This window comes from Homarus americanus, unplaced genomic scaffold (genome assembly GCF_018991925.1).
Source record: "Homarus americanus isolate GMGI-L3 unplaced genomic scaffold, GMGI_Hamer_2.0 scaffold22250, whole genome shotgun sequence".
NCBI lineage: Eukaryota > Metazoa > Arthropoda > Malacostraca > Decapoda > Nephropidae > Homarus > Homarus americanus.
In genome coordinates, this window is record NW_024741189.1 from 3,925,837 (window position 1) to 3,986,905 (window position 61,069).

General features: G+C 43.3%; 2 protein-coding genes across 2 annotated transcripts; one reads left to right on the forward strand and one right to left on the reverse strand.

The window, feature by feature from the left end:
• Nucleotides 1-14,798: 14,798 nt before the first annotated feature.
• On the forward strand, nucleotides 14,799-37,648 carry LOC121875668 (mucin-17-like). The gene is made up of 19 exons (XM_042380290.1): nucleotides 14,799-14,839; nucleotides 15,417-15,531; nucleotides 19,830-20,028; nucleotides 20,891-21,250; nucleotides 21,401-21,540; nucleotides 21,870-22,018; nucleotides 23,427-23,746; nucleotides 24,048-24,187; nucleotides 24,517-24,694; nucleotides 32,356-32,640; nucleotides 32,805-32,948; nucleotides 33,202-33,381; nucleotides 33,702-33,917; nucleotides 34,003-34,247; nucleotides 34,476-34,989; nucleotides 35,447-35,783; nucleotides 35,966-36,162; nucleotides 36,380-36,850; nucleotides 37,308-37,648. The coding sequence occupies exons 1-19, from the start codon at nucleotides 14,799-14,801 to the stop codon at nucleotides 37,646-37,648; spliced, it is 4,572 nt and encodes a 1,523-aa protein (XP_042236224.1).
• A 1,957-nt stretch (nucleotides 37,649-39,605) lies between these two features.
• Nucleotides 39,606-41,692, reverse strand: LOC121875669. The gene is made up of 4 exons (XM_042380291.1): nucleotides 41,582-41,692; nucleotides 40,665-41,212; nucleotides 39,869-40,554; nucleotides 39,606-39,700 (listed from the first exon to the last, which is right to left on the reverse strand). Exons 1-4 carry the CDS (start codon nucleotides 41,690-41,692, stop codon nucleotides 39,606-39,608), a joined length of 1,440 nt encoding a protein of 479 aa, XP_042236225.1.
• Nucleotides 41,693-61,069: the final 19,377 nt, after the last annotated feature.

Here is a 61,069-nt window from a genome sequence, read left to right on the forward strand (position 1 = left end):
GGATTTTCTTGCTATTTTGATTTCATAGTCTCTCTTTGCTTTCCTTTCATTTTTCTTAACATTCCTAGATAGTTCATTATACCTGTTTCTGAGCTGCTCCTCCCCTCCCTTTAATTTCTTATATATTCCTTTCTTTATTCCTATGTCATGTTTAAGTTTTCTGGTCATCCACCTTGGCTCATTCTTATTTGACCTAATTTTTCTGTATGGTATATTTTGTTCTTGTGCTTTATGTAGTATACTAGTGAATATATTATAATCATGATCAATTGTTGTGTCATCTATGACCTCACCCCTTCCTACTGGGAACTGATGTGACTGTTCCCAGGTGACCTCACCTAGGTACCTTCTTAACCCCTGATAATCCGCCAACCGAAAGTTTGGGACTCTGACCATATTGTCTTTGCTTTTCGTTTCCCAATTTAGGGTGAACCTGATTTCTCTGTGATCACTGTTACCTAGTTCTTCCCCTACTGTGATATCTCTGATAATATTTTCTTTATTTGTTAATACTAGGTCTAATATATTGTCACCTCTAGTAGGTTCTGTAATTAGTTGTTTCAAAAAATTGTCCTGTACTGCGTCTAGGAAGTCTTCAGATTCATAGTCACCTATAATGTTGTCCCAGTCAATATTTCTGAAGTTGAAATCCCCCATAATGCATAGGTTGTTATACTTTGCTGCTCTACTCATTTCCTGCCATATGGGCTGAGCTGCTTCTTTGCCAAGACTTGGGGGCCTGTAAATCACTCCCATAATTAGTTTTTCTCTTCCTTCCGTGATTTCTACCCACACAGACTCGGTTCCTATTTCACCCTTTATTGAATTATTAATACAACATTTTAATGTATCCTTGAAGAAGAGTGCGAGCCCTCCCCCCTTCCTACCTTCCCTGTCCTTGTGAAAAAGTTTGTACCCTTCTATGTGGTACTCTGATAAAAAAAATTTGCTTGCCAGTTTCATCCACGTTTCGGTGATTGCTATGACATCTACATTCTCGGTACATAGAACCGCTCTCAGCAAGTCTATTTTATTTCTAACGCTCCTACTGTTTGTATAGTATACATTTAAACCTACCCTTCCCTGGTCCTGTTTTACCCCTTGCCCTGAGCAACTAATTTTACTTCCCAGGACCTGCTTGTTTTTTTGACTCCCACTTTCCCCGACCCCTCTCTACTGGCGAAACCCCCCCTTCGGAGTGACAATTTCACGCACCAGGGATGCAGACAACGTCTTTACCCCCTCACGAGTCAAGTGTACTCCGTCGCGACAGTACAGGTAGTCGTTGCCACAGAATCGTTGCCAGTTATCAATGAATGCCCAACCATTGTTTGCACAATGTTTTTCCAGTCGGCAATTTATAGCAATTGCCCTGGACAGCCATTCATGACCAACCCCTCTTCTAGGCAAGACACCACATACTATAGGGATCCCTCCCCTATCTCTAATCTTCCCCAGCGCCTCCCTATATCTCTTGAAAAGTTCCTCACTCCTAACCTTACCTATGTCGTTTCCTCCCACACTAAGACACTACTGGATTGGTACCCTCCCCTGACAAAACCCTGTCTAACCTCTCGGCTACATGCCCTATCCCAGCCCCAGGAAAACACACCCTAGTCCTACGTTTCCTATCTCTCGCACAAAAAGCCCTATCTACAAACCTCACCTGGCTGTCCCCAACTACCACGACCTTACCTGTGGGCAGGGTTTGTACAACTACCCTTTCTTCTCCTTGATCCATACCGTCCTGCCTCTTCTCTTCCTCGCCAGCTTCCTGCAGCACCTGGTAAGGGTTGCTACACTCCACACCCTGGTCAGCTTTCCTGAGCCTGACCCTAGTTCCCTTGGAGACAACCACTCTCCACGCCTGCTCCTCCTTCGCAGGTGTCCTGCTAGGCAGGACACCTACCTCAAAGAGTTCTGTCCTGAGGGCTCCATTTTCCCCCTTTAGAGTGTCAACCTTACGCCTCAACTGCCCCAGCTGCCTTAACAGAGTGGCAAGGAGGTCGTCTTTCCCCACACTCCCCTCCTCTTCCCCCACGACACAACGATCCAAGGCGGCCATTTTCCTTGGTCTCTAACGGGAGCACTTTCTGGCACGACCTCTCCAAGCTGGGTCAGTAGGTAGGGGTGAGGTCATAGATGACACAACAATTGATCATGACGATAATATATTCTCTAGTATACTACATAAAGCACAAGAACAAAATATACCATACAGAAAAATTAGGTCAAATAAGAATGAGCCAAGGTGGATGACCAGAAAACTTATACATGACTTCGGAATAAAGAAAGGAATTTATAAGAAATTAAAGGGAGGGGAGGAGCAGCTCAGAAATAGGTATTATGAACTGTCTAAGAATGTTAAGAAAAATGTTTGGAAAGCAAAGAGAGACTATGAAATCAAAATAGCAAGAGAATCCAAGTCGAATCCCAAGGGATTTTCCAGGTATATAGAACAAAGGTCAAGGACAAATTTAGGTCTTTATAGTCAGGGAGGGGAGAAGTGATAAATGGCAGTGTAGAAATAAGCAAAGCATTGAACAGCTACTTCTTATCAAATTTCAGAGAAGAAATTCGCGGGTAAATTCCAGAGGTGGAACTGTTATTTAGGGGAAAGGAAGAAGAGAAATTAAAGAATATCACTATCAGAAAAGAGGATGTTCTTAAGAGGTTAAATAAACTAAAGAACACAAAATTCCCAGGGCCGGATGAAATTTTCCCTCGAATCTTGATAGAGTGTAGGGAACAGATTAGCAAACCCCTCGTAAATTTATTTACAAAATTATTAGACACCGGAGTTGTGCCAGACTTGTGGAAACAGGCAAATGTAGTACCATATTCAAAAAGGGAGACAGAGCATCAGCGTCAAATTACCGGCCGATCAGTTTGACGCCAGTAGTGGGGAAATTTCTTGAATCAATTATACCAGATAGCATCCGATCGCATCTAGAGAAAAACAAATTAATCTACGACTCTGAACATGGGTTTACAAAGGGAAAATCTTGTCTGACAAATCTGCTGACTTTTTTAGGAAAGTCTTCGATGTAGTAGATTATGACGAAAATTACGATGTTATTTATTTAGATTTTAGCAAAGCATTTGACAGAGTACTGCATCAGAGGCTTCTGAGAAAAATTAAGGCTCATGGTATCGAGGGGAAAGTTTTAAATTGGATAAAATCATGGCTCACCGATAGAACGCAAAGGGTCAGCGTAGATGGTGTTAAATCTGAGTGGGGCCGTGTAACCAGTGGGGTTCCCCAGGGGTCAGTACTAGGCCCACTCTTGTTCATAATCTACATAAACGATCTAGATACTGGGATCAGCAGTAACATAAGCAAGTTTACGGATGACACCAAAATAGGGCTGCAGATTAATTCAGAGCAGGATGCAAATGCATTACAGCAGGATCTAAATAAACTGCAGGAGTGGTCTGAAAAATGGCAAATGAAATTCAACACCAGCAAGTGAAGCGTACTTAATATTGGAAGAACAAATACTTATAATGTATACAGCCTTTACAACATCAACCTAGAGAAGTCGACTTGTGAAAGAGACCTATGGGTACTTGTAAGCCCGGACCTACGGCCTAGAAAACAGTGCGTTAATGTTCGAAATAAGGCAAACAGAGTGTTGGGTTTTATATCTAGAAGTGTAAGTAATAAGAGTGGAGAGATCTTATTGCAACTATATCTTGCGCTAGAATGGATATCAATTCACTAGAGTCGGTGCAGCGAAGAATGACGAAAATGATTCCGTGACTTAGAAACCTTCCATATCAGGATAGGTTAAAGAAACTTAACTTGCATTCCCTAGAAAGGAGAAGAATGCGGGGAGATATGACAGAAGTATTTAAGTTGGTGAAAGGAATTCAATAAAGGGGATATAAATAAAGTTCTTATAATATCCGAGCCGGATAGGACTCGGAGCAACGGATTTAATTTGGATAAGTTTAGGTTTAGGAGGGAGATAGGAAGGAACTGGTTCACAAATAGGGTGGTGGACGATTGGAACAAGCTTAGCAACTTTGTAGTAAGTGCTGGAACGCTGGAAAGTTTCAAAAGGAGGCTAGATAGATTCATGGATGATAGAGAGTAGTAGTAACTCTCGACAGGAGCTGCCATGCACAGGTCAACCGGCCTATTGCAGACGCCTTATTTTCTTATGTTCTTATGAAACAGTCGAGAACTGTTTCAAGAAAACCATCTAATTCTGAGTTACCCTTAAGGTCGATCCAATGTATTTGGCTAAAGTTAAAGTCGCCTACTATACAGATGTTGCTATGCCTGTAAGCCCTGCGTATTTCATCACAAATAAGTCGCTCGTTAACTCTATCAGGATTAGGAGGACAATTCTTTGAAACAACTAATTACAGAGCCTACTAGAGGTGACAATATATTAGACCTAGTATTAACAAATAAAGAAAATATTATCAGTGATATCACTCTAGGGGAAGAACTAGGTGACAGTGATCACAGAGAAATCAGGTTCACCCTAAATTGGGAAACGAAAAACAATGGCAATATGGTCAGAGTCCCAGATTTTCGATGAACTGGAATCCATCGATGACTGGCTCCTTGGCCAAAGGCAATCCAAATGTTATCAAGACCAAGCTCCTGTAGTGATGGCAGTACAGATACTGCTATGACGACCACGTCAGTGTCATTGGCTTTGATGATGAGGGACTTGCTACCTTCCATTGCTGTGTCCCTAGCATGCACAAATATTCGTGTGTCTGCTTCCTCATGACAGCATGGATCCACAGCTTCTCGGGACTTTTCTGTGTTGCTAGTGGCATCTTCTCCCTTTGTCACACCCACCGTGCTTGTCGTCTGTGCCTCACACATTTTATCCGCGAGAAAATGGAATAGTTTTGTCTTGTTTTTGTCATCTCGCAGAAAGCTTCTCCAGTTTTTGGGAGTCTTACTGGTTCCTGTAACTCTGTCCCTGATCCCCTGTCCTCGTTTCGACTTGGCTTCAGACTTCAGACTTGACTTTTTGTACACATCAAACACTACATCCACCCTATTGTGTTTGGCACCATAGAATTCCACTTTGGGCAGGATGTCTTCTCTTGCATAGGCATCAAAAGCCTTTGAGGTGCGTGGAGGTAGGGCATTGATCAGTGCTGAGCCATCTATGATGATAGCATCTCTCTGTAGCATTCACTTGTGCTTGAAGTATTTCAGCCAGCAGTGACTTCTGACATGTATGAAGTTTGCCATTGTCACTGCATTGCTTTGTTCAGGGCTTGATCAATAGCAATGGCAGAGAACTCTCTTCCTGACTTGTGGACAACAAAGTTCCCCTTGTAGAACTCCCTCGCTACCTCTGGATGTTGTTGCTCAAGGCACATCATGTCTCGAAGGTGAATTGGAAGCCATCGGGCATAATTAATATTGTTGTTCGCAAAGAAGTAGGGGATCAGCTCTGAGAGTGCTTCAAGGTAGAGTTTGAAATTGCCTTCCCTGAATGAGCGGATCAACATGAAGATGGTGAGCTCCATGTCCAGCACAAGGTTCCAGAATTGGAACTGTGAACTCTTAAGCCTCCGTTGTTTACACCAGTCTTCAAAGCTCAAAGTTGACCTTTCAGACTCATCAGAGCAATAGTCCTGGTATGCCTCCTTCATCAGTTTGTACAAGCTGCATGCTGTGACTTGATGTGCTAGTCTTGTCTTAGTTACACTTGATACCGACAGAAGAGACTGCTGTACCAGATGAAGCCACTCCTGCTTCAACAAGGGAATCGGTCCAACCACTGTCTTTTAGTCGCGTTCCTTGTGATCTCAGTGCAGCCATCTCTATGTGAAGTCCTCCGAATATAATAACATACCTGTCTTCTCCATACTCAGGCCAATGCCATTGGATTTGTTTTGCCAGGGCATACAGTGGCTGGTCAGCAGCTATGACTGGGATCTGACCTGGGTTCAGGAAAGTCACTGTATCACGAACCTTTTCCATGACATGCTTGATGGTTGCCACAGAGTGTGCCGGATCTCGAAGCAGGGGAAGCAGAGACGTAATGTTCACTTCAAATGGCTGTTTCCTCTTCTGTGCTGCATGATGAGCTGCCCACGCGATGCAGACTTCATCAACCACTTCCTCTGTGAGCAAGACTTCTTCCAGCCAAGCATACTCTTCCTGTAGGTGTGACTGGATTGACTCAGGTGCTGGCAATGACTAAAGTGCTACCAAGGGAGGTTTGGGATTCTTCATAATATAAGCCGGTCGGACATTGGTGAATGCCTTTGGAAGCTCAGAAACTTCCTTGACCATCGTATCTGCATTCCGTCTTAGTGACTCACGCTCCTCACCAGCCTGCTCATGGCTTGGATGTTGGAAGATAGACACACTGGTCCCATGGAAGGACGTTTTGGCCGTAGTCGCAGTGGGGTTGTGGTCAATGTTGTCCATTGCTGAAGTCCCTGAACAACTGCTTCCTCAAGATTGGTGGACACACCACTCCATCTTCCACGTACTGGCACACAACTGCTTCTCCTAGCTCGGCTGATAATTGAAGAGCTCTGTCATATGAAATGCTGACCCCATTTTCATGCAGCATGTCGATGAGCTGCCTCTTTCTTGTCTTAGCAAACACAGACATGCCGACGTAGATAGCAAAAAGGTGTCTCATGGTCCGTGGAGTGTCTGTGGATTTGTGTTCCTACCTTGTAGTTGGCAAAGCAGTTGTACTGTAAGAGCTGTGACATAGCAAGGTCAGACTTCGATGCGCCATACTGGAGTTGGGATTTGATATCTGCACCATGTTCGATCATGCATACAAATTGAAGCAGTGATGATGGAACAGCCTGTTCAATGCATCCTTCATGAAATGTACTGCTGAGGTGTGACTTGTGCTGAAGCATGTCCCGTCGTATCATCCCAGCAGCCTTGGCCAGATAGATTGAGTCACCGTATTTGCTTGCTTGGGCCTGGATTGAGCCAACATCCTTCTCAAAGGCCAGTAGGATATCTCTTCCATGGTGATGAGCTTGCTGCTGGGGGATGTGAAAAAGCAGCTGGTCCTTCAGTCGAGTAGCATGAACATCGGGCGATCCAACACCCAGCTGCTCAAGTCTCAGTCTGCAGAGTGTGACCAGGTCAGCAAGTCTGAAAATGGGTGGTTCAGTACCTTCACTAGAAGCTTTCATCTGAGTGATGTAAGTGACCAATTCAGAGAAAGCAGTTGGGTATGCGTCCTTGCCCGGATGAAGCTCTTGTGCTTCGTCTTGTTCATGAGCATTTCGGTGTGTTTTTTCTCGGTTGTACAGGTCTGCCAGGCAGCGAGGGTGATACCTCAGTTCTTGTGCCACAACATCTCCTGCACTTAGTTTGGCAAGGAGTATTCCATCGCTAAGTGTCTTCGCACTATCATTCAATCTTTTATTAAGTTTCATTGTCACTGCATGTCTTATGTCATCTCCCGAAGCTTCTTCCTCACATAGAAAGCATTCTGTTGCTTTGGGGTCTCTGACCATTCGTGGTATCTTGCTAGTGCTGTTCTCCTCTGTAGCAACTGCAGAGGTTCGCCTTTTGAGAGCTCTATTTAACTTTGTGTTGTTGAACAGAAGTCTGCAACTCTCATGATACTGTGCCTTGTTTCTCCTCAAGGTCTCCTCTATCCCATCATCGTCAACAAGTCTTGCAGGGTCAAGCTTGATTGGCAGTGCATTGATTGAATGAAATAGAGGAATATTCCTTGCTAAGCTCTTGTAACCGTCATCTCTTTTTTTGGCAGGATTTGCATGTGGAGACTTAAGATCTTCCTTCTTATCCTGTTGACAAAGACAACACTTTGCCCAGTCAGTCAGGAATGATTTGTTAGTAAATTTTGTGTCCATAACTATTTTTGATCTGCAGGGCCGAGGGTTTATCCTTTTACCACCCTGATGAGCACTTTCTTGTATGGGATACAACTAGGTTCATGCCTTTTGCCCTACACCTAGTCCGATCGTTCATCCAGTGTCATTAGTCCTGTGCCATCTGTACACCATCCAGATAACTAAAACCCCGTTATCCTTGGCTCAGCTCTCCCGTGCTGGCACATCCTGTCAATTCAGGTGCGGCTTCTTAACTAATTTGGGGTTGGTTAAGCAGCATTTGGGACACTAAGCTGTTGCAGTATGACATGCTTTTTCTTAGCTGACACTGAACGCCATGCTGGGTTGCACAGCAGTGATGTCACCAGTGTGCCCTGGTAGTGCCCGACAATCACTCCTTCACATGCAGAGACCCTCTGCATGCTACCCTCACCTAGTTGGAAAAAAACATAAAACCAGTACATAAAACCAGTCATAAACAAGACAAATATATATCTGAGATTATCAGAAATAGAAAAAAATCATCTGAGCATGCTTGAAAACATACATATCGACACTAAGATCATTTAGATTGACCAACTACACCAATTTCTATTCAAAATTCATCTTTCAAAGGTCAATTTGGCTGCCATCTTGAAAAATGGTCGCCATCTTGGATTTCAAAATGGCCAATCAGGCAGATTTGACAAGTAGCCCCTAGGGCAGGCGTGTCAAACATGCGGCCTGACACACTCTTGGGTGTGGCCCACGGCCCATTTGCTGCTCCAGCCTTACCTTGAGGAGCTAAAACTAAATAGTGAGTGTATCCCTCAGCTGAATAAAATAGTCTGCTGTTTCCTAGAACAAAATATTCAATCAACATCACCAATGAAAGAACAATAAGACTAGAGATGGTTTTAACGGTTAATTGTGGTTGTAAGCGTGCCACTTTACGAGTTAAGCATTTGCAAACATAAGTCTCTCAAGAAATACAGTTGCAGAAAGAATTGGTGAATTATCAGAGAATATTAACAGTCAACTCAAAGACAAAGTTAAGTCCTTTACTGTATTATCAGTTGCAATTGATGAAAGTACCGATGTAATTGATGTAGCACAACTTGCAGTTTTTATACGTGGTGTGGATGAAAATGTGCAGGTAACAGAAGAATTTGTGAAACTGGTACCAATGAAAGGAACAACAACAGGTGATGACATCTTTGTGGGTTTGGTAGGGGCACTGGATAAATTAGGCTTTGACTGGGCACAAACTGTGGGTAGAAAAGCTGGCGTGGCAACAAAATTAAAGGAAAAAGTAATAGCTGTGAACCCAAACCATCAAATTTATAATGTGCATTGTATTATACATAAAGAAGTGTTGTGTAGTAAAACATTAAATATGGATAATGTTATACGCGCGCGAGGTCTGAACCACAGACAGTTCAACTGCTTATTGGAGGAAAATGAGAACACACACGGACTGCCATATCACACTGATGTTCGCTGGTTAAGTCAGGGAGTCGTACTGAAGCGATTTTATGAATTGCGCAGTGAAATACAGATGTTTATGGAACAGAAAGGAAGGGATTTGCATGAACTGAAAGATAATGAATGGGTTCACGATCTAACTTTCATGGTGGATATTACAGAACACTTAAATTACTTAAATACAAAGATGCAAGGACGTAATAAATTGGTGACAGAGTTTTATGACTGCATTTGTGCCTTTGAGATGAAACTTCAGCTTTTTGAACGGCAACTATCAGAGAATAATATTTCTCACTTTCCGACCTTGAAGTCCCTGCAAGACACACCTGAGTTTCATGCTGATATCAACACAAAAAAGTACTGCATCAAAATTTCCAAATTAATGAATGAGTTCCAAGAAAGATTTGTTGACTTTAAAAAACTTGAGAAGGATTTTTTTAATTTTTTGGGATCCATTCTCTGCTGGTGTTAATAAGGTACTAGAACATTTTCAGTTAAAATTAATTGAGCTCCAGTGTGAATCTGTGTTGAGGAACAAGTTTTCGAGTGTTGATGTTGGCACATTTTATCAATATTTTGGACCAAATTATCCCAGGATTAAATGTTTTGCCTCAAAGATTATGTCAATGTTCGGAAGTACATATGTCTGTGAACAACCCTCTTCTGTGATGAACTTGAACAAGTCTCGGCTTCGGTCTCAACTTACTGATGCGCTCCTTAATTCAATAATAAAGGTTGCTACAGCTCAGTCGTTAGTGCCAAACTTCGATGCACTGGTCCATACCAAGAGGTGCCAATTATCAGGAAGCAGCAGTAGCAAACAATAAGATTGATTCAAGGTAAGTAAACGCGTGATTTGTTTGTTTTTAAGGGTTTCGCACGAGCGCAGACTAAATCCACCTTCCTTATTTTGTCGTACTACTCACCTAAGAGGTTATTGCGAAGTGCTCATAATTATGTTACTTGGCCCGCATACTGTGTACCCATAATAAATCTGGCCCGCCTTGGCAAATGAGTTTGACACCCCTGCCCTCGGGTATGATCATGCCAAATTTCATGCCTGTATCACTATTTGCACGATTTTTCCATTATCCGCTCTACTATAAGTGACCCGTATCTATATATAACACTAAATGACCTGTATATATATATATATATATATATATATATATATATATATATATATACAAAGGTGACCTGGTCACACACATAAGGTCTCGGGTTCGAGTCCTGGCTATTGAGGTCGTCGATTATATGTTCAAGTCCGCGTGTTATATGGACTAAAATGAAGTGAGCTGTATCTATATGTGTAACACTAAGTGAGCTGTATCTATGTATAACTTTAAGTGAGCGTTATCTATATGATAACACTAAGTGAGGTGTATGTATATGCAACACTAAAGGAGTTGTATCTATATATAACACTAAGTGAGGTGTATCTATATGTAAGACTAAGTGATCAGTATCTACTGTATATATAACACTAAGTGATATGTATCCATATATAACACTAAGAGAGCTGTATCTATATGATAACACTAAGCGAGCTGTATCTATATGATAACACTAAGAGAGCTGTATCTATATGATAACACTAAGCGAGCTGTATCTATATATAACACTCATTGACCTGTATCCATAAGTAACAACACTGTCTATCACTAACAACTATAAACATCTGTCACTGTTACGAACCACGCCATCAATTGTCATGATCTACCTACCCAGCACTACGAACCACGCCATCTATTGTCCTGATCTACCTACCCAGCACCACAAGCAACGCCATCTAGGGACGATACCCGATTATGACTACTCTTAGTTACCACTCAGGGGTTTCCCTTCTCCATATCCTGGTTGTTGCGTCACCTCCTCAAAGTCTTCTTCATCAGCTCCAGTTCGATGAGAGTTCAGTTCACTCTGGGAAGTGACCACAGGATCACCTATCATGGAAACCTACGGCACAGTGACTACCTGCCGTCTTCTACAATACTCAGCCTTACTCGTCCGCCATCTCAGCTCCGCACTTAAGTATTTGTTATCCTATATTGCCTCCCCACGTCCACTTGCTTCAAAATTGTTGTATGTTGTATAAATATGTATATACTGTTAATGTTTAGGTTAAGTATGGTTAAGGATAAATTATAGAAAGCCGAATATTTTGTTAAGGAATTTATTATATTTTATTATACACAACAAAAACTCGCATCCTTTGTCTACCCTTTTATAGTCCGATTGTGTTTTTTTTTTGTTGCCTGTTGGGATCTGGGTAGACTTTTAACTATATTCTAAATCCCAAACTCGTAACAGTCACCTTCCCCTAAATGTGGAGTAATGTTGTTAAGCCACATTTGTGGCAAATACCAAGCCACCGTTGACCAGCAAGACGACTTATTTCCATTATTATAAAATAAATTAAACTAATCTCAAGCTTCTGTTATGAGAGTAATACAGCAAAACAATACAAGATTCGTGTTAAAATAAAAAGATCGATGATATATTTCGGACAAATATACGTTTAATGATATACAGGGTGTCCATAAATGATTACCCCACCCCCCTCCAAAAAAAAAAAACAGTATGCTCTCGTGCTTTATTCAGGGTAATTATTTATGGACAACCTGTATATCTTTAATTAATGGACCGACGGTCTGCCTCAGCGTCGCGTCTCCCGGAATTTGATGATTTTCATTCATTTAAAGCTGAGCTGCCACAGGCCCGAGATGTTCTCAGTTCCAATCATCCTGAGGACTTGAGGCTGAGGGTCTTAGTGTCACTTTTTCAGTTAATCGTTTTATAATTAAGGAGATTTTTATCCCATTTCGCGAATCTCAGACGCTGTAACATGATGTGGCTGGGAGGGGGAATGGGAGGGAGTAGGGATTTGGAGGGTGGTGAATTGGGGGCAAGGGAAAGGTGGTAGAGTGGTACTGCTCTTGCCTCGCTAGCGAGATGTCCCTGGCCGGTGGAAGTTGTTTGGACATACTTCTTAGCCCCCATTAGTCCCTGTTCACCTAGCAGTAAAGTAGGTACCTGTTGTAAATCGAAAGTTGCGAATTCGTATTCAGGGAGTTGTTGGAGCTCCCAATAACTTGATGACGTAAAAACCATTGACTCTTCAGGCTTCTACACCCTTATCTCATGAGACATAAAGGCAAGCATGAACTTTGCATGCTTCACCTTACACAAGGATGTAGGAGGGTACCCAATAAAAAAAAATAAAATAAAACAATTATTTAGTGCGAACACATTTAGGAAAATTTTGGCACTGCTTCTGAGCTACGAGATCCTGAATACGTGCCGCGTGCCAGAGAGATCACAGCGCAAGTCCCCTTCAACGTTCAGCTTGTTTCTGTATTTGGTCTTGACAGCAAACCAGTGCACAAAATGCAGCCTCACAAAGATACGTAGATCCAAACATCGTCGGAATCCGAACAGCTTGACGTACAGTTCCCGAAATTATTACTACCTTAATTCAGTCACTTTTAGTGAGATTTTGCATTTTGATTGACGTAGTTACCATTTACGACTTTTTTAAGTACCCGTGGGAGGGGGCAGGGAAAAAACACTTTTATTTGAGCTGCAGGCTGCACTTTTCAGGCATCGTTTGTATGGCTGTAACAAACACCTGTGCAAAATTTCATGCCATTTCATGCATACTTACCCTGCCGCATCGCGAACGACTTTTTGTCAACTTTTAGTGTATACCAAAAATTAGGTGTCATTTAATGTTTTCCAGGATAATGATAAATTTTACATGGGTGACATCGATTTAATTCACATGTTATTTTACAGGTACACCGTATAGAAAATCATTACAAGTTCATATTGAAATTCTTTTTTGTGCGGAACCTTGGCATCATTTTCCTAGACAATAATCTTTGCCTAATATATCCATCTCTCGATTCGTATCCCGTCACTTCAGTGCAAGCTTCAGTCATCACTTTTATGCCTCTCTCGACCGCCTGAGTGCTGTTTGGCCACTTGGGCACCACTAATGGTGTCTCAAGAATGTCATTAACCTGTAGATTTGACAGAGAAGCAATGTAAGGAGGCTCCGTCTTGAGTTCATTCCTCCAGTTAATCATGGAATGATAGGTTTTTGCTTGCCACTTTAGTTTCGGAGTCACCACCTTTCTCATGTTGACTACAGGAGGCATATCCTCATTCCCATCTCCATCTTTACCCTCCTCATCAGTATAGTTTAACAAATTCTCGTCAACAGCAGCATCAGAATCTTCCTCCTCCTCTTCAGATCTGCCAGTGCATTCTTCCTTTTGCTGATTCTCCTCTCTAATTTTTCTTATCATTGAGACAGCTTTTTCTCTAACAGTCATGTCCTCATCTGCACACATACCAAGAAGAAGTTCATCTGTGTGGGCGAAGTATGCATTTCTCTGGACAGCCTTCTTCACTATCGTCTCCTCCTCACTATTCAGGTGTTTCATATATAGCAGGGACTGGAATACGTTCCTTGAGCCGTGTGTTACGTAAGGGTGTATCTTGATGTAAAACCACATTGGAGCACTGAACTTTATTATTGTAATGACAATTCTTTTCAACTCATGGCTGGGTCTTGATGTTGCTACATACAGCCTGAGGATTCTACTCCATAAGGTGTTCCACCTTGACACACAGGGAGGACCTGGCTCAATAGCAGCCAAGTCATCTTCAACAACACCTGTGATAACTCCTTTACAAATCCTATACAGGTATTTCTGATCCCAGGACAGATCTTTCTCCACTTCATCATTAAACACAGGGAAATCAGGGAAACTGACTGGCTGGAAGGCGACAACTGGAAGCTCAGACAAAGACTCCTTGATCTGCTTTCCAATGGGACCACGCCAATGCTCAGGACCACTTGGTTTACCATCATAGTGATAAAAAACTGCGCGGAAAGGCAGCTCATTTCCGTGAAGCTGACATATGAAATAATGGAGCGGGTGACCAAGTAACATTTCAAGATGATGAATGACTCCATTTTCTGATCCTACATTTACATTGGTTCCATCACAACCAACACACACAATGGGCTGCTGGGTTAGATTTTTCTCCACCAGAAACTCGTGAATAGTTTTGGCAATCTGCTTTCCGTGTCCAGTCTTGGGAGTCACATGTGTGAGATATTCATTGCCAGGCTCAACCATGATGACAAATGATCTTTCACCATCATCCTCGAACTCCATTTCTCGGTCTTCTCATTCTTTATCATCACACGAGTGGCGGTCTTCTTACCATCAAAATAGAGTGACGTCAAATTATCTAAACTAGCCATCTCAATTTCTTGCCTCTTAAATCGGTATTTTTGTCTCGCATCAGATTTAGGGCATCTGGTCACAATCTTCACCGTATAATGCTGTTTAACTGGAGGAGTCAGGTGAAGAGAGTAGAAAAAAAGCGGTATTTTTGGTGAAAATATAAAATTTTGGATATGATTATAGTTCATTCAGATGATACACACCACAATTTGTCTTTTATTTTTAATGGATATTAAAAACACAGTCAATATGGGGTGTGAGGGATATGGTCATCTCCGAAGAAGGCAAAGGTGAACAGTTGCGCCACAAAAAGTTTTAGTGCAACTTGTGCCGCAACTTTTTTGGTTGAGCTTGCAGTTGCGCAGCACCTTTTTCCAGAGAGTTGCGGAACTGGTTGCCGCGCAACTTTTACAAGCATCTTCAAGCGCAAGCGCAACGCGCAAACATTTTCGGCAATAGTTAAAAATTGGAATACAACTGCATAAAAAACGGGCATCCCTAGAGCCGCTCATTACGAAAATTTATGTTTCTGACGGAATGATTCAACATACACAAATACAGGTCGGGCAGCATATTTTTTAACTGTAAACCAGATGAGATCCTCGCCGCCACCCCCCCCCCGACCAATCCCTCCATCGCTCCCTCACTCCCCTTCCCATGCTGTAGTTGCCAGATTTCATCTTTCACATAAACTCTAGAACTAGAGTTAATGTGAAAGATGAAATCTGGCAACTACACGAGGGAAGAGGAGGGAGGAATGATTCATATCAGAACCAGTCAGGCAGTCAGTAGCATTGCAGTTAAGGCGTCAGTTTCTTGTTGTTTTGTTTCTTGTTATTACTAGTATTATGGACGTTTTGTGACGAGCTGGAAGGAGAAGGTGTCTGTGGCTGGCAGCAGTGATCGTGCCACTGCCGACCAGGACATGGACACGGAAGTTGAAGTGACTGAGACTGTTGACAGCCAGTCCTCTGAGACTAAGGCCAGTGGCAGTGAGGCATTTTTTTGTAATTTTGTAATAAAATATTGATAATATTAACTTTTTGTATCAATTATATTTTGTTTTACTAGTAAATAGGCAATTTTTTATTATTTTAGTATTTGTTTATTTTATTTTTTTAAAGTTGCGCATTGCGGTTGCGCTTGTGGCGCAACTATTTTAGTAGAGTTACGGTGCCCTTCTTTGGAAGGTCATAAAAAGAGAGAAAAATTTCGGAGAATTCTTTAAAAAGTCCCGCCAAAAAATCCTTAAAAGTAACACAATCAACTGGGGATATGTGACATCGACGCCTGTGTGGATGATTTCATTCCCCAACTTACTCCAGATCAAGAGGTGATGCATCGCCTGGGTAAACAGATTAACCAGAAACATGCTCATCAACACACACACACACACACTTAGTCTCAGCCTGAGGAGAAATCGGAATTACAGATTTTATGTACGACCAACTTTCTACAAGACACTCCCTCACTTAACAGCCAACTCACCCTGATGAAACAAAAGGAAATTAAATGAAATGGTGTACCTGGTTCCTCGTACCGGTAATAACGAGCGTAAGAATGGCTTATAAGCCAAACCATTGCTTGCTGGTCATGAGAAAAATGACGGAGTAGCGATAGCGGTTAAAAGAAACTTAAAATTTAAACTAATTGATGACTTCCAGGATGAATTTCTAGCAATAAAAATAAATACAACTCAAGGAGACGTAATTATTGCTACTACTTATCTCCCACCGAGACGACCCTACTTACCTATAGAAGACCTATTAAAATTGGCTAACAATAGTCATCCGATGTACATCTTAGGAGACTTTAACGCCAGACATAGGATTTTTGACAATACAAATAATAACGTCGTGGGAAACGCCCTTAATCAATTAATAAATTTAGGGAAAATCAATCATCTGGGACCTAACTTTCCAACCTGGAGAAATCACAATACACAATCGACACCAGACAAAATTTTTACCAACAACAAAGCCTTTTTCAATTACCATATAATACAGGGACCTCTTACAGGCAGTGACCATCTGCCAATTATACTAACACTGTCAACAAGCCCCATACAGATACCAATAAAAAAGAGACTGAAAATGAGTAAAACAGACTGGGACAGCTTCAAAGACGACTTAAGTAATCACCACTCGATTAACCTACAAGGGAAAACAACAGAAGATATAGACTCAGAAATGGACAGACTGCATTCAGCAATAAAAACATCTATAACCAAACACACTCCTACTTCACACTTTAGAACATTACCCAACAACAGACTACCAGAAGAAGTTAAATTAATCCAGACCTATTACAATGAAATAAACAGGTATATGGAAAGACACGGCAGTAACAGATGGCTATATACGACACAGATAGCACTACAGATAAAATTAAGAGACGCATGTAAGGAAGCAAACAATAAAAAATGGAATGATATTATAATGGCGGCTGACATGACTAAAGACACAAAAACATTTTGGACTTCCATAAACAAGATGATGGGGCACAACAAGCAAAAAACACCATACATTAAAGACCAAAATGGAACAAAATTGTACGAGGAAAATGAACAAGAGTCAGCATTCAAAAGGGAATGGGTAAAAGTTTTTAAAATATCAGATGAGGAAAATGAAGATTTTGATAGTGAACACGAAGAAAGGATAGAAGAAGAAATGGGAAGACAAATACATAGAATCACCCCAAGGCAATATATAGACTATAACTTATTACCTAATAATCAAATAATAACCATGGGAGAAATGATGCACTGTCTGAGGAAATTTAAGGAAAGCCCTGGGCTCACAGGTATTACGAAATATGATCATGAATCTACCTGAAAACATTTTAAATACACTATTAAACATTTATAACGCATGCTTAATAACTGGTTACTTTCCAGACAAACTAAAATATGCTAAAATGATATTTATTCCTAAAGAGGGTAAGGACAATAAGGAAATATTAAACTACAGGCCAATATCTTTATTAGAAATTACCGGGAAACTATTGGAAAAAATATTAAATTCAAGACTTATAGCCTTTTTAACACAACATGGGAAAACTAACAACAGACAACATGGATTTATGCCCAATAGAAATACCCTAACTGCAATAGCTATAATAACGGAAATAATTGCAATAGAAAAAAGCAAGAGTAACCAGATCAATATAATTTTAAGGGATGTTTCTAAGGCTTTTGATAAAGTTTGGCATTTAGGCTTAAAATATAAAATATTAAAACTGGGACTTAACGAATACTTGCTAAGAATATTGTGTAACTATTTAGATGATAGGAGAGCACAAATTCAAATTGGAAACTTTATGGGAACTATGTTTAATCTTGAGAGTGGAGTACCTCAAGGAGGATGCCTTTCTCCAACACTATATACAATTTATACTTCAGACACACCTCAACCTACCCCCTTTAGCGAATATGTAATGTTTGCTGATGATATTATCAAATAGTATCATACCCAGGAAAATCAACTCAATTTATGGCACTCTACACGGTAAGAGCGATAAAAAACATAAATGATTTTGAGAAAAATGGAAAATCAGGACAAATAAGAACAAATTCAAGATAATACCAAGAGCCAAGATCAAAACAAGTCCAGTAATAGTCGACCAGGAACTATACCCATACGACACTGAAGGTAGGATGCTTGGACTAAAACTAACAAAAAGAGGATATATAACATACTTAAAAGATAAAGAACGACAGGCAAGAATAAGATTATCAAAAATAAAACGCTTTAAGAACCTTAGCATCAATAACAAAAGAAAGACTTATATTGCCCTTGTCAAATCAATTATGGACTACCCACCCATCCCATTGAACACCCTTGGTAAAACGAGCATTAAAAGGTTACAAACAGAATAAAATATAGCCCGCAGATTTATATATAACATAAAATATACAAACCACATCAATAATGAACAGCTACACAAGAGAGCAAACCTCTTAGCAATCAATGTAGATATACACAACAAAGCTGTAAATATTTGGAAAAAAGTGACTGAACTTAACACAGAAACATATCAAAACTGGATAAATAATATAGACAACGAAGAATTCCAAGAACACAGTTGGTTTAAATCAGCCAGGAAGAAAGTAATTGAACCATCTCCTGCCCCAATATACATATAAAACATTAATAGAGAGAATAAAAGATGAGAGTGACCTACCAGCTCCACAAGAACCTGGCAGGCCTCTCCATACAGTGTACCTTTAGACTAACATAACTAATATTTAACATTTAACATTTAACATTTAACATTGAACTAACATCTTAGTAAGAGAAAAAAAAAAAAAAAAAAATGTGACTACCCTCCCAGCTACACAAGGACTGGGCGGGCTCACTAACTCAAAAAAAAAAAAAAAAAATATATATATATATATATATATATATATATATATATATATATATATATATATATATATATATATATATATATATATATATATATATATATATATATATATATATATATATTAATAATACTAATAATAATAATGTGATTACCCTCCCAGCTATATCAGCCAGGAAGAAGTAATTGAACCACCTCCTGCCTCAATATACACATTTCTACATAAAACATTACTAGAGGAATAAAGATGAGAGTGACCAACCAGCTCCACTAAGAACCTGGCAGGCCTCTCCATACAGTGTACCTTTAGACTAACACAACTAACACTTAACTAACACCTCAGAAAAAAAAATGTGACTACCCTCCCAGTTACACAAGGACCTGGGCGGGCTCACTAACTCCAACAATAACATAAATAATAATAATAAGCAGCATTATATAAATAAACCAATATTAATACAAAGGTCTGACGACCCAAGGGAGCAGAACAAAGACAAAACACCAATAAGAAAGATGAAGCGATCTGGTTGAGCCCAGATTCTTTCTACTCCTACTGTATTTCAGTTTCACCACTTTTTCTTCAATTCCTAATAATCTTCTTTCACCTCTTAACTAATGACTTCGTATCGTATCGTATACATACAGATGATGACTCAGTTTGAGGACAACGGCAGAAATACGAAAGATCATTGTTCTACCAACTGTATATACAATAGCTTGGTAATATAGGCACTCACATGCCAGGTGTTGTAGTGTTGAGGACTAGGAGCCTGGTGTTGAGGACTCACAGCCAGGTGTTAAGGACTCAGAGCCAGGAGTTGAGGACTCAAAGTCAAGTGTAGACTCAGAGCGAGGTGTTGAGAACTCAGCAAGGGGTTGAGAACTCACAGCCAGGTGTTGAGGACTCACAGCCAGGTGTTGAGGAGTCAACCAGGTGTTGAGGACTCACAGACGAGTGTTGAAGACTCGCAGCCAGGTGTTGTAGTGCTGAGGACTCAGACAGCTGTTGAGGACCCACAGCCAGGTGTTGAAGACTCGCAGCCAGGTGTTGTAGTGCTGAGGACTCAGACAGCTGTTGAGGACCCACAGCCAGGTGTTGAGAACTCACAGCCAGGTGTTGGGGACTAACAGCCAGGTGTTGTAGTGTTGAGGACTCACACGCCAGGAGTTATAATGTTGAAAACACACATGCTAGGTGTTGAAGTGTTGAGGAATCACAGCCAGGTGTTGAGGACTCACAGCCAAGTGTTGCAGTGTTGATGACTCACAGCCAGGTGTTGAGAACTCACAGCCAGGTGTTGGGGACTAACAGCCAGGTGTTGTAGTGTTGAGGACTCACACGCCAGGAGTTATAGTGTTGAAAACACACATGCTAGGTGTTGAAGTGTTGAGGAATCACAGCCAGGTGTTGAGGACTCACAGCCAAGTGTTGCAGTGTTGATGACTCACAGCCAGGTGTTGAGGACACACAGCCAGGTGTTGTAGGGTTGACGACTCACAGCCAAGTGTTGAGGACTCACAGGCAGGTGTTGAGTATTCACAGGCAGGTGTTGAGTACTCACAGATAGGTGTTGAGGACTCACAGCCAGGTGTTGTAGTGTTGAGGACTCACAGCCAGGTGTTGTAGTGTTGAGGACTCACAGCCAGGTGTTGTAGTGTTGACTCACAGCCAGGTGTTGTAGTGTTGAGGACTCACAGCCAGGTGTTGTAGTGATTAGGACTCACAGCCAGGTGTTGTAGTGTTGAGGACTCACAGCCAGGTGTTGTAGTGTTGAGGACTCACAGCCAGGTGTTGTAGTGTTGAGGACTCACAGCCAGGTGTTGTAGTGTTCAGGACTCACAGCCAGGTGTTGTAGTGTTGAGGACTCACAGCCAGGTGTTGTAGTGTTGAGGACTCACAGCCAGGTGTTGAGGACTCACAGCCAGGTCTTGAGAACTCACAGCAAAGTGTTGTTGTGTTGAGGATTCACAGACAGGTGTTGAGGACTCGCATGCCAGGTGTTGTACTATTGAGGAAACACAGCCAGGTGTTGAGAACTGGTATGCCAGGTGTCATAGTGTTGAGGACTCACAGCCAGATGTTGGGGACTCACAGCCAGGTGTTGAAGACTCGCAGCCAGGTGTTGAGGACTCACAACCAGGTGTTCCAGACTCACAGTCAGGTGTTGAGAATTCACATGCCAGGTGTTATAGTGCTGAAGACTCACAACCAGGTGTTGAGGACTCACAACCAGGTGTTAAGGACTCACATGCCAGCTGTTATAGCGTTGAAGACTCACATCCAGGTGTTCAGAACTCACACCCAGGTGTTGACGACTTACAGCCAGGTGTTATAGGTTTGAAGACTCACAGCCAGGTGTTGAAGACTCACAGCCAGGTGTTGAGGACTCACATCCAAGTGTTGTAGTGTTGTGGACTCAAAGCCAGGTGTTGTCGTGTTGAGGATTTACAGGCCAGGTGTTAGAGTGTTGAAAACTCACACCTAGGTGTTGCAGACTCACAGCCAAGTGTTGAGGACTCACAGCCAAGTGTTGAGGACTCACAGCCAGGTGTTGAGGACTCACATGCTTGGTGTTCGTGTGTTGAAGACTCACATGCCAGGTGTTATAGTGTTGAAGACTCACACGTGCAGTAGGTGTTGAAGACTCACATCCAGGTGTTGAGGACTCACACCCAGCTGTTGACGACTTACAGCCAGGTGTTATAGGTTTGAAGATTCAGAGCCAGGTGTTGAGGACTCACAACCAGGTGTTAAGGACTAACTTGCCAGGTGTTATACCAGTGAAGACTCCCATCCAGGTGTTGAGGACTCACAACCAGGTGTTGACGACTTACAGCCAGGTGTTATAGGTTTGAAGACTCACAGCCAGGTGTTGAGGACTCACAGCCAACTGTTGTGGACCCCATGCAAGGAATTGAGGACTCACAGTGAGGTATTGAGGGCTCACATTCCAGGGGTTGAGGACTCAGAGCCGGGTGTTGAGGACTCAAAGCCAGGTGTTAAGGGCTCACATGCCAGGTGATGAGGACTCACAGCCAGGTGATGAGGACTCGCAGTCAAGTGTTGAGGACTTACAACCAGGTATTGAGGGCTCAAATGCCAGGTGTTGTAGTGTTGAGGACTCACAGTCAGGTATTGAGGGCTGAAATGCCAGGTGTTGTAGTATTGAGGTCTCTCAGCCAGGTGTTGAGGACCCACAGCCAGGTGTTGAGGACTCACAAAAAAGTGTTGTAGTGTTGAGTACTCACACCCAGGTGTTGAGGACTCACAGCCAAGTGTTGTAGTGTTGAGGACTCACAGACAGGTGTTGAGGACTAACATCCACGTGTTGAGAACTCACAGCCAAGTGCTGTAATGTTAACGATTTACAAACAGGTATTGAGGAATCACAGCCAGGTGTTGAGAACTGACAAGCCAGCTGGTATAGTATTGAGGACTCACAGCCAGGTGTTGGGGACTCAGAGCCAGGTGTTGAGGACTCACATGCCAGGTGTTATAGTATTGAGGACTCATAGCCAGGTGTTATAGTGTTGAAGACTCACAGCCAGGTGTTATATTGTTGAGCACTCACAGCCAGGTGTTCGGGACTCACAGCCAGGTGTTGAGGACTCATAGCCAGGTGTTGAGCACTCACAGCCAGGTGTTGTGGACTCACAGCCAAGTGTTGAGGACTCACATGCCAGGTGATATAGTATTGAGGACTCACAGACAGGTGTTATATTGTTGAGGACTCACAGCCAGGTGTTATATTGTTGAAGACTCACTGCCAGGTGTTCGGGACTCACAGCCAGGTGTTGAGGACTCATAGCCAGGTGTTGAGCACTCACAGCCAGGTGTTGTGGACTCACAGCCAGGTGTTGAGGACTCACATGCCAGGTGATATAGTATTGAGGACTCACAGCCAGGTGTTATAGTGTTGAGGACTCACAGCCAGGTGTTATATTGTTGAAGACTCACACCCAGGTGTTGAGGACTAACATGCCAGGTGGTATGGCGTTGAAGACTCACAGCCAGATGTTGAGGACTAACAGTCAAGTGTTGCAGTGTTAGGGAATCACATGCCATGTGTTAGAGTGTTGAAAACTCACACCCTTGTGTTGAGATTCACAGCAATTATTGAGGATTCTTATGCCAGGTGTAATAGTGTTGAAGACCCACACCAAGGTGTTGAGGACTGACACCCATGTCTTGAGGACTCACAGCCAAGTGTTGTAGTGTTGAGGACTCACAGCCAGGTGTTGTAGTGTTGAGGACTCACAGCCAGGTGTTGTAGTGTTGAGGACTCACAGCCAGGTGTTGTAGTGTTGAGGACTCACAGCCAGGTGTTGTAGTGTTGAGGACTCACAGCCAGGTGTTGTAGTGTTGAGGACTCACAGCCAGGTGTTGTAGTGTTGAGGACTCACAGCCAGGTGTTGAGGACTCACAGCCAGGTCTTGAGAACTCACAGCAAAGTGTTGTTGTGTTGAGGATTCACAGACAGGTGTTGAGGATTCGCATGCCATGTGTTGTAGTATTGAGGAAACACAGCCAGGTGTTGAGAACTGGTATGCCAGGTGTCATAGTGTTGAGGACTCACAGCCAGATGTTGGGGATTCACAGCCACGTGTTGAAGACTCGCAGCCAGGTGTTGAGGACTCACAACCAGGTGTTCCAGACTCACAGTCAGGTGTTGAGAATTCACATGCCAGGTGTTATAGTGCTGAAGACTCACAACCAGGTGTTGAGGACTCACAACCAGGTGTTAAGGACTCACATGCCAGCTGTTATAGCGTTGAAGACTCACATCCAGGTGTTCAGAACTCACACCCAGGTGTTGACGACTTACAGCCAGGTATTATAGGTTTGAAGACTCACAGCCAGGTGTTGAAGACTCACAGCCAGGTGTTGAGGACTCACATCCAAGTGTTGTAGTGTTGTGGACTCAAAGCCAGGTGTTCAGAACTCACACCCAGGTGTTGACGACTTACAGCCAGGTGTTATAGGTTTGAAGACTCACAGCCAGGTGTTGAAGACTCACAACCAGGTGTTGAGGACTCACATCCAAGTGTTGTAGTGTTGTGGACTCAAAGCCAGGTGTTGTCGTGTTGAGGATTTACAGGCCAGGTGTTAGAGTGTTGAAGACTCACACCTAGGTGTTGCAGACTCACAGCCAAGTGTTGAGGACTCACAGCCAAGTGTTGAGGACTCACAGCCAGGTGTTGAGGACTCACATGCTTGGTGTTCGTGTGTTGAAGACTCACATGCCAGGTGTTATAGTGTTGAAGACTCACACGTGCAGTAGGTGTTGAAGACTCACATCCAGGTGTTGAGGACTCACACCCAGCTGTTGACGACTTACAGCCAGGTGTTATAAGTTTGAAGACTCAGAGCCAGGTGTTGAGGACTCACAACCAGGTGTTAAGGACTCACTTGCCAGGTGTTATACCAGTGAAGACTCCCATCCAGGTGTTGAGGACTCACAACCAGGTGTTGACGACTTACAGCCAGGTGTTATAGGTTTGAAGACTCACAGCCAGGTGTTGAGGACTCACAGCCAACGGTTGTGGACCCCATGCAAGGAATTGAGGACTCACAGTGAGGTATTGAGGGCTCACATTCCAGGGGTTGAGGACTCAGAGCCGGGTGTTGAGGACTCAAAGCCAGGTGTTAAGGGCTCACATGCCAGGCGATGAGGACTCACAGCCAGGTGATGAGGACTCGCAGTCAAGTGTTGAGGACTTACAACCAGGTATTGAGGGCTCAAATGCCAGGTGTTGTAGTGTTGAGGACTCACAGTCAGGTATTGAGGGCTGAAATGCCAGGTGTTGTAGTATTGAGGTCTCTCAGCCAGGTGTTGAGGACCCACAGCCAGGTGTTGAGGACTCACAGTAAAGTGTTGTAGTGTTGAGTACTCACAGCCAGGTGTTGAGGACTCACAGCCAAGTGTTGTAGTGTTGAGGACTCACAGACAGGTGTTGAGGACTCACATCCAGGTGTTGAGGACTCACATCCAGGTGTTGAGGACTCACTGCCAAGTGCTGTAATGTTGACGTACAAACATGTATTGAGGAATCACAGCCAGGTGTTGAGAACTGACAGGCCAGCTGGTATAGTATTGAGGACTCACAGCCAGGTGTTGGGGACTCAGAGCCAGGTGTTGAGGACTCACATGCCAGGTGTTATAGTATTGAGGACTCATAGCCAGGTGTTATAGTGTTGAAGACTCACAGCCAGGTGTTATATTGTTGAGCACTCACAGCCAGGTGTTCGGGACTCACAGCCAGGTGTTGAGGACTCACAGCCAGGTGTTGTGGACTCACAGCCAGGTGTTGAGGACTCACAGCCAGGTGTTGTGGACTCACAGGCAGGTGTTGTGGACTCACAGCCAGGTGTTGAGGATTCACATGCCAGGTGATATAGTATTGAGGACTCACAGACAGGTGTTATATTGTTGAGCACTCACAGCCAGGTGTTATATTGTTGAGCACTCACAGCCAGGTGTTGAGGACTCATAGCCAGGTGTTGGGCACTCACAGCCAGGTGTTGTGGACTCTCAGCCAGGTGTTGTGGACTCACAGCCAGGTGTTGAAGACTCACAGCCAGGTGTTGTGGACTCACAGCCAGGTGTTGTGGACTCACAGCCAGGTGTTGAGGATTCACATGCCAGGTGATATAGTATTGAGGACTCACAGACAGGTGTTATATTGTTGAGCACTCACAGCCAGGTGTTGAGGACTCATAACCACGTGTTGAGCACTCACAGCCAGGTGTTGAGGACTCACAGCCAGGTGTTGAGGACTCACAGCCAGGTGTTGTGGACTCACAGCCAGGTGTTGAGGATTCACATGCCAGGTGATATAGTATTGAGGACTCACAGACAGGTGTTATATTGTTGAGGACTCACAGCCAGGTGTTATATTGTTGAAGACTCACTGCCAGGTGTTCGGGACTCACAGCCAGGTGTTGAGGACTCATAGCCAGGTGTTGAGCACTCACAGCCAGGTGTTGTGGACGTCACAGCCAGGTGTTGAGATTCACATGCCAGGTGATATAGTATTGAGGACTCACAGACAGGTGTTATATTGTTGAGGACTCACAGCCAGGTGTTATATTGTTGAAGACTCACTGCCAGGTGTTCGGGACTCACAGCCAGGTGTTGAGGACTTATAGCCAGGTGTTGAGGACTCACAGCCAGGTGTTGTGGACTCACAGCCTGGTGTTGAGGACTCACATGCCAGGTGATATAGTATTGAGGACTCACAGACAGGTGTTATAGTGTTGAGGACTCACAGCCAGGTGTTATATTGTTGAAGACTCACACCCAGGTGTTGAGGACTAACATGTCAGGTGTTATGGCGTTGAAGACTCACAGCCAGATGTTGAGGACTTACAGTCAAGTGTTGCAGTGTTAAGGAATCACATGCCATGTGTTAGAGTGTTGAAAACTCACACCCTGGTGTTGAGATTCACAGCCAATTATTGAGGATTCTTATGCCAGGTGTAATAGTGTTGAAGACCCACACCAAGGTGTTGAGGACTGACACCCATGTCTTGAGGACTCACAGCCAAGTGTTGTAGTGTTGAGGACTCATAGCCAATGAAATATTATCAATCATATGAGTAACCTCACGTAGGGCAGCCAAACTATCTTATATTGTAAACAGGAGGAAGGAAACTCGAGTGATAATTAATCAAAGATAACTTTCAATATCATAAATTGAAAGATTGAGGAAAGATAAAATTAAACCTGAAAGTGTTAATAAAAGTTCGTATGAGCAACTTGAGAAGAAACGAATTGAATACTGAAAATGAAATGTAAAATAACATGTCGAAGTCGCCACGATAAGCTGGGTGGGAACAACGCAAGGATTGATTTTGCCGCTTACAGCGGCTACTTTATTGTGCACCCCACACTCATCCTGTGAGCGGTAGCGCAAAAGGATTACAGAGTAGGGTTTACAAAGGGTCATAATAATTAACCCCCGTTGTCAGGATATTATGGCACTGAATGTTACACAGTATTTCATTTACATTATTTGTTTAGTTCTATACATAGAGGGTAACTTATTCACAAATGCGTGAGTACAGGCGTGTGAGGCAGTATGTCTGGCCTCACACTTTGTTATTCACATTTACGTGAGAGGTATTCAAGCACATTGCGTATTTGGTTCTGTACATGAGAATTGATATAGTTACTAAGTGCAAAAAAGTGGATACAATCTTAATATGTCGGCTATCTTGCCATTAGAGATGAAGTGTTGTGCCATTTCACACACAGTGTGCTTGGACCTGTCCCTAAAAGGTTCTATATTCACACAGTCGAGGACGTAGTGTTCAAGTGTGTGGCCATATGTCTGGCCACATACTTTACATTTAGTTTTGTTTACATCTGCTTGAGGAACATACTGCCAAAGGTACTTATATCCTAACCTTAATCTAGCGGTTACAACATCTTGTAATCTAGTGATCTTGTTACTTGCTCCATATATCAAGTGAAACATGTATATTATACATGTATATTATACATGTATATTATACATGTTTCACTTGATACATCTCATCATGATAAACTATGGATCGACTAGTGCCTGTTTGCACTTGTCTACTTGCGTCAAACTCATCAATAAGTTCTTTCCTAATTACAGTTTTAAGGGTTCTTTTGACAGACCCAAATTGTATTCAACGGTGTCTTTGTTAGACGCGAGTTTGGCGAGGGCATCAACTCTGTCATGTTTTATGAGGTCTATGTGAGAGGGGATCCACAACAGTTTGACCTTGACACCCCGGTCAACAAGGCGCGCATATTTGTGTCTGGCTTCAGAGACAAGAGCGTGACAACCTGAGTTGAGGGTGCCAAGGGCAAGTAGTGAGGATAGAGAGTCAGTGATGATGAGACTGTCAGTAACAGTGGTTTCAATGAATTTAATAGCTGTGAGTATGGCAACTAATTCAGTTTGTAGAGTGGATGCCCAGTTGGGAGGAGGAGGAGGAGGAAGAGAAGGAAGAGGAGGAAGAAGAGGAGGGAGAGGAGTAAGAGGAGGCCCTGAAGTAACCTAACCAGGAACAATGTATGTAAGGAACACTTATGATGTACTCACTATGTACTACAGTGATGATATGCCTCTCATGTACTCTTTACTGTAGGTTCACCATAATATTAAAACTATCGACACACAGAGAACTAAGTATCTGGTTGGAGAATATCAATAGATGGTCTTTGTTAAAATGTAATCAGGAGTCGTAACCCAAGTTGCCTCAGGTGTATTGTGTTGTCTGATTAATAAACCTAACCATAGAGAGACACACAGGTACAGTCACTCACAATAGTCCTGTGGTATCTCATCCTGAACCACGAACCCCGAGATTCAGACTCATAAATCCGAATCATTTATGGACAGAATAATGCATCAGTGCCTACTGCTTTGGGTTCACGAGTCTGAACCTTGAGGTTCGTGATTCAGGAGGAGAGGCGACAGGACTTCTGTGGGCGACTGTACTCCCAAAGTCTCGTTCTATCTCAAAGTGGTTGTTTATGTCTCTCTACACGTCTTTCTCCAACGTGAATAAGAAACTCAACCACTAAGAGCTTTATTTCCCAAAGGTAATCATGGCCCTGGTCAAGACATGAGTGAGGTGTGCAGGGGGAGAGGAGAGTGTGTGTTATATTCTCCGGCTTACTGTTTTATGACTGTCACAGGACATTGTCCCCGGCTGTCAGGATCTCTGGAAATCCTTAAAATAAGGAGACATTCTGGGAACTTCAACAAAGTATTGGTGAAATAAATAAAGCATCGGAGGAGAAGAAATACAATATTTTTGTTATTATATCTTTCTTTCATCTTTACTTCTCTCTCATTGTTTATAGAGCTGATCTAGGGACTTTGAAACATCAAAGAAAATTTGAAATAATATAGAGTTCGGTGCAGGAGCCGTATAGAAACCTTAGGACAAGGCTAAAACAACAGACAACAACACACACCTGCTCACAACTTCACCTTATACGCACAAGTTACGAAAGTGAATCTTCAATGACCTCAGTGACTCAATGTTTCATAACAGCTTAGTGAATATAGTGAGTCGCCGTAACTACTGAAATTTGATAGTCATAAGAAAGGCTCTGCGTCCCATGTTGATAAGAAAATGATGAAAATCGGGACTATTTAAGGTATCTAGTAACAGATAAATAGGTTAAAGTTTTATGTATCTCAGTGGCATGAGCTCCATATCATTCAGTTATAGTTTCAAACATTGAACTACTCTCTTGGTGCAGATCTACAACTTCGGAATTTATGAAAACCCAAGAACATTAATAAAAAGTAATTATCAAGATAATTAAGTGCGATTCTTGTACCAAAATTTGGAATAAGATTTTTTTAATGCAAGGAAGGGAAAATATCAGATAAAAACGTTTGTTACATTTTTCCCTGGAGCCAGTTCATGTCACCAACCACAGAGAGACGGATACAACAACATACCAAATGATACAATGAAGGAAGAAGCAGACGAACTATTGAAAGTTATCAAACAACCATTTACAACGTACATTACATATATTGTTATATTTTTGTGGAAAAATATAGAAAACCACATAAACTAGTTTTAATAGACAAATATGATTATAATTAAGGTTAAATGTAGTTAAATAATTGTATCTAATAATAAAGCTGAGAGTTGGCGACGGTCTAACACTTTAAACGTGTTCGGGTTCCTTACCAATCCTCCCAAATTTTACATCTCTCCAAGGCCTCAGATTTCAATTTAATTCAACCATCCTTATCACCCTTTCCCTGGACCTCCTGCCCTCAATTTTACCCCCTAATCTTCCTGCCAGGTATCGCAGTTTCCTTTTTTCTATAAATTTTCAGTATTTATCTTGTTGGTTTGTTAGAATTAAAGTTACGATTAAACATGTTGAACAAAAGAAGAAAACTTGAGGAATACAAATTGAAATACTAATCAAGGTCACAAGTTCCTTAACTATTGGTATTACCTGGTGTTTTGGCCTTCAGTAAAACCCTCAGACCCTTATCCTTCACAACACAAGTGTCCCCGGTTTTAGTACTTCGAATGGTGTCTAGGCTTCCATTCTTTGGTTATTGAAGTTTAAGAGTAACTCGACCTTATAAGGCGATGTAGCCGAAGTTGTTTCCGATTGGTCCCGGCTCATGTAGGTGTCTCAGACAGTGAGAAGACTAACGAGATGATAAAGGATGACGTGTTCCCTCCAGTCCCTCTCTCTCCTGACCATCTCTTTATACCTCACGGGACTAGTACTGCCGCCTGCACTGCCTAGCGAAGCTGTTTGGATACCAGTAATGCCTCAGTATGCTTTAAGGAGATCACTATAGTGGTGCTTTCCTGGACATATTCTGAATACCTCACAGATTGGAGACGACCCTGGCCAGACACCTGATTGGCCACTTTGTGCTGACTCTTGACCAAATGATGACCCGGGAGCCCCATCCACTCTGGGACAATTGCCTGGTCCCTCTTGTTAGATCCTTACACGACGAATTTGTCAGACTTGAGGACAGAGGGCAACATCTCTCACGTACTGGAGGGCGAGATGGTTATTGGTGCCTCTCCCCTGCGGCTGCTTTTGTCTACTGTACATGTAGGCTGGTGTGTGTGTGTGTGTCTAGGTCCCTAGTAAACATTTGTGTGTCACCCTCCCGTATTAACCAATATATAAAGATACAAGACTATTCATAAACATTAGTCGGCCTAAAATACCTTCATAATTAATTTTTAAACGTAGGAGCACGTGAGCAGTGTATTGTGACCAGCCTCTATAGTGTGGTAAGTCAACATCTTTTATTAATATTATTATTATTATTACTCTTCATAAATTTCGATTCACCCAGACAATAACCTTTTACATAACCGTACCATTTGGCAGAGGTTTGTCTTATATGATCTTTCCTCCTTGGTCGCTTTGATTCCTTCTGTTTTACCTGGTCGTGTAGTGCAATAATGAGTTCCTTCAGTGACAAAGAGCACTATTCACTCCTGTGTAGATGACTCAATCCTCCGGAGATCCTTCCCTTTGACTGTCTCCGTCTCACCTTAGGAGATTTCGAATGCCAGACCTCGCAGGTATACAGTAGTTGAGTAGATTGCCTCCAGCTTGGCTCCCTTCAGTACTAAAAAAAAACAATATTTGGCAACAACTGTGATATTTCAAAATTCATCAAAACTTTTGACAACGTCATCATTCCATCATCACACAACATAAGATTTTAAGCCTCACCTTTACTGTAGGTCTTGTCATGAAAAATTTAGTCAGTAAAATAGCAAAACCTTACTTAACCAGTTCAACTTTATAGGTGTAACTCTTGTTCTCTCCCAGCCATGTTACTGCTCTTGTATGATGTTGGGAGACTTCTTATGTGATAAAAAATCATGAAGTTATTGCTATTTTAGGCCAATATTATTTGTACATTATTGTTACTTTTCACTATTATCATTATTATTTGTGTTGCGATTACTGTTATTCTCTTATATTTTGCTATTACTAATGTTACGAGTTGGGGATTTAGAATATAGTTAAAAGTCTATCCAGATCCCAACAGGCAACAAAAAAAAAAAAAAGACAATCGGACTATAAAAGGGTAGACAAAGGATGCGAGTTTTTGTTCTGTATAATAAAGTACCATAAATTCCTTAACAAAATATTCAGCTTTCTATAATTTACCCTTAACCATACTTAACCTAAACAGTAACAGTATATACATATTCATACAACATACAATAATTTGAAGCAAGTGGACGTGGGGGAGGCAATATAAGATTATAAATACTTAAGTGCGGAGCTGAGATGGCTGACGAGTAAGGCTGAGTATTGTAGAAGACGGTAGGTAGTCACTTGCCGTAGGTTTCCAGGATAGGTGATCCTGTGGTCACTTCCCAGAGTGAACTGAACTCTCCTCGAACTGGAGCTGACAAAGAAGACTTGTAGGAGGTGACGCAACAACCAGGATATGGAGAAGGGGAACCCCGGAGTGGTAACCAAGAGTAGTCATACTCGGGTTTCGTCCCTAGATGGCGTTGCTCGTGGTGCTGGGTAGGTAGATCAGGACAATAGATGGCGTGGTTCGTAGTGCTGGGTAGGTAGATCATGAGAATTGGTGGCGTGGTTCGTAACACTAATGATGATTTATATGTTATTACCATTAATATTATAAATGTTATCACTTCACGAGTTGTCCGGTGAATTTACTGTAATATTGTAGAGTCACAGATCCTGCCGTTTCTTCGCTGCTACAAAAAGGTAAAACTGTCTATAATGGAGGAAGTGATGCTGTAGAGACTTAAATAATCTCGGTTACCCGGATAAGCGAGTCTCATGAGTTCAATGAAGTCAGGTAAAGCTAACCTCATTAAACATTTTACTTCAACGTCCCCTCCACAGCCATACATGTACGGTATAAGCAAGACTCACATGCCTAATAACCCAGCTAGATACTCCAGCCTCCAGTGTTACTCCAGCCTCTTGCGATACTCCAGCCTCAGGTGATATCCCAGCCTCAGGTGATATTCCAGCCTCAAGTGATACTCCAGCCTCCAGTATTATTCCAGCCTTCAGTGATACTCCAGCGTCCAGTGATACTAAAGCGTCCAGTGATACTAAAGCCTCCAGTGATACTCCAGCGTCCAGTGGTATCCCAGCGTTCAGTGACGCTCCAGCATCCAGTGATACCCCAGCCTCCAGTGATACTCCAGCGTCCAGTAATACTCCAGCGTCCAGTAATAATACCAGCATCCAGTGATTCTCCAGCATCCAGTGACACTCCAGCCTTCAACGATATTCCTGCCTCTAGTGATACTCCAGACTCCAGTGATATTCCAGCCTCAAGTGATATTCCAGCCTAAAGAGATACTCCAGCTTCCAGTGATACTCCACCTTCCAGTGATACTAGCAGCCTCGACTGAAACTCCAGCCTCCAGTGATGCTCCAGCCTCCAATGATACTCCAGCCTCCAGTGATACTTCAGACTCAAATGATACTACAGCGTCCAGTGACATTCCGGCCTCTAGTGATACTCCAGCCTCCAGTGATACTGCAGCCTCCAGTGATACTCCAGCCTGCAGAGATACTCCAGAAACCAGTGATACTCCAGCCTTCAGTGATATTACAGCCTCCAGTGTCACTGCAGGTGACATTCCAGCCTCCAGTGATACTCCAGCCTGAAGAGATACTCCAGCCTCCAGTGTTACTCTTGCCTCCAGTGATACTCCTGCCTCCAGTGATACTCCTGCCTCCAGTGATACTCCAGCGTCCAGTGATACTCTAGGTGATACAACCAGCCTCCAGAAATACTCCAGCCTCTAGGGATACCCCAGCCTCCCGAGATACTCCAGCCTCCAGAGATACTCCAGCCTCTAGTGATACTCCAGCCTGTAGAGATACTCCAGCCTCCAGTGTTACTCTTGCCTCCAGTGGTACTCCTGCCTCCAGTGATACTCCAGCATCCAGTGATACTCCAGGTGATACAACCAGCCTCTACAAATACTCCAGCCTCTAGTGATAATCCAGCCTCCAGAGATACTCCAGCCTAAAAGTGATACTCCATCCTCCAGTGATACTCCAGCCTCCAGTGATACTCCAGCCTCCAGTGATACTGCAGCCTTTATTGATACTCCAGCCTAAAGAGATACTCCAGAAACAAGTGATACTCCAGCCTCCAGTGATATTCCAGCGTCCAGTAATTCTCCAGCATCCAGTGATACTCTAGCCTCCAATCATACTCCAGCCTGCAGTGTTAATCGAGTCTCCAGTGATACTCCAGCCTGCAGAGATACTCCAGCCTCCAGTGATACTCCAGCGTCCAGTAATTCTCCAGCGTCCAGTGATACTCCAGCCTCTAGTCATACTCCAGCCTCCAACGATACTCCAGTCTCCAGTGTAAATCGAGCCTCTAGTGATACTCCAGCCTGCAGAGATACTCCAGCCTCTAGTGTTAATCCTGCCTCCAGTGATACTCCTGCCTCCAGTGATACTCCAGCGTCCAGTGATATTCCAGGTGATACAACCAGCCTCCAGCAATACTCCAGCCTCTAGTGATACTCCAGCCTCTAGAAATACTCTAGCCTCCAGTGATACTCCAGCTTCCAGTGATGCTCCATCGTCATGTGATACTCCAGCCTCAAGTGATACTCCAGCGTCCAGTGATACTCCAGATGGCAGTGATACTTCAGACTCAAATGATACTACACTACAGCCTCCAGTGATATTCCGGCCTCGAGTGATACTCCAGTCTCCAGTGATACTGCAGCCTTTATTGATACTCCAGCCTAAAGAGATACTCCAGAAACAAGTGATACTCCAGCCTCCAGTGATATTCCAGCGTCCAGTAATTCTCCAGCATCCAGTGATACTCTAGCCTCCAGTCATACTCCAGCCTGCAGTGTTAATCGAGTCTCCAGTGATACTCCAGCCTGCAGAGATACTCCAGCCTCCAGTGATACTCCAGCGTCCAGTAATTCTCCAGCGTCCAGTGATACTCCAGCCTCTAGTCATACTCTAGCCTCCAACGATACTCCAGTCTCCAGTGTAAATCGAGCCTCTAGTGATACTCCAGCCTGCAGAGATACTCCAGCCTCTAGTGTTAATCCTGCCTCCAGTGATACTCCTGCCTCCAGTGATACTCCAGCGTCCAGTGATATTCCAGGTGATACAACCAGCCTCCAGCAATACTCCAGCCTCTAGTGATACTCCAGCCTCTAGAAATACTCTAGCCTCCAGTGATACTCCAGCTTCCAGTGATGCTCCATCGTCATGTGATACTCCAGCCTCAAGTGATACTCCAGCGTCCAGTGATACTCCAGATGGCAGTGATACTTCAGACTCAAATGATACTACACTACAGCCTCCAGTGATATTCCGGCCTCGAGTGATACTCCAGTCTCCAGTGATACTACAGCCTTCAGTGATACTGCAGCCTACAGAGACTCCAGAAACCAGTGATACTCCAGCCTCCAGTGATATTACAGCCTCCAGCGTCACTGCAGGTGATACTCCAGCCTCCAGTGTTACTCCTGTCTCCAGTGATACTCCTGCCTCCAGTGATATTCCAGCATCCAGTGATACTCCAGGTGATACAACCAACCTCCAGCAATACTCCAACCTCTAGTGGTACTCCATCCTCCAGTGATACTCCAGCCTCCAGTGATACTCCAGCGTTCAGTGATACTACAGCCTTCAATGATAATTAATCCTCCAGTGATACTCCAGCCTCCAGTGATACTCCAACCTTCAGTGTTATTCCAGCGTACAGTGATATTCAAGCTTCAAGTGATACTCCAGCATCCATTGATACTCCACCGCCCAGTGATACAACCACCATCCAGTGATACTCCTGCTTCCAGTGATACTCCAGCCTCCAGTGATACTCCAGCCTCCAGTGATACTCCAGCCTCTAATGATACTCCAGCATATAATAATACTCTAGCCTCCAGTAATGATCAGGCCTCCAGTGATAGTCCAGCCTCCAGTGATACTCCAGCGTCAAGTGATACTACAGCCTTCAATGATAATTAATTAATCCTCCAGTGATACCTCAGCCTCCAGTAATACTCCATCCTACAGTCATATCTCCAGTCTCCAGTGATACTCCAGCCTTCAGTAGTACTACACCGTTCAGTGACACTCCAGCCTCCAGTGATACTCCAGCCTCCGGTGATGCTCCAGCTTCCGGTGAAACTCCAGCCTACAGTGATATTCCAGCAACCAGCGATACTCCAGCCTCCAGTGATAATACAGCCTCGAGTGATACTGCAGGTGATTCTCCAGTCTCCAGTGATACTGCAGCCTCCGGTGTTACTCCAGCGTCCAGTGATACTCCATCGTCCAGAGATACACCAGCTACCAGTGATATTACCAGCGTCCGGTGAAACTCCTGCCTCCAGTGATACTCCAGCCTCCAATGATACTCCAGCGTCCAGAGATACTCCGGCGTCCAGTGATACTACCAACATCCAGTGATCCCCCAGCCTCCACTGATACTCCAGCCTCCAGTGATACTCCAGCCTCCAGTGATACTCCAGCCTCCAGTGATACTCCAGCCTCCAGTGATACTCCAGCGTCCAGTAATATCCCAGCCTCCAGTGAAACTCCCGCCTCCAGTAATACTCCAGCGTCCAGTGATACTCCAGTCTCCAACGATACTCCAGCTTCCAGTACTTGTTCATCCTCCAGTGATACTCCAGCGTCCAGTGATATTCCAGCGACCAGTAAAACTCCAGCGTCTAGTGATAATCTAGCCTCCAGTGATACTCCAGCCTCCAACGATACTCCAGCCTCCAGTAATAATCCTTCCTCCACTGATAGACCAGCCTCCAGTGATATTCCAGACTCCAGTGATACTCCAGCCTCTAGTCATACTCCAGCCTCCAACGATACTCCAGTCTCCAGTGTAAATCGAGCCTCTAGTGATACTCCAGCCTGCAGAGATACTCCAGCCTCTAGTGTTAATCCTGCCTCCAGTGATACTCCTGCCTCCAGTGATACTCCAGCGTCCAGTGATATTCCAGGTGATACAACCAGCCTCCAGCAATACTCCAGCCTCTAGTGATACTCCAGCCTCTAGAAATACTCTAGCCTCCAGTGATACTCCAGCTTCCAGTGATGCTCCATCGTCATGTGATACTCCAGCCTCAAGTGATACTCCAGCGTCCAGTGATACTCCAGATGGCAGTGATACTTCAGACTCAAATGATACTACACTACAGCCTCCAGTGATATTCCGGCCTCGAGTGATACTCCAGTCTCCAGTGATACTACAGCCTTCAGTGATACTGCAGCCTACAGAGACTCCAGAAACCAGTGATACTCCAGCCTCCAGTGATATTACAGCCTCCAGCGTCACTGCAGGTGATACTCCAGCCTCCAGTGTTACTCCTGTCTCCAGTGATACTCCTGCCTCCAGTGATATTCCAGCATCCAGTGATACTCCAGGTGATACAACCAACCTCCAGCAATACTCCAACCTCTAGTGGTACTCCATCCTCCAGTGATACTCCAGCCTCCAGTGATACTCCAGCGTTCAGTGATACTACAGCCTTCAATGATAATTAATCCTCCAGTGATACTCCAGCCTCCAGTGATACTCCAACCTTCAGTGTTATTCCAGCGTACAGTGATATTCAAGCTTCAAGTGATACTCCAGCATCCATTGATACTCCACCGCCCAGTGATACAACCACCATCCAGTGATACTCCTGCTTCCAGTGATACTCCAGCCTCCAGTGATACTCCAGCCTCCAGTGATACTCCAGCCTCTAATGATACTCCAGCATATAATAATACTCTAGCCTCCAGTAATGATCAGGCCTCCAGTGATAGTCCAGCCTCCAGTGATACTCCAGCGTCAAGTGATACTACAGCCTTCAATGATAATTAATTAATCCTCCAGTGATACCTCAGCCTCCAGTAATACTCCATCCTACAGTCATATCTCCAGTCTCCAGTGATACTCCAGCCTTCAGTAGTACTACACCGTTCAGTGACACTCCAGCCTCCAGTGATACTCCAGCCTCCGGTGATGCTCCAGCTTCCGGTGAAACTCCAGCCTACAGTGATATTCCAGCAACCAGCGATACTCCAGCCTCCAGTGATAATACAGCCTCGAGTGATACTGCAGGTGATTCTCCAGTCTCCAGTGATACTGCAGCCTCCGGTGTTACTCCAGCGTCCAGTGATACTCCATCGTCCAGAGATACACCAGCTACCAGTGATATTACCAGCGTCCGGTGAAACTCCTGCCTCCAGTGATACTCCAGCCTCCAATGATACTCCAGCGTCCAGAGATACTCCGGCGTCCAGTGATACTACCAACATCCAGTGATCCCCCAGCCTCCACTGATACTCCAGCCTCCAGTGATACTCCAGCCTCCAGTGATACTCCAGCCTCCAGTGATACTCCAGCCTCCAGTGATACTCCAGCGTCCAGTAATATCCCAGCCTCCAGTGAAACTCCCGCCTCCAGTAATACTCCAGCGTCCAGTGATACTCCAGTCTCCAACGATACTCCAGCTTCCAGTACTTGTTCATCCTCCAGTGATACTCCAGCGTCCAGTGATATTCCAGCGACCAGTAAAACTCCAGCGTCTAGTGATAATCTAGCCTCCAGTGATACTCCAGCCTCCAACGATACTCCAGCCTCCAGTAATAATCCTTCCTCCACTGATAGACCAGCCTCCAGTGATATTCCAGACTCCAGTGATACTCCGGCCTCCAGTAATATTCCTGCCTCCAGTGATTCTCCAGCGGCCAGGGATACCGTAACTAATGTTGACCATAACTGATTTTGACGGTAACTGATGTTGACCGTAACTGATGTTGATCATAACTGATTTTGACTGTAAGTGATGTTGACCGTAACTAATGTTGATCGTAATTGATGTTGACCGTAACTGATGTTCACTCTGACTGATGTTGACCGTTACTGATGTTGACCGTGACTGATGTTGACCGTAACTGATGTTGACCGTAACTGATGTTGACCGGAATGAAAGATTTAATCATGATGTTGGTTCAACAACTAATCCTTCATACAGCCTAAGCGAGAAGATACACCAAAATTAACTTGGCTCTATGTGTTAACTAAGTCTCACGGGCGTCTGGAGGGAGGAGACGTAGTTCCTCGTCCTTAAATTTACCCTTAATATCGATATGTTTGAGGCAGTCACAAGTTTACTGATGACTGAGGCTTTGATTACAATACTGTACTTACTTGCTGCTGACTACTGTAAACTGCTGATGCTCACTGTCAGCTCAAGTTAAGTTAGGTTAGGTCAGGTCAGGTTAGCTTAGGTTAGGTTAATTCTTACTGTGTAGCACAGGGGTCACCAAACTACGGCCCGCGGGCCGGATCCCAAGTCCTTCCCCGGCTCGTGGTAGCTCCGCCTACGCTCTGACGTTACCAGAGCTTTCGTTCTGGCTTGCAAGTATCGAACAGGATGATTATGCTGCCCGCGCTCGTCATTCTTTCAGTTATCCGGCCCACTGTGAAAAATGTTTGGTGACCCCTGGACTGTAGCACATGGTGACTAGAACCTGGTTGTGACACTCTTTGAAGTTCACTTTCCCTACAACACAAATTATAAAGGAGTCTTGTTGCAACATCATCTGCTTCAAACACACGTCTGCTAACAACTCACATCTGCTTCACACACGAGTCTGTTAACACTACACATCTGCTTCACACACATATACACACGTCTGTAAACACCACACATCTGCTTCACACACACATCTGTAAACACCACTCATCTGCTTCACACACACATCTGTAAACACCACACATATGCTTCACACACATACACACACGTCTGTACACACTATACATACGCACACGTTTGTTAACACCTCACATCTGCTTCACACACACCCAGTAAAAAGTATGTATTATTATAAGAGAAATATTAAACATATGTAAGATTTGTTTACATTTTATCTAGCACATTTTATTGTCAACTTGGCCAAATAAAATCATTGCACAGCCTATTGTTATTATTCACCTTATATAATTATACAGTACTGCATAACCTTGACGGTCACTGTATGCCTTCCCTGACACGGGTACCAACCTCAACCAAACCTACTGTAACTTAATCTAACTTATCCTACTATACCATACCATAAATACCCTACGAAACTTAAACTACCCCACTCCAAGCCAATCAAAACCAACTTAACCTAACCCTGACCGTCACAGTTTGTCCTCCCAGACACGGGTAGCCAGCTCCCAAAATCGCCAGGGTGATATCTCGGTCTGGGAGGATTTTGGGTTCTCGCCTGGACCACCTGGGGGTCAGTGGTCAACAGTAATACCTAGGAGGACAACCTTGGGACCCGTGTAATATGTGTGCAAGTTTCATTTCTTTAACTGCTTCCGTTTTGGAGCTATACTGTAGCTGGGACAGACACACAATTTAGAGATAGACACTTCAATTTATATACTTATATACTTACTAGCCGAATTACCCGCGCCTTGCGCGGAACATTTTCTGTCGACCATACATGGGGATCCTTCATTTAGGGGACCACATGGGCCATGGATCATGTGTTTCATGACCAGATCATGGAGTTCTTTATCTTGCTCTTTTTTAGGGATTTCTGCAGAAATTGTCAAATCATATTCTTCGGCTTTGATTTTGTGCTCTGGAGCTATCCAGAAAAGAAAGTGTGCATGGGGTAAACCTCTCTTCTGGTACTCAATGGTGTACAGCCATGCTTGCAAAGTACCAAATATTCCCTTCTTCGCATGTTCCATAAACTTTTTCACTTTTAATCTGAAGACTCTCGCAACAATATCTGGTCGATCATGACTCTCTTGTCCGGGAGCCAAATTGTCAACAATTTCGGGCCAACGTGGATTACATGGCATAGTGATAAAGTAATCTGCTGTTCCGTAGTGTCTCACAAAGGCCATCGCATCTGACCTTTTTTCATGAAGGTATCGAGGACCACCAGTATAGGTCGCTGGAAGCACAATGCGACGACCAACTTGATTTGGATCTCCATCAGCAGCAAGCAGACTATCACGTAAATCTGAGTAATTTTCAGCACGGAGACTTTGCTGTTCTCTTCTCAAAAACTTTAATCTTTCCGTTTCTATTTTGTAGTATGCATCCACCAGGAATTGCTGGAAGAGTCGCCTTCCATAATATGGAAAGAGTAAAACTGCAACTGTGTGACTTTCCGACCATTTCTCCTTTGCAAATATATGTGGTAGCCGTCTGTTCCATATGGAAAAAACAATGGATACATCAAAGGATCATAGGATCGATGTAGCTCTGAAATTCTCCTCAATCCACCTTGTTTCCACTGAAGAACAATATCTCTATTTTCTGTAGGCTCATTTGACATTAAAATTGCAACTTCAGCCCCTGGTGGTGCATTAAAACGCCGAGCATGTTCTCCCTGGGCACGCTTATTTTCCCAAATTACAATTTTCTTGTCATTTATGTTTCCTTGCCGTACTTGCTCTAGCGCAGTCTTTAGCTCCCTCACATAATGATTATTTTCATTTAACCAGGCTGTAATTCTCTCCAATATATCAGCATTCAAGTTTTGATGCTCTCCTCTTGCTCTCAGTTGATCTTCCAAAGTGTCCAAAAAGTAAACTTGAATGTATCTTGCTCTTCTATCTTCAGGAGGCATCAGTGACCTTGGATTCTTACAGATGGATTCCAACCTTGGACAGATGCATCTTTGTGACCAAAGCTGGTCATGGCAAACAGAGTTGTACTCCCTGAGTCTTGACAAAAAGTGTTTGCTGAATTGACTTTCCCCAGTGAACAGTTCTTCAAATAACTGAGGCAGAGGTGGAAATTGATCCAGTGTAACCTTTCCATTTCCACAGCACATTCCAAGTGATTCTCCAGTAATTTCTTAGCGCCACACTGACAAAGTTTGGTCATTTCTCCAATTGCAGCCTTGTTACATGGGTCTTTTTTGTCATGCAGAAGGTTTAGCATTTTGAATCTCACGTTGTCTTAAATTTTGTTACCTGTTTCTATCAGCAATCAAACGCTGTTGTCTCTCTTCTTCAGACTCATTTCTCCTTGCAACCATATGGCGAAATGTATCAGCAATCAAACGCTGTTGTCTCTCTTCTTCAGACTCATTTCATTACAACTATATAGCGAAATCTATCTTGCTCCTGTCTTTCTTGATGCTCACCCAAGGTTTCATTTTGCCGAGACTCTGTTTGCCTCTGTTTTTGCCTAGAAAGTCGTTCTTCCCTTGCATCACAGCTTTCAGATTGACGACGAAGCCCCATCCTTTGTGCATGTGGAGTATTTGCATAACTGGACTTTCTTTTCCGTGGCATAATAAAAAAATAAATAAATGAAAATGTTAAAAAAGTAGAGGCATTAACTAATAATTTTTCTTGCCATAATTCTAGTGATGTTTTGTCATAGATAAAATGTCTAAATTTGCCAAATTCTTCTATAAAAGACAGGTAATTTTTGTTGTTGTTTTACGTTTAATTAATAGAAAAAGCCCGTGATAATAGAGGTTCCAATACTCAAGTTATGGGCTTCCAAAATTTTCAATATAGGGGGGTTTAGCCCCCATTAGGGTGTCTTAATATTATTAAAATTTGCTGATATTTTGTGAATAGGTATCATTTCTGGTCATTTACCTATGGTTTAAATTTCATTTAAATCGAAAGGAAAAAAATTTCAGTGGGGGGTTTGTGCCCCCCGGGGACCCCTTTTGATCAAAATGAAATATACTTATCCAAGTACCCTGGGTATTGTAGTTTCAGAATATATATGGTGATAAGGGTGTATCTCGAAAACCCTAGGAGGAGTTCGTGAACAAACAGACAGAGGCAACAACTTTATATATATATAGATTTTAGAAATAAAGAAAGTTTAGAAGAAAGTTTAAGAGCCATCGTCTCTGGTTTGATCTTAAAACTATACACTCAAAAGAGTCATTCATAGAACAGTAATTGAGGTACTGGCCGGAATATAACCTTAGGTCTCCATGACGGATTTGACAGGGGCACTTGACCCATGTACTGAACTCAAAATATTTATTTCTAATGTAGATTTTTATACCGATGCAAGAAATGTTTTTCTTTTAATTGCAAAATCATAATAGCCCTTTAAACTTTCAACGCTCTAAATTGAAATGTTACAATGTGAAGTAAAATACTGAAAAGAACACCAAACAAACCTTTGAAAACCTTACCTAACCTATAAAAGGTTAAAATTGCTTTCGAGTTCATTGATCCCCTTCCTCACCTGAACCCCAAATGACACCAAAACATACTTAACACCGAAACACGAATAAGGTAAAGTAAGTGTTTTATAGTTTTAGGATTTTTATAGGTTGGGTAAGATTTCCCAAGGCTTGCTTGGTGTTCTTCATTGCGTGATCATATTGATCTGCAACAAAAATGATTAGGTTATTGAATATTTTATGTACAATTATTTTCTTTAGTAATTTCCAATGATGCTCTGGGTCCAGTTGTGTAAGTGAGCGACAGAGATATGGCCGTCGGGGTAGTTGGCCTTAAGCCTCGTACACACCAAGATACATTGTCTAGAAACAGTCACGGAACAATGCTTCTGGATTGTTGCGAGACAATCCAGAAACAGTAGCGAGACAGTCCACAAAAGCTTGGAAGACACGGCAACATTGTTTCTGGACTGTCTACCGACTGCTGCGAAACAGTCCAGAAACAGTGGTACCGCTCTTGCCTTCGCAAGCGAGATGTCACCGGTTCGATTCCCGGGCCGGTGGAAGTTGTTTGGACATACTTCCTAGCCCCCATTAGTCCCTGTTCACCTAGCAGTAAAGTAGGTACCTGGTTTAAATCGAAAGTTGCGAATTCGTATTCAGGGACAAGTTGTTGGAGCTTCCAATAACTTGATGACATTAACCATTGACTCTTCAGGCTTCTACGCCCTTAACTCATGAGACGTAAAGGCAAGCATGAACTTAGCATGCTTCCCTGTTGGGCACTGTAAACGCTTCTGTGCTTCACCTTACACAAGGATGTAGGGGAGTGCCCAATAAATAATAAAAAAAAAAAGTCCAGAAACAATCGGCAAACTTTGTTGCTGGACTGTCTCACGATTGTTTCACAACAGACGCGAGACAGTCCAGAAACATTGTTGTAAGTCCAGACCAAGCTAGAGCGACGAATTGGCGGGAAGAGCATTCGACGTCATTATGTTGGTGGCTGCAGAAGTGGCCGCTGCAGCGAGTGCCTGTGTTGTTATTTCCTAAGAAGAAAGAAGGTGGAGAGCAAGGTAAAGACCTAGAAGATGGTGGATGAAGGAACAACACATGGAGAAAAACTAATGACAGACCTGAATCAAGAAAATGCAGCTGGATTTAGAAACTTTTTAAAAACAACAGCTTCAGATTTTGAAATATTACTGAAAATGGTTGGTCCTAAAATCACAAAGCAAAATACAAACTATCGAGCCTCAATCCCTACCAAAATACGTCTGGCAGTAACATTAAAGTATCTTGCTAGTGGGGACTCATTTACAAGCCTGATGTATACCTTCAGTGTCAAAACAGTCAATATCTGCAATCGTTCCGGAAAGTGTGTGACGCTCTCATTGATGCCTGGGGGAATTTGTATTATCTTTTATCGGGTCTTAGGCTATATGCTTACCTGATTTACATTATCACCAGTGCATCGGCCGCCTCTTGGCTCGTTTCCTCCAATTAGGAAGAACAGCGGTTCATACCCGAACCACAAACACTTCTTAGAGAACACCCACTTCTTAGAGAACAACCACTTCTTTTAGAATCACTCGAATTTTTATGTTCTTTCCTAAATTTTTTACATTAGCGTCTTTCTTTTTACCTCGGTCTTTATAGTCTGGGCGTGTGACATCCCACAAAGAAGGAATAGCATGTAGCATCTCAATTATACAAAGTGTTGTTTCAGTTGTCCATATGATGCTGCAAATAAAAGATATCAACTAAATGTAGTATTGTTAAGAAAGCAAACAATAATGAATGTAGTTCTTAAGTGTCAGCAAACCCACCTCACATATCACAAGCTGAACGTCAACTGATCATCCGTGTTGCCAAATGCGTCCAGACTGAGCAACTTTGTATCTTATTTTCCATACGAGATGGGAAACAAGAAACATATGAAGTCGTGTTTCTGGACTGTTGCGAGAAAGTCGCGCAACAAATTTGTATTTTTCTGAGACAGTCGCGCAACATTCCCGACACGATGTTTTGCAACAATGTGTCTCAGTGTGTACTAGGCTACAGTCTTGAAACGCCACGAAGCTGATGACCCCAGCCAGCACGACCCTCGACCCGTTCTGCAACTTGACCAGGCCGCCCGAGTCCCACTGTAGGAGTGAAAGAGAAGGTGCTGACTTATTGTGTACTGTATACATCTGGCAGTTAGATATACAAGTGAGAAGAATGGTGGTACACCACATAACCACTCCCACTCCCTCACCCTACCACACAACCCCTCCCTCCACCTACCACACAGCCCTCCCCCTACCACACAATCCCTCCCTCCCCCTACCACACAACCCACCACCCTACCACACAACCCTCCTCCTACCACACAACCCTCCCCTACCACCCAACCCTCCCTACCACCCAACCCTTCCCCTACCACACAACCCTCCTCCACCTACCACACAACCCCTCTTCCACCTACCACACCTCCTCCTACCACCAACCCTCCTCCCACACAACCCTCTTCCACTTACCACACAACCCTTCCCTCTACCACACAACCCTCCCTCCCCTACCACACAACCCCTCTCTTCCACCTACCACACAACCCTCCTCTACTACCCAACCCCTCCCTGTACCACCCAACCCTCCCCTACCACACACCCCTCCCTCCCCTACCACACACACCTCCTCTTCCACCTACCACATAACCCTCCCCTACCACCCAACCTTCCCTTGCCACACAACCCTCCCTCCTCCTACCACACAACCCTCCCCTACCACTCAAACCTCCCCATACCACACAACCCATCCTCCCCCTACACAAAACCCTCCCTCCCGTACCACACAACCCCTCTCTTCCACCTACCACACAACTCACCTACCACACCTATCTCCCCCACCACACAACCCTCCCTCCCGCTACCACACAACCCCTCTCTTCCACCTATCACACAACCCTCCACCTACCACACAACCCTCCCTCCACCTACCACACAACCCTCCCTCCACCTACCACGCAACCCTCCACCTACCGCACAACCCTCCTCCCATACCACACAACCCTCCCTCCCTCTACCACACAATCCCTCTCTTCCACCTACCACACAACCCTCCCCACCACCCAACCCTCCCCCTACCACACGACCCTCCCTCCACCTACCACACAACCCCTCTTTCTACCACACAAACCCTCCCTCCACCACCCACACAACCCCTCCTTCTACCACACAACCCCTCCCTCCACCTACCACATAACCACTCCCTCTACCACACAACCATTCCCTCCAACTGCCACACAACCCCTCCCTGCACTTACCACACAACCTCATACAGAATTTTTTTTAATTTATCAAATACTAGTCCTGCTCACACACAATTACACAAAATCTCTTATTTATACTACTTGAGGGTAACATGCCCCAAAAATATTTCACTATGCCCAGCGCAATGCACCACTGTATATTGCACCATGCAATAACACCCCCTCCCTAAAATAAAACCTGCTGGGTTTAACATTGGCAACACGCAGTTATCACATCTGCGTAATATGTCCTACACAGAGTGTCAGCAATAATGTTATCCTTACCCTTCACATGTCTAATTTGAATATTATACAGCTGAAGTGCCAAACACTAGTGAGTTAAACTTTGGTTTTTGTTCTTCATGCTGTTTGCTGTTCCCAAGGTATACATCAAATTTATCTAATGCCACTAACAATGCAGTTGCTTCTTTCTCAATGGTAGAGTAATTTCTTTGATGAACCTTAAGTTTAGTAGACATGTAAGATACCAGGTGCAAAACATCATTATTACCCTTGTCAGGACTGTAATGAGCAGGATGGTTGTCCGTCGCTCGTTTGCTTGTTCGCGTCCCCCACTAGGAGGGGTAGATGGAGGTGGGAACGTCACTGCTGCCTCGTCTCGCACCAGACACTACCCAGCCAGCACCACAGCTGCACTTCCCCGCTGTTCGTTCAAATTCTGATTGTGCTCTCATCTGAGGTCTTGGACTCGTGGGCTGATTCCCCAGACCTTCACTATACAGCTGTCAATCTCTGGACACCTACCCCGGATACTACCGCGGCTGCCACGTCATTGCCACTTCGTCCACGGCCTATTTACTGTTCTTGCCCTGGCGTCTCTCCTGTGTGACAAGACCATCGCCCACCAACGCCGGCGCCAAGTGAAGAAGCTGCCCTGGACCTCCCCTCCCCCCCTTCAGAGCTGAGAGCCGATCACCGTTTTACCAGAACCTTCCACCTGGGCCGTCGCCAAAGGAAATATTCTGTTCATTGTTTAATTCTCGTAATTGTTTGACTCCCTTTAATTATTTGACTTCCTTAATTGTTTGGCTTCATTAATTGTTTGACTCCCTTTAACTGTTTGACCCCTTTAATTGTTTGACTCCATTAATTGTAGACTCACGTAATTGTTTGACTCCTTTAATTGTTTGATTCTCTTAATTGTTTGACTCCTTTAAGTGTTTGACTCCCGTAATTGTTATTTGATATTTGTGTGAGTGGTGTCAGTTTTGTGTTATTTTCATAGTAAAGAGATGTCAATCTCTAACGGTTGTTTGTTATCCCTCGGAAAACCATGGTTCTTTCCTTTTATAAGATCCTGATTAGGCTGGCAAAGGATTTCTATCCCTAAGTCCCAGGCCTTTCCAACCCTCTAGCAATAAAACTGCCACATCTACTACGTTAATCACATCTACTTGTACAACAAATGGCTTGTCAAAGTTTGGTCTCCTTAATACTGGTTTACTGTACACATCAAAATTGCCTTAATTTTCTCAAATGCTTCTGGATAAATTTCCGTCCACACAAAATCCCTTTTAGGACTAACTAAATCAGTCAAGGGTCTAGCAACATCAGAAAAGTTAGGGCAGACTCTCTCATAACACCCTGCCATACGCAAAATTGTTGAACTGCTTTATGGTTTGTGGGTATGGGTAGTAGTTGAATGAGGGTGTGCTCTTGATAGAATTGGGTAAGGTATCAATGGCCTCAACTTTAGCCTGGACTGGGGCTACTGTCCCATAGCTAATCTCATGTCTCAAAAATACTAGTTTGGCATGGCCAAACTCACTCTTAACGAGGTTAACAGTGAGCTGAGCATTATTAAGACGACTGAACAGACAACGATGCGACTCAATATGCTCACTCCATGTGGAAGAGAACACAACTATGTCATCAAGATATGCTCTGACACCATTCAAACCATTAATGACAACTGACATCAAACGTTGGAAAGTTGGAGGGGCGTTACGCATACCAAATGACATAACGGTATATTGATACAAGCCATAAGGGGTAACAAATGCCGATATGAGTCTCACCCGCTCTGACAAGGGTACCTGAACACAAGGGGATGCCCGCTCACTGTCACTAGGTTCAGCCAAATTATTTTCAATCAAGAAATGCACCTCGTCATTCAGATGGCAATTTTCTGGAAAGATTTGCGGTGGGGTACTTGTTTCACTGGGGCTGCGTCATCCACCAACACAACACCATGGATCACAACTGGGCTAGGCTGCGGCACATCATCAAAGATGGGCTGGAATTCCTGTAGGAGACACATTACATCGCTCCTCTGGTCCTGTAGTACAGTAGATGGCACACTTTAGAAGAAGGATCACTTAACACATCAGAATTGTTCAGTTTGATATAGGCTTTCAACTCCCCAAAGTCATGCTTAGGTCACTCAATCTCCTCCACTCCATCACATATCACAGTATTGCACACCACCTTATAGGGTTTCAACAGATTCACATGTGTTAGTCGTTTAGTCTTCCTACGTACAGGCGTGGCTATGACAGTTAACATCTCCTACCTTACTCAAAACTTCAAAAGGACCTTGATACTTAGCGTGTAGGGGAAACTTCCTAATGGGCAAGAACAAAAGGCACATTATCCCCAACATTAAATTTTCTATCTTCTGCAGTTTCATCCCGGCTAAATATCAGTTCACTAGGTGAGAATCCCAAACTATACTGTGCAGTATATCTGATAACATCTAATAGATGTAATACAAACCAACATATAATATAATATAAACCAAGTGCACGCAGAGGTATAACTTCCGGATATCTAGTGGAAGCACACATCACCGGTAACAAATATTATTATCACTTTTGCAAATGGCTCCCAGGTTTTAAAGATTCAGGTGACAATACTTGATTGGGCTTACCAGCTAACTGGCATATATGACATGTACGGTAAAAATCTTCTATGCCTGAGGAAACATCAGATTCATAATGGCTCTCTGGTTCTGGTACGGTCCTAGCAAATAATGGAACCAACGAATGGTCAGACTCTTGAGCAGAAATCAACATCTCTCTTGTGAGAGGAAGGCTACTGAAATCAACATTCACATAATCCTTAGAATCTGTCTTTACATCACTTGACACATCACTAACAGGTTGATCTACTAAACCTGCATCTAACTGCTCTAGCTTAACATCAAAAAGTTCATTCAATTCATAATCAGACAAAACATCACACTGATCACTCACATCTGTCCCATATGTTACCATTTTAGCTTGACTACGGGTTACAGCACCAGAAGGGGATAACCCAATACACTGCAGCAGGGTCATTACTCAAAGGTGTAGAGCACACAATTAGATCCGGAATATCAAGGCTATCAGCTTTATCATTTCCCAAGAGGAACGTTACTCCCTCACCAGTATAAGCCTCTTCCACAGATGGAAGAGCACTTTTCAACAGAATACCGAGTGAAGCACCAGCAGCCCTCAAAAGACTCCCAGGGACAGCAGGACTACCCTCGGACACGGACATAAAACCAGGAAACTGAAAGGGTTGGAAAAAATCCTTTGGGTCCACACAAACTGGTTCAGAAACAGTAGCATCATCATCTACACCAGCACCATCTGCTGAGACAAATGCAAAATTAGCAACAGGCGTGTCATGGGTCTCCTTAGCTTTGAGCTTAGGACATTACTACCATGACCATCAGAACTTCTGCCAACATTCTGCTGGAGTCACGGCTGGGCCTGGAACCTCATTAACTTTGTGTTTATGAATAAGACTGAAATTTTCCGCAAAAATGAAGGCTCTCTCAAGAGTTGTAACTTCCTTCTCACAGACGTACATACGGACGTCTTTGGGGACACCTTTCTAGTGGAATCAATTCATAAAGTTCATTGTAGGTTTTAACTCCATGAGCCAATAGCCATCTGTCGCGCAACTTATTGACAGTGTGACCATATTCGATATATGACTGATCGGGCAATTTTAATGTATTTCTAAACTTATCTCCATATATCACTGCTGTCAACTGGTAAGATTTAAAAATGGCTTCCTTGACCACAGAATACTCATTTTGCTGAGAGCTGGTTAGGGACAAGTAAGTGGAACGGCTTTTTCCCACAAGGACAGACTGGATCAGCAAGGGCCAATACTGCTGAGGCCAGGAAAGTGTTGTGGCAATCTGCTCAAATTGGATGAAAAATTCTTCCGACCATGTTCGTCAAATTTTGACACAATCTTCGTCACTTTAATTACATCAAATTTGACGTCACACGACTCCAAAGTAGCTCTCTTACCCAGCAACTCTAACTGGAATGCCCTTTCTCTTTCTCTGACCTCCATTTCTTTTTCCCACAACCTTAACTTCATTTCCCACTCCAGCTTCTTCTAACTGCAACTCTATTAACTTTACTGACGGACCTTCTTCCATCTCACATAGTGCGAATGCAGACTCATCCAAATTTGACTTTTCCAGGCAACTTACCGACGAGTGGAGATAACTTACCCAAAATAATTCGCAAACATCACTCCTAAACAAGTAAACTGATTTTTAACTTAATTTCACGAAGGTCTCCTGGACATAGGCCCCCATTTTGTTATGCCATAACTTATTAACTTGAATTACATTAAAGATTAATATACCAATGAGGGCACATATGGCACAACAAAAAACAAATTGGCAACTCAGCGCATCTTAGTCATGGGTTTAATCACGCCCTTTCTTTATCCCAACAGTTCAGGAGCGAAGGTTTGGAATTATACGTATTACAAGAGATTTGAATATTTTTTTTTTACCATAATAAGTGTGTAGGTTCCATAAGATAAATTAACCCAAGAGATTAAATAATATACATGATACTAATATACAACTACTATTGGCACCGTGTATAAACAATAAACCACCTTACAACACATTAATTGATTGCACTTTACACACCATGAGAATAAAAGAACAGCACTGAATATAATACTTAACTAAACCCTATTTGAAAAGATATCCACCACAGATAAACTGAGACATCCTTCCACTCCCAAGGCCAGCCAGTGACTGACAAAGTTCCATACCCTAGGGACTACAAGCCTAACACTAATGTTAAACAACTCCCACATTAAGCTGTAAAAATACCTACATACATATATAATTGTTTTTATGTATCAAGTACCAGCCCTGCTCACACAAAATATCTTATTTACACAATTTGAGGGTGACATGCCTAGAAAATATTTCTCTATGCCCAAAGCAATGCACCACTGTACATTACGCCATGCATAGCACCATCCATATTATGTCTGTAATAGTCCAGCTGCTAGTAACAAAATATCGAGTGATTAGCAGTAGATCGTTATTGTTCTTGAAACTATCTTTGATATAATGTACACAGTGTTTCAAAACCTTTGATGTTTAATTCTTGTCTTGAGAGAAAAGTAATGGTAAATTTGAAATTTAATATCACATTATTGTTTGATAATCTACATTTACTGAAAGTAATGTCTTAGGTATATCTGAGTATACCATACATTTAATTTTATCAGGGCACTAAATTAATTATCCTCTTATAAGCATTAGCGTTAATAATATTCCAAAATTTTATGTCAGAAACACTTCTGTATTTATAATATCCATATTAATCTTATAAAAATTTAGATCCATCTATTAGTTTTTTCTTGTTTATTAAATAGCCACACCATTCATCTCTCAGGAAATATTTAATTGTACCAGGTTGACAAACAAAACAGTAAATTGAGTTTCTGTAGTAAGTTTGTTTATTTATGTACATTCCTTTTTAAATAATCATGATTGTAATCATGATTATGCATCATGTAAACGTAATCGTAATCGATTACATCCATTTTTACTGTAATCATAATCTTTATTCAAGTCTTGTAACATGTGTTTATATTTGGTATTCATTAAACACAACCTTCTTTTCACTTCCATCCATTTGGTTACGGGTGAGCAAGTGTTCATTTGATGACTTATGAGATTTTAGTCTTTCACTAAAATGCTTCCTATTAGTACAGCCTTCTTTTACTTGCTAATGTGTTGCATTTAACCTGTATAGTTACTAACCAGGAGAGCGCGAGGCCCCTGGAAGCGTGAGGTCCGGGCCGGCCACCCTGGCTCGCCCCCACCTCCCCTCGGGACTGCTGTGCACGCACACACACACACACACCTATATGATTATTGACACAACCTACAGGAACAACTAAGACAGAACCAATGATCTTAAGCATTAGTTTAAGCCAAATGGATGACTAAGAGAACTTGTTCAATTTGTCAAGAAAACAACAGTAGTAGTTACCTTGTGCTGGTGGGAACCCTGATGCCGTACATGGTCACCCCATGGTACCGTCTTGACACTTTTATGATACCGCATGGCACGTGACGACACTGAGAGACATCACAGTGCGTTACGTCTCTTTTCGACACCGTTTGACACTATTCTATGTTGTTTTGACACTTTATAACTATTCAAGACTATATTCCACTTGATGACACAATGAAACTATTTGGCTTTTTACGTTTCTTTAGAACACTGACACTTTAGGACACTTCTTGACACTTTAGGCACTAACACTTTTGGACACTTTGACACCTTATGACACTTTATAGCACTTTAGGACACTTTATGACACATCTGACACGCCATAGCACTTTTTCATGGTGCACCACATCTTGCGACATTATACAACACTTATCAGACTTACTGTCACTTAAAATCACTTGATATAACTTTTGGATATTACATGAATCATTGTGACAAAACGTAAGACTTTATGGCACTTTAACACCTTATGCCACTTTATGACCCTATATACCACTTATGACACGTATGGGTGATTTTGGCACCCGCAATTACTATTTTTACTTTTACTTTTATCCTCTTCGCCACTGATCGGCTTGTTAGCCGCTTGGGCGATCGGTCTGACTCTTTTCCTTTATATTCTTCACCAAAAGGTCGGCTCGCTAGCCGCCCGGGCGATCGGTCACGTCTCTGTCACGCACTGTTGGCAAATACTGGGCATGCACCGGCTCCTGAATGTACCTGAACCCGCTCCAGTGTTGGTCAAGTCTTCTCTTGAAAGAGCTCACACTCGGTGCCGTCACAACACTCTCTGGTAGATTGTTCCAAGAGTTTACAACCCTCACTCCGAAAAAGTTTGCCCTCACGGTTTTCCGGACTTGCGGCTTCTTCAATCTTGAGCTGTGACCCCTTGTGGGGCGAGCGTCCGCCAGCTCCAAGTAAGGACACTCAACTGAGTAGTGCCCCCTGAGATGCTTATAAACCTCAACTAGGTCCCCCCTTGCCCGTCTGTAGTATAAGCTAGGCAAGTTCAGGCGCTCCAATCTCGCAGGGTAGCTGAGATGCCGAAGTGCAGGCACCAGCTTGGTGGCCCTCCTTTGAACATTTTCAACCAACTGACAGTCCCTAGCATATCTCGGGGACCAGATGGGGTGACAGTACTCCAGATGGGGAAGCACTTCACTCCTGAAGATCGTCACGAGGGACGGACCGTCTAGATATCTGAACGACCTTCTTATAAGACCCAATAATTTATTTGCCTGATTTACCTTCTTCTCACAATGGCCCGAGAACTTCAGCTCATTGTCAACATACACACCTAGGTCCTTCTCACACACAGTCTCAACTAGTACATTTTCTTCATCCCGTTGGGACATATGGTACGCCTCCTTACCGTTGGTACGCCCCAGGTGCATCCTCTTACACTTCGTGACATTGAATCTCAGCAGCCATTCCTTCGACCATTCCTGGAGCCCACAGAGGTCCTTCTGCAGCTCTTCACAGTCCGCTTGGTTCTTAATTTCCCGAAATAACTTGGCGTCATCGGCAAACATTTGTATGGAGGAGTGTACAACGTCAGGCATATCATTTATGAAACAAACAAACAACAGCGGGCCCAATACACTACCCTGCGGTACCCCACTTGTTACAGGTACAGATGACGATTTCGTGCCATTAATCACCACACATTGCTTGCGGTCATGTAGAAAGTCTTCTATCCACGCTAGGACATTTCCCCGAATTCCGTACCCTTCCAGTTTGATTTTCAGCCTTTCGTGGGGTACACTGTCGAAAGCCTTGGCAAAATCTAGGTAAATATTGTCGATATTACCACCCCGTTCTAGAATATGGGTCCAAATATCCAATACCTTGAGCAATTGTGTCAAGCAAGAGCGCCCCGGCATAAAACCGTGTTGGCAATCTTTTACAAGGTTGTTTCGTAGTAGATGTTCCATCGCTGCATCTCTGATAATACTCTCAAGTACTTTACATATTATGCTGGTCAGGCTCACCGGTCTATAGTTGTTCGTGGAGTGCCTATCGCCCTTCTTGAAGATAGGACTCACATAAGCCACTTTCCATTCACTGGGGACCATTTGTTCATCCAGGCATTTACAAAACAGAATCTTCAGGGGCTCTGCAAGCTCGTTGCACAGCTCCCTTAGCACTCTAGGATGCACCATGTCAGGTCCAGGACTCTTATGGACCTTTAGCCTGGACAGTTTATTTCTAATACCCTCTTCTGTGAACACAATGTGGGTCAGTGCTGTGTCGAACCGTCTGTCCTCAAACGCAGGAAGGTTAGTTGCATCCTCTCTTGTGAACACTGAGGAAAAGAAGCTGTTCAATGCCTCAGCTTTATCCTGGTCAGAATCTGCGTAACTACCATCTTCAAGCCTCAGGTCTGATACTCCTACTCGCGTTTTCAATTTCGACTTTGCATAGCGGTAAAACGCCTTTGGGTTTGACTTGACCTCGCGTGCAACCAGCCTTTGGAACTCCTTTTCAGCCCTCCTACACTCTATCTTTGCTTGGTTTCTGGCTCTTGCATACATCCTCCTGTCTTGCTCATCGTTTGACCCAACCCACGTCTTGAATTTCTGGGTTTTCTTCTTAATTTTGTCGACCGCCGCATGGTTCATGTGTAGGGATCCCCTCGTATTCCTAGAAGCACTGGGTTTGGTCTTGGGTATATATTTATCGATCAAATGGGTCATTTTACTAGTTATGATATTCAGCGTAGTGTCTGCGTTCTTGTACCTTAATAAGTCAGGCCAGTTGATACCCCTCATCTCTTCCCTCATCCCATTGTAATTTCCCTTGTAATATTTGCACCTTGGCCTGGCCTTATCTTGAACTAGGTAACAGTTAAATCTGAATGACAACACTGTATGGTGACTGGTGCCAACTGGGGCAAGGTGTTCCAGTTTGGCCACCATACCCTCCTCGTTTGTTATGATGAGGTCAAGTGGCTTGGGTGTTTGTTCCCCTCTGTAATGTGTCGGGTCTCTCACATGTTGGAACAGAAAATTATCTCTCAGAGTTTCTACAAAAAGAGTAGCAGGATTATTCAAGTCATTCGGGGTTGACTCGTTTCTCCAGTCGATGTCGCCATAGTTAAAGTCCCCCATGATAAGGAGGTGGCTGGGGTTGAGCATCGCCGCATTGTTTATTAAGGTTCTTAAGTTCCTTTGATTTAGTGGGCCACAGTTCGGGGATCTGTAGATACACCCGACGATAAGTAAGTCCCCTCCCTTTAATTTAATTTTACACCACTTGGACTCTTCAAAAACATCCTCTCCCTGTACCCTCGCCTGGCTGGCTCTAAGGTCTTGCCTAGCGTAGATAACCACACCCCTCCTGCAGGATTCTTGAGTTAGGTTCGTAAATGAGTCATATCCAGCAATACTGAACTCACATTCCTCTGGGTCGATTCTCCTGTTCTTGTACAACAGTTCTACAACTCCTACAATATCTGGTTGGTGTACTCTTAGTAGTGTTTCAAACTCCTCCCTCTTATCAAGGAACGTGTCGGTATTAGTGTACATGACATTCAAGCCAGAATTTGTTCTCGGTAACGTCTCTGCTCTTAGTAATAAACCCGCTCCACCCACATTCTCAGAAGCTGCAGCATTTGCTAAGTACACTGTATTTTGCAGGGTGTGGTTAAAAATTTCATTGTTTACACGGCGCTCGTTCCCTCCTGTCCGGTAGGCTGAGCTGGTGCCGCCTCCCGGGTGGGGGGTTGAGTGGGTGGAGGGTGCACTGCTGCCCCCTGGCCCTGTGTCGGCACACTTGTTTCCACTACCCTCCCCCTGAGTATAACCCATGTGCACCTGTCCCCGTTCCTTCTCGACTCCTCCCTCCTCTGCTTCAAGTCCAGCAGGAGCTTCTTGTGCTGTTCCCTCTGCATTACCGTGCGGTCTGGGTGAATAAATACATCTCGAAATGCCTCGCTCCTTGCTAAGTTTTTTGCCTGCCGGATAACTTGCCATTTTTCCTCCTCACTCCCTAATGTGATCCTGAGGGGGCGAGGCTTAGCCCCCTGCTTTTGTCCCAGTCTCCTCACATCCTGAGGGGTTGCTGGAATCTTCAGAACCTCTGTGCAAATATTTTGAAACAGCACCTTGTCGTGTGTTTCCTTACTCACAGTTCCCTCTGCCTGGCTCTCTGGGACTCCAAAAACTATTACATTGTTCCTGCGCTGGAGCCGTTCCTGGTGTTCCTCCTCTCCCCTAACAGTAGGTCCGTTAATTTTCATTTCTTCGACACACTTTTTCAGAGTCCCAATCTGCTGTAGAACCTGTACTGATTCTGCATTACTCTCCGCCCCCCCCACCCGTGGCCCTCCTAATACGTCCGCATAGCTCCTCTTAGCAACCACCTCCATTCTATTAGCTACTTCCTCAGTCTTAGCAAGGATCTCTTTCTCAACTTGCTCCAGTTTGTCAACCAGCAGGGCTCCTGCTTCATCTATTTTCGTCCCTAGAGAACTCGTTCCCTTATGGATTGCAATCGCTTCATTCACCTTGACTATGCAGCCAGGGCAATACCAGCAACAGCCATCAAGCTTTACGGCAGTTAGTAACTTCCTAGACGTTGCATTAGTTAGGCCTGCATCCTCCATATCCGACGTCTCCCTGCAGTAATCACATACCAAACTCATGGTTGTTGTTGTTGTGGGGGGGGGGGTGTAGACTGTGTATAGATCTACACCTATTTCAAAGAAAATAAAGAGAGAAAAAAGTACTTAGCTACTCTCTGTTGCCTATGGAGTTGTCGTCTGCGACTGCGTACACTGTATCTCCCTGTGAATGGTGTATTGTAGGCACAGTTTCAGTCCTTGAGCAAGCACACAATCAACATAAAATAAAATTTAAAGTCTCTGTGGCACCTATGACACGACTTGGTTTCAGCTGGCACGGTGCCTTTCCAGCTTGCTTGCTAGTGAGCGCTCACTTTAAGTTATTTACAACTTCAGCGGTCACTGATGACACTATGAACTATCACTGTGTACACTGTATCTCCCTGTGAGTGGTGTATTATAAACACAGATTCAGTCCTTGAGCAAGCACACAAACAAAATAAAATTTAAAGTCTCTGTGGCACCTATGACACGAATAGGCTGGCAGTTGTCCTTACCAGCTCGATTGCCAATATGTATTCACTTTAAGTTATTATAGTCTCTTCTGCATTCACTGATGACAACTATGAACTGATTTAACTGAAGGCACAGTACTACACTCCCTGGTTGGCCTTTATCACAGCCGTGACCACAACACCCTAAAAAATAAAATAAAATAAAAGCTTTGTCATGTGGCAGTGATTGTGTGGTTATAGGCCTGTGACCCTGGCTGCACCTCCAACTCGGTGGAAATTGAGTTTTCAAAAATACAATCGTGTCTAGCATGAAAAGTCCGACATCGATTTACACTTTCACCTCACTAAGACGATCTTGACGAACTTATGTAATCACTGTCCAATTTCTGCCGCTCTACATCGAAGGCCCGGATGCCGAACACGCTTTGTTACAGAGACGCAACACGACCCGCCCGCCCTAAACTGGACCTTTAGAATATAACTGCGACACTTATAAGTTTATATGACACAAACACTTCACATCACGTATAAACAATTAAACTACTTTACGAACATGTGATTCCTTCACAGGGGTTTCTCTTAGGGTGTCACTGTAACAAAGAGTGTTCGGCATTCGGACCTTCGTTGTTAAGCGGCAGAATTTGGACAGTGATTACATAAGATCATGAAGATCGTCATAGTGATGTGAAAGTGTAAATCGATGTAGGATTTTTAATGTTAGACGCGATTGTATTTTTGGAAACTCAATCTCCACCGAGTTGGAGGTGCAGCCCAGGCAGGAGGCCTACAACCACAAAATCATTGCCATATAACAAAGCTTTTATTTTAATTTTTTACGGAGTTGTGGTCACGGCTGTGATAAAGGCCAACCAGGGAGTGTAGTAATGTGCCTTTAATTAAATCAGTTCTTAGTGTCATAAGTGACCGTGGAAGAGGTTGTAAATAACTTAAAATGAATACAAATTGGCAAGCAAGCTGGTAGGCACCACTGCCAGCTGAAATCAAGTCGTGTTATAGGTGCCACAGAGACTTTAAATTTTATTTTGTTTGTGTGCTTTCTCATGGACTGAAACTGTGCCTACATTACACCATTCACAGGGAGGTACAGTGTACACAGTGATAGCACAAAGAGATATAGTCGTTGATGAGAACGAGAAAATAAAGTATAAGGAAATACTAGTTGAAATAAAAACAATTATAAACTCAACAAGCTTGGCTATCCTTAGAGGCATTCTATTACTGCCCCAAAGAAAGTTGTATTTTATTTTTCTGTGTTTCTAAAGGACTGAGTGGGTGTATAAAATCCGTTATTCATAGCAAAATGCAGTGTACATAGAGATAGCACATAAATACCGACATATGGCCGAAGTGAACTGAAAAAAAAGAGAAGAAAACAGAAGACAACCCTAAAGGCAACAGGAGAAGTGGTTAAACCCAGCAGAGGGCAGCTATGTACTGTTCTTTTTTCTTTTTCTTTTTAAATAGGTGTAGATCTATACAGAGTCTGCACCCCCCCCAACAACAACAACCATGAGTATGATATGTGATTACTGCAGGGGGACGTCGGATATGGGGGATGCAGGCCTGACTAATGTAACGTTTAGGATGATGCAAACTGCCGTAAGGCATGAAGGCTGTTGCTGATATTACCCTGACTGCGTAGTCAAGGTGAATGAGGAGATTGAAAGCCATGGGGGAACGAGTTCCCTAGAGACGAAAATAGATGAAGTTAGAGCCTTGCTGGTTGCCAAACTAGAACAAGTTGGGAAAGAGATCCTTGCTAAGACTGAGGAAGTAGCCGACAGAATGGACGTGGTTGCTAAAAGGAGTTATGTTGAGGTATTAGCAGGGCCACGGGAGGTGGCGGAGAGTAATGCAGGATCAGAACAGGTTCTACAGCAACTAGGGACTCTGAAGAAGTGTCGACAAAATGACAATTAGCGGACATACTGTTAGGGGAGAGGAGGAACAACGGGAACGTTTCCAGCGCAGGAACAATGTAATAGTTTTTGGAGTCCCTGAGAGCCAGGCGGAGGGAACTGAGAGTAAGATAACACACGATAAGATGCCGTTTAAGAATAGTTGTACAGAGGTTCTGAAGATGCCATCAACCCCTCAGGATGTGAGGAGGCTGGGACAAAAGCAAGGGGATAAGCCTCGTCCCCTCAGGATCACACTAGTGAGTGAGGAGAAATGGGAGGTTATTTGGCAGGCAAAAAACTTAGCAAGGAGCGAGGCATTTCGGAGTGTATTCATTCACCCAGATCGCACGGTAATGCAAAAGGAACAGCACAGGAAGCTCCTGAAGGGCTTGAAGTAGAGAAGGGAGGAGTCGAGGAGGAGCGGGGACCTGGTGTACATGGGTTGTATTCAGGGAGAGAGTGGTGGAAGCATGTTTGCCGACACAGGGCCGGGGGACAGCAGGGCACCCTCCACCCGCTCTAGCCCTGCCCGGGAGGTGGCACCAGCTCCGCCTCTCAGCCAGGAGGAGTTTTTTTTTTAGTTTAACAAAATTTATTGACAAAGCTTGTAGTACAGTTTGCCTATTCTGAGTAATTCAGTCAGGTCTTGACACTGAGGGTGGTATCACTTCTCACTGCCACGCAGGACAGAGGTTCATACACAAACAAATACATCATATTCATTAACAGCTATAAATGTATACAGGTCAGATTCATATGGGTAATGTCACTGTTCACTGCCATGCAGGACAGAGGTTCGTACACAAAGAGATGCATCATATTCATTGACAGTACATATACATATATGTACACACACACACACATACACATATACATATATATATATATATATATATATATATATATATATATATATATATATATATATATATATATATATATATATATATATATATATATATACGCATATACATGTACATATATAAACACATATGCACACATACATACATACATATACGTCAGTCAGATTCATGTGAGTAATGTCACTCTTCACTGCCATACAGGACAGAGGTTCGTACACAAAGAAGGAAATACATCATATTCATTAGCAGTATATATAGGTCAGTGGATCACATACATTGGAATCATATTCTAATTGAAGACTAATCAGTGTGGGCTAGCAAATTTGGGACAAACAGCAAGAATGTCCTCAAGCACACCTGATTCAATGAAGTAATTACATAGTTCAAGATACAATAAGTCAGGTGGCCTGAAGTCTTTGACAGTGTCACATTCAATAATATAGTGTTCAAGTGTATGCTTTAAAGGTTTATCACAAAGTTTACATGCTGAGTGTTCCGGTATGGGTACAGAGTTACTAACTTGCCAGATGTGTCTGTATCCTAGCCTAATTCTGGCCACGACTACATCACATTGTCTGGCTCTGTCCTTATGCTGGCCATACCGGTACCTCTTGTCACAAAATTTTTCATATTTACTAATGCTACAACTGTCAGGTCTCTCTGCATTTCTCACTTCTTCTAGATCAGAGTTCATGATTCTGACTTGAATGTTTTTAATTACAGCATTGGACAGGCCAAGGTCACGGTCAACATTTTCTTTCTTACATACCTCATTGGCCAGTCAATCAGCACAGTCATGATACCTGATTCCAACATGGGACGGAATCCACACAAATTCGATACGAAAGTTGTTCTCATTGGCAGTTATCACATTCCTTTTAATATCACATACAACTTTAGACATAGAGCCTGATGGGCTGTTCATTGATTTCAAAGCACTTTGAGAGTCACAGAATATCACCCCACCTCCATTTTTTTTGAGGTAGTCTGTTGCTAAGTAGATTCCAGTTAGTTCAGTT

Bases quoted from the DNA above. Each gene is read 5' to 3' on its own strand.
- LOC121875668 (XM_042380290.1), top strand. From the start codon at position 14,799: ATGGGGTGTGAGGGATATGGTCATCTCCGAAGAAGGCAAAG. The intron at 32,641-32,804 runs GTAATAATACCA...TCCACCTTCCAG, and splicing joins CAGTAATACTCCAGCGTCCA to TGATACTAGCAGCCTCGACT. The intron at 32,949-33,201 runs GTGATACTGCAG...TGATACAACCAG, and splicing joins TAGTGATACTCCAGCCTCCA to CCTCCAGAAATACTCCAGCC.
- LOC121875669 (XM_042380291.1), bottom strand. From the start codon at position 41,692: ATGCACAAAGGATGGGGCTTCGTCGTCAATCTGAAAGCTGTGATGCAA. The intron at 40,555-40,664 runs GTATCCATTGTT...ATATTATGGAAG, and splicing joins CGATCCTATGATCCTTTGAT to GCGACTCTTCCAGCAATTCC. The intron at 39,701-39,868 runs GTAAGTATATAA...ACTGACCCCCAG, and splicing joins AGGCGCGGGTAATTCGGCTA to GTGGTCCAGGCGAGAACCCA.